Source organism: Antedon mediterranea, chromosome 4 (assembly GCF_964355755.1).
Source record: "Antedon mediterranea chromosome 4, ecAntMedi1.1, whole genome shotgun sequence".
In the NCBI taxonomy this organism is placed as follows: domain Eukaryota; kingdom Metazoa; phylum Echinodermata; class Crinoidea; order Comatulida; family Antedonidae; genus Antedon; species Antedon mediterranea.
Window position 1 is genome coordinate 15,480,248 of NC_092673.1, and position 72,089 is coordinate 15,552,336.

General features: G+C 32.4%; 4 protein-coding genes across 6 annotated transcripts; 3 read left to right on the forward strand and 1 right to left on the reverse strand.

Annotated features, from left to right (window-relative positions):
• Positions 1-6,529: 6,529 nt before the first annotated feature.
• On the forward strand, positions 6,530-21,378 carry LOC140046765 (glycerol-3-phosphate acyltransferase 4-like). Its single transcript, XM_072091486.1, has 15 exons — positions 6,530-6,713; positions 7,339-7,426; positions 7,820-7,965; positions 8,168-8,210; positions 9,433-9,487; positions 9,909-9,974; positions 12,180-12,254; positions 12,812-12,901; positions 13,027-13,120; positions 16,909-17,027; positions 17,375-17,430; positions 18,374-18,459; positions 18,840-18,968; positions 19,279-19,358; positions 19,750-21,378. The coding sequence occupies exons 1-15, from the start codon at positions 6,573-6,575 to the stop codon at positions 19,853-19,855; spliced, it is 1,374 nt and encodes a 457-aa protein (XP_071947587.1). The 5' UTR covers positions 6,530-6,572; the 3' UTR covers positions 19,856-21,378.
• A 446-nt stretch (positions 21,379-21,824) lies between these two features.
• Positions 21,825-48,041, forward strand: LOC140046766 (uncharacterized protein ZK1073.1-like). Of its 2 annotated transcripts, none has more exons than XM_072091487.1 (13): positions 21,825-21,992; positions 22,852-22,902; positions 26,961-27,018; positions 28,213-28,330; positions 30,183-30,245; positions 37,144-37,219; positions 38,805-38,891; positions 39,343-39,417; positions 40,593-40,693; positions 42,011-42,098; positions 43,299-43,385; positions 44,206-44,257; positions 44,985-48,041. In XM_072091487.1, exons 1-13 carry the CDS (start codon positions 21,957-21,959, stop codon positions 45,125-45,127), a joined length of 1,035 nt encoding a protein of 344 aa, XP_071947588.1. In that variant the 5' UTR covers positions 21,825-21,956; the 3' UTR covers positions 45,128-48,041. The 2 variants fall into 2 exon arrangements, with proteins under 2 accessions (XP_071947588.1, XP_071947589.1); XM_072091488.1 differs by having other exon boundaries at positions 46,929-48,041.
• An 853-nt stretch (positions 48,042-48,894) lies between these two features.
• On the forward strand, positions 48,895-50,357 carry LOC140046767 (kappa-type opioid receptor-like). The gene has a single exon (XM_072091489.1). It carries the CDS (start codon positions 49,445-49,447, stop codon positions 50,330-50,332), a length of 888 nt encoding a protein of 295 aa, XP_071947590.1. The 5' UTR covers positions 48,895-49,444; the 3' UTR covers positions 50,333-50,357.
• A 676-nt stretch (positions 50,358-51,033) lies between these two features.
• On the reverse strand, positions 51,034-57,716 carry LOC140048033 (phospholysine phosphohistidine inorganic pyrophosphate phosphatase-like). 2 transcript variants are annotated; one of them, XM_072093041.1, is made up of 9 exons: positions 57,617-57,706; positions 56,103-56,296; positions 55,716-55,879; positions 54,882-55,069; positions 53,863-54,022; positions 53,222-53,285; positions 52,766-52,858; positions 52,449-52,540; positions 51,034-51,676 (listed from the first exon to the last, which is right to left on the reverse strand). In XM_072093041.1, the coding sequence occupies exons 3-9, from the start codon at positions 55,859-55,861 to the stop codon at positions 51,586-51,588; spliced, it is 834 nt and encodes a 277-aa protein (XP_071949142.1). In that variant the 5' UTR covers positions 55,862-55,879; positions 56,103-56,296; positions 57,617-57,706; the 3' UTR covers positions 51,034-51,585. The 2 variants fall into 2 exon arrangements, with proteins under 2 accessions (XP_071949142.1, XP_071949141.1); XM_072093040.1 differs by lacking the exon at positions 56,103-56,296 and having other exon boundaries at positions 57,617-57,716.
• Between the last annotated feature and the right edge of the window lie 14,373 nt (positions 57,717-72,089).

A 72,089-nucleotide genomic window follows, 5' to 3' on the forward strand; every position in this document is an offset into this window, starting at 1 on the left:
TAAAATAATGAGTTTAAAGAAACTGTTGCTTATATAAATTTTTTTTTCTCAACATGCAAAACCAGAGAGTAGAAGAAAATCTCCTCCTCCTTCACCTGCCCAAAAGCTAGCTCTGGTAAGGGTTATTCTTTTACTCTCTCAGATCAGCTACTTATATAAATTGTTGTTTAAAAAATGTTTTCGTGGGTATGCTCTTGACTTAACTTTAAATGGGTAACTTCTAGTTTACGTTGTGGTGTTGTGTTAGCAAACAACAAATTAACTATGAGGTTTGCTTTTGTATTTGTTAGTCTTTAACTGAGCAGGAGATAAACTTGTTGGATCGTAAAAAAAAAAATCTGAGTGTGCGATTTTTCGGTTCAGAGATGTAAAGAAATTCTTCACTAGAAGGAAAACTGCAAATTGAACAAAGACTCCAGGACGTCAAGCTCTTGACCCAGAAAAGGTTTTGGAAATTAAGGGTGAGTTTATTTTTTTATTTTTTAAATAAATATCCTGAAGCATAAAATGTAGTGGCTTCCCTATATTTTTTCCCCCATATAAAATGGTCTTAATCTTGAAAATGAAGCTAATTTTTAAAAGATTGACTTCTTAAGATTTAAAAATAAATCCTTTCTAAGATCGTATGGGCTTCTTAGTCTGTCAACTCTGACAAAAACATCCTATTCCAGATTTTGTGGCAACCAAGAAACACTAAGCTTCATTATTAGAAGCTTATGTGCAATATATCATTTATATTTTTCAGACCATGGTCGAAAGAGATATGGAGATGCAGAGGTGGCAAGAGTGAACCGGTATATTACCGAAAAGATTGCCGTCTTGCGAAATTTACCAGCGAATTGTTCAGCTTAATAATTACTTATCTGATAATCTATTATTTTTTTGAAATAAAAATAATAAATAATAAATAAATGTTTAAACAGACCCAATTAGACTGATGCAATAAGTTTATAGAAGTTATAAAATAGTCAGCCAAATATTTTAAGAAATAGCAGTTATAATTATATACATTTTAGTATGTTCAACGTAGCAAAAAAGTATTTAAAAATACAGTACCATAGTTAACTATACATACTAATGTATTACAGTATTCCAAGCCATTGTGATTATTTTTATGTTACTGAAATTTTAATATTTGCTTGGAAAGATGCTCAATTGGATTTAAATCCATGTTTGATACAAGCTTGTTTTTTTTGGAATGTTGCCCCTCTTATTTTAATAATATTTACTATTCTATGAAAGAGAAGAAGAGAAATAAATGTTACTTTGATTGATTGATTAAATTGTTCAAATTTTAGGGAAAGCCGAGTTAGTTTAGAATGTCCAATTGAATTTTGGCACTTGGAATTTATCCAGTTTTGATATATTCAATTGGATTGTATAAAATTGGATATTGACACTTCACAATTGGATTGAGTTTGGACCTCTTCCAATTGGATATATTGACAATTTCCAATTGGATTTTACAATTTTTTTGTACGAATTTCCAATTAAACCCAATTGGAATTTATCCAATTAGATCCAATTGGAAAGTTAAAAAAATAAAATTGTAAAATTTCAAATTGGATCCAATTGGAAAAAGTCAATTGGATCCAAATGGGCACTTTGGTAAGGGCAGGCTTGTACTGTAGTTGTTAATTAGCCAATTTCAATGCCCATCTTTGAATTCTTGCACTAGTCATGGTTGAAACTAGCGTGTTCTCTTCCAGTAATCCTAACAATGGCTTATGATCTGTTTGAATGATTATATTGTAGGCCTACTTGCTGATAGCCTAAAATCATGCTATTTCAACTTACTTGTAGCCTAAGTAAGGAATAATACGTTCTCTGTATATTTGGTAAAACTTTCGTCATATATGTGAAAAAATACTAACACTGCTCCATAAACAGTAAGCTTTTAAATGAATCACTCGATCGTATAAAAGGTACAACTATTAGTTGTACATTTATACGATCGAGTGAGAAACACTCAAGGTGCTAAACATGACGTAACGGCCAGCCTTTTACTACAAATGAGTCATGTGATACCACTAGAGCAAATTGTGTCAAAATTGTCTCCATTAATGCATGTAAAAGTAAAGGAGCAATTTTCAACAATTGTGAATTATTATTAGAGAGGTTTCGCAATCTTATGAATACGATAACGAATACGTCATGCACACGTATTCGCTTTTGTAAGCCAGTAAAAATCTGTTTCGCATGGCAACGAAATATTGAGGGCGCCGTCCAAAATATGACTGCGGTAAATTTGAGCGAAGCGCATGTACGTGTTGCTTGGTGGTTGGCTGCCTAAAAACTGCTATTTATCAAAATTGGCCTGGCATTTTAGTAAATTGCTTTAGTAAATTACTTTCAATAAATGTATAATTTTATATAATCCTGAATCATTCCTGATTCAAATGCAAAATGTGCAAAATAGATCAAAACCTACACTCGTTTTGTAGTTACGAATATGACTGATGATATTCGTTGAATACGCTTTACAAATATAAAATGGGGACCAGCTCAAAAGTTTCACAAATGTGTGACGTATCCGTTTTCGTTATCGTATTCTAAGTTTGCGAAACCTCCCTATTATTATTATATAACAATAACATTATTATGTGCAAAGCATACAGAAGTACTTGCGGCAAAGAATAATTGCGTGCACGTGTGCTAGTGCATTATAAAGTTTGATTGATTTTGGAAAGAAACATCCCATAACTATGTATTATTAATAACAGTTATGTAATAAGTTTTAATTCATGTATTCTTTACTGACTAAGCAAAATAATAGTGTTTTGCATTTGTTACTATACTGAAAGGGATGACCAATATTAGGATAATAATAAAAGCAAATTATCGCAAATGAAGATGTTAAAATAAAGACATCTCTGATAGCACCTTGGAAATGGACTGATACGTCTTCATTCATACATAATAAATAGTACGTATAATAAATATTATATTGAAACAACAATCGCCAATATTTGTGAAAAAGCATTATAATCTGTGATCTATGATTCATCCATTATCACGCCTAATTGGCTATGTTATGATTTTAATTGCCACCTTCCACTTACGGCATGTTACCATGAGGGTCATTGTCAAGTTGAATGAGAAGAGTTGAAATATTTACTATTTCTTTCAATTAGGCCTATCACTATTTTATTCAATCAATGCATTTTGCAATTATAATGCAAAAGATAGGACATTACATGACTAGCACTTTTAAATTCCACTCATTTGGTTCCCTCGTCTTCATGATTCGAAATGGTCCAACATTTGCCATGGGGTAAAGTTTGGTTACCATGAAAATAAACTTATTCATCATTAATTTAGTTTAAAACACTTGCAAATCCAAGATTCAAGATTCAAGAAATTTTATTTGTCCATAAAAATGGAAATTCACTTTGCTTGGTAGATTAAAACAACAATATTGCAACAATTTAAAACGTGCAGTATTATAACAGATTAAAAATACAAGATAAAAAGTTAAAAATACTGTTAAAAATGTAAAACTATTTAAAAATTGCATTATCGTCTTACATTAGAATTAAAAATATGAATGCTATTTACAACGAAGGATTTTCTAGTTCTACAAAGATTTGCTCTTGGAGGTCGTAGCCTAATACCTGATCTATTTAAGTTATAACAGTAATGTAACGGATGAGTGGGGTCTTTCATAATATTGTTTACTTTTTTTAAAATACTCTTTTCATAGATAAATGAACAAGGCGTTAGATCAGCTTTAATAATACGTTGTGCAATTTTACGTGGTCTCTCAATATTTTTCTTATCATTTTCAGTAAAGTTACCATAAAAACATCCAATGCTAAAAGATAAAATACTTTGAATAATACTTTGATAAAATAGAATTAAAATAGTGTTATCAACTCTAATTTGCTTGAGTTTTCTGAGAAAGTAGAGCCTTTGAGATGCCTTCTTGGAAATCATGAGAGAGTTTGACTCCCATTTTAATTTGTTGTCAATTATAGTACCTAAGTATTTGTATTGGGTTACTCTTTCAACCTCGGTTTCTTTAATAGTTATTACATTATGTTCAACTGCGGTTTTACGAAAATCTATCTCTTTGGTTTTAGTAATATTAAGTATTAAGTTCATATCCTCACACCAATTAACAAATCTTCCAACTTCATTAACAAATTCATTTACATTATGCTTACTATCGCAAAGAAAACCACTAATTACAGTATCGTCAGCGTATTTTACAATATTGCAATCTTTACTTAAAATATTAAAACTACTTGAATAAAAAGAGAACAAAATTGGAGAAATAACACATCCTTGAGGAGCTCCAACATTGATAGATTCTTTGTTGGATAGGATACCATTGCACTTAACCATCTGCGGTCTATTAATCAAAAAACTATATATAACTTTGGCGAGCTGAGGTGAGACATTAAAACTTAATAATCTATCAATTAAAACATGTGGTAAAATAGTATTAAAAGCACTGGAGAAATCAAAAAATATAGACCGTACATAATTTCTTTTTGAATCAAGGTGATGATATATGTATCATGGAGATAAGAATTAACAGCATTGTCAACCCCTCTGTTTTATGCAAATTGATTCTTATCTGCATTACCAATATTTTCCTTAAGTCTAGAAACAATCAACCTTTCTAAGCATTTCATTAAATTTGAAGTAATTGCAATTGGTCTAAAATCTTTTGGGACACTAGGTTTATTTACTTTAGGCAATGGATTTATAATAGAAGTTTTCCATATGCATGGAACAGTACCATTTCTAAAAATAATATTAAAAATATAAGTAAAAATTGGACATAGTTGGATATTGCACACTTTTAAAATTCTGTTTGAAATCCCATCTGGTCCAGTTGCCTTATTGACTTTTACACGTGCAAATTCTCTTAAAACCTCGTCTTCATTAACAACAACATTATTATTATCATCATTACCAATATTGTTATTGTTATTATTATTATTATTATTATTATTATTATTATATTCATTATCTTTAAGATTGTTAAGTTTCTCACTGGTAGCCAACATGTCTGTTAGTGTTTCATATTGACCATCATCAAATCTGCAGAAAAATTTGTTTAAAGAGTCCACAAACTTCTTGTCACAGTCACCTACGTATTTTTTCGGTTTTTCTTTGTAGTCAGTGAGCATATGCATTGCCTTCCAGGCCGAACGCGTGTCTTTGTCCTTGAAATGTTTTTCCATTTTAGCTTTATATTTTGGTTTTGCTTTTAAGATACTAGCATCAATCTCCTTCTGAATTCACTTCGCTTCATCTTTCTTACCGGCTGCATATTCTTTTTTCTTTTTAACATTTCGTTTCATGTAAAAACCATGGCTTGCAATTTGGGTACATTTTTGTCTTCCTTTTAGGTATAATGGTATCAGCACAATAGTTTATGTATGAACAAACAGCATTTACTTCAACATCGATAGAATTTTCGGATTCTGAGAAAACACCCCAGTCCGTAGATTCAAAACAACCCTTTAGCATATCAATTGCCTCTGTGCTCCAGATCTGCCTTTCTTTGACTACAGGCTTCTGTCTTTTTAAGATTGGCTTGTAGAGTGGTCTTAGAATCACGTTGTCGTGGTCAGAATTTCCCAATGGGGCACATGTTTTAGCATTATAAGCCTTGGGGATGTTTGAATAACACAGATCCAGAATTGCATTTCGTGTTGGTTGCTACACAAATTGTTTGCTACACAAATTGTTTAAACGTAGGAAGAACAGTGTTCAGGTTACATTGGTTAAAATCTCCCAGAATGATTTTTACAGCGTCTGGGGAATGCGATTCAATATTATTGACCTGCTCAGCAATGTGTTCACATGCGATAGTATAATTTGCACCTGGGTGAATATATAAAAATAAAAATTTGTGGAAATTCGCGCGGTAAGTAGAAAGGTCTGATACCAACAGTACGTACTTCATAGTCGGGTGTACAGGCTTTCGACCAAACCTTCCAGTTGTTACAAAATTGTTGGTTAATATAAAGACAGACTCCACCACCTGTAGTTTTACCTGAATTTATGGTTACCAAGCGGGTCGCCATAGTGCAGCGCCACCATCCATAATTTAAAGATATATTGTCCTCCTAAAAATTTTTTTGTTGAATATGTTATTTTAATGTCACATAATAGTTATTCACTATCACAAAAAATTGGGTCTGAAAAAAATTTATTTACCTGAGAAAAATGTAATTTAAAGCAAAAAATGGTCAAATTGTCTGGCATGGAAGACAATGAGTTTTTGGGTAATTTAACTGTTTATTTTGTCTTTTTATAGGTGAAATAATTTTTTTCCCCCCTTTTTTTTCTTATGGAAGTGAAGAACTTCATTAAAACTGCAAATTGGCCTATTCAAAGTCCGATTTTAAAAATCTTTATTTTTCATTATTTTGGGGGACAATACATCTTTAACTTTAAAGAAACTTTTAAAATAGTTTTTTTTAATGGATTTTACATATACGGTAATATCAGAAGGGAGCAAGAAGTTTTTGAGGGCGCACTACTATTTTTCCATTTTGGTTGGCAATTTACTGCATTTGTTGATTCGCGAGCATTCAATCAATGGCAAAAAAATGCAGCTCTTTTTAACTCTTCTTGGTGTATACTTATCACCGCTAATTCTTATATTGAGCCTGATTATTATCCCAGCATGTTTTGGGGTTTCCATAGGACTTAGAAAGCTTTATATGCAGTTTTTACTTCGTTTGTTTGAGGTAAGTGCATTCATATATAAAGTTGTAGCCTAGCTAGCCTAGCTAGCCTACTGTACTGACTGTTTAGGCCCTAGGTAGGTAGGCTACCCGCCCGGCCTGGCAGTAGTAGGCCCTAGCTAGGCCTAGTACCTGTACCTAATTTGGTAGCCTTACTAGGCCCCTAGACCTCCTCCTCTATTAATTTGTATTCAGCTAGCTAGTCCTATGCGCAATTTGAAAGATTTCTTTGTGCAAGGGACATTACAAATATTATTGCGCAATTCAACGATGAAGAGGTGCGTCAAAAAACCTAGGCCTAGGGTAGGGGGCACATCACATCAATGAACAACGGTGTGTTAATGACCGTCACTTTACCACCCACCATAACATAAACAACACGGTTACCTAAGGTAAGTCATATTTTTGACGCATGACGGGTGTGGTATTCATATTCATAAGGTAAGACGCACAGTGGAAAAATGATGCACCTTTCCCATACAATTGACAAGTGCATTATGCCAGCCAGCAGCTACAGTAATGCATTTTTGCAGCTACAAATATCTTTTTCAATTTTAATATTAAAATACTGTTAGTGTTACACTAATGAAAAATAATGTTTGGCAAAAAGTTGTTTTAAATTTTTCAGTTTGGGCGTCAACGATTAGCTTTAGAAGACAAAAAAAGAAATCATGATGATGAAGAAGAGGAAGAGGAGGAAAATTCATATGAATTAAGTAATAACTAATGTGACAGCTTTTTTAGATTAAACATGTACTGTCCCCCAAAAACATGAAAATTGAAAATTAATAAAATCAGACTTTGAATAGACCATTTTGTAGTTTTAAGTTACAGTACACTACCATAGGAAAACACTTTTAACTGTTTCACCTATTATAAAAAGACAAAATAAACTGTTAATTTTATCCACAACCTCATTGTCTGACAGGCAAATTGAATACAGGGCAAAATATCCTCTGATAACTTTAATGCTTTCGATATCGTTTGTGCGAATGTTCGCATACAGTAATTATGTTGAAATATTTATAATGATGTGGTGATTATATTGTAAATTTATCCAGTTTGTAGTAGTAAAGTGGGTTTTGTACATTTTTTCTATGTGACTCTAGGGAGAGACAGAGGAGGAAGTGGTAGACACATTGCTCAGGGTGTCAAATACCAAAAATCTGTTGTTAATTCAAGAAATGGTATTGGTAAGACACAAAGAGAATTTGAACTATCAGATGGATTATATTTTTGCAAAAAAGCTATGGAAGTAAGTTGTACTGACGATAATTGAAAACTTGGATAGTGTGAAGGGGGAAAAAGGGGAGTTTTGTTGAAATTACAGTAGATTTGATAAAAAGCTCAGAAATTACATCCTTCGTAGATTATTATTTTCATATTTCAAAACCAAATTAACCTGACATAACGATGGTGACAAAAAGAAAATACTGATGTGTTTTATTTGGTTTTAGGCAATAATTGATGATGACGTTACCAAAAGATTTTCAGCAGAGGGTAAGGATTTATTGGATTTTAAAAATTTAAAATTGTGTTTCTCAATAATATTTCTGTAGTCTTTAGTAAAAGTTGAATTTATGAAGAAAAAAAATCTAAAGTTTGCATTTCTACTGCATACAGTATCTTCAAAATAGTGTAATAGTTTTTAAAAAAATAGTAGAATTATTCCAGAATTTTGTTGCAGCAGACACACTATCTATTAGACTTTCTGGTACATGTCTTGTTTATTAGAGGACCCCCCCCCCCCATATGAAAGAATGGTATGTGTGAATGGTCTACCAACAGAAGAGTTTTACAGGCCACTCTGCTACCAAACCAACATGTACTGTAACTGTTTAGAATTAATCCAGAGGATGTATTATCACAGTATGTTATTGTACAACAATAATGTACAGTAGATGTTATCAGCTGTGCTTTATGAAAAGGACACAAGGTCAATAAATACAATACAAAAATCAATGTGCATTGAATATTCAAGAGATTTAATTTTGATCTGAACCTGGAACATCATAAACTGTTCCTACAAAATAAAATCTCTCGTAACTTTATGAATGATAAAATTTGACAAATTGTTGTTGTATATGTTATCATCTACAATTAATTTATTATAGTACTACAGTATGTGCTATAACAATGCATCCATCTACAATTAATTTATTATTTCATCTAATGATAGTTATATTTTGAATTGACCTTGGAGAGCACTATCTTTGTTATGTACAGTTATTTAAAAGTATTGCCCCCAAAAACAAACAAAAAGACTTTGATTGAATAGGCCATTTTGCAGTTTTAATAAATTTAATCACTTTTTTTGTCGATCCAATTTTTGGTAAAAGCAATTTTAAATTTGTCTGTATTGCTATGTGGTGACTCAAAGAGGTCTGTATTGTAGCAAGTTTGATATTACATATCTTTAGTCTAGACACCACATTAAATAATGTGATCAGGCTTTGATTAATTATGTTGCAATTTTTTCTTCTTTGTTATCTGACTACATTGTGGGTTTGTAACATACTGATAACAATTCCATTGTGTTCAAATCTATGTTTCTTTTTTCTTTTTCATGTTAGTCAAACTACAACATAAAGGTCTGTAGTGATGCTTGAGGACCAGTCATTTTTATTGGTCATACCGCGTCAGTCAGTACTGTGAATCCCAGTATATAATTTGTTATAAAATTAATTCCATAAAATTGTAATTTAGATATTTTTTTTGACAGAATTACCATCATGGAATCTTTTAACAAGAACCAATATGAATTATCAATATTTAAGGTACTGATCCAACACATTTTGTAAAAAATTAATTTCTAAAAAAGTTATCTCATTGAAAATGTTACTTGAAAATACTAGAGACAAAATTCCCCTCATTTAGCATTCTCCGAGAAAATTAAACTTCAGTGGTGGATCCAGGTGCCAGGGCCTAAATTATTGAAATGAAGTGCTGAACTTAATTTGATGTCCTATCTTTTGCATTACTGTTGGTGAAATTTAGAGGCCTGGGCCGACTGGATCCCCCTTGAATCTTCCTCTGCACTCTCTTCTGAAATAAAGACTTAAAACTGACTTACTTTAAAAAAGCCATGTACATCTTTCGGAAATAGTAAGCCTTGGTATATCTATGTTCCTAATAAAAACATGTTTTTTATTTCTGTTTTGACGAGTTGTAGTTAATCTCTCTCTTTCTTTTTTTCAGTATGCGACTGACCATCCTTTGGGTTATGGGATTCATGATTCGTTATTTTATTTTATTACCAATAAGGTAAAGTAGATTCTCAATATCTAATGTAATTATTTTTTGATACACATTTCATTTACAAATAGGCCAAATAAAATGTTTGGTTTTACATTCTTTTAAACAATTAAATTTAACTGTTAACTATTATCCTTTGTCAAGCGTTCCAAGGTGTATAATTTATGCTATTAGCATATACACCTTGGACTATTATTATTATAATAGCATATATGCTATAATAATAATAATAGTTCATTCTTATATAAGCAAGCTCTCAATGCTCTGAACATTATTACCCTGGTCATTTTTTTTTTGGATCAAACACGTATGGAAATATACTCCCATAATGCAACTATAGTAATCAGCGCAAAGTTGTGTCTTGATCTAACCGGGTACCCATTTATACACCTGGGTGGAGAGAGGCAAACGTAAATAAAGTATCTTGCCTAAGGATACAAGCAATTATTATTATTATTGTTATATTTCAACGAGGCGAATATAAAACATTCATTATTTGTTTTATATTACATCTAAATAAATTGCTGTCGTTTAAATCGGATTGAATAAAAGGTACATTTTTTTTAAACACAGTAAGATTTATTGCTTTTGAAACAATGTGCATATTTTACATTGCATAAATACTCATATATTATAACGTACTACTGTAAATAAGATTTATTTGGAAAATTGTATTTTAATTGCATTTTTACAACAAAAAAAAGGTAACTGGCCCATGGAAGTGGAAGTGCTCTGATTTGTAATTAGATTCACTACTAAGAGTTTGAGATTTTGATAGGATTGTTTCGGGTTCTGAAATGGCATTATTTGATTGGTCTTCTGAAACTTCATACATTTTTGTAGTACAAGTACAGCTCATAGACATTTTCTTTTCATTACTTGTTCGGGGAGTAATGCTTTAATGACGATTCCGATCTATGCCCTGTAAACCAACATTATATATCGATTTGGAAATCCTGCCTCATCAAGTATTGTGCATGTTGTAGCCCTTGACTATGATTTGTGTTTTGAGCATACAGCCTTTGCAGAAATCATTTTCATCTTCTTTCCAATTGTATTTATACCTAACGGTGCATTTATGTACCATGGAGATCCATCATTTGGTGCAGTAGATTTAGGACGCTGCCGAATACATTTTTGATTTGGATTTAACACTTCTTTGAAGGCAAGGAAACTTGAGACAGGGCACCTTTTTGAGCCACGAATTTCATACACACATTATGTCCACTACACTGCTCATCTTCATTTTCACGTCTCGATTTGGTCAAGGTATCACGATGTACAATGTAACGAAGATCGTTATCTACTTCAACAAAGATTAGCTAAGTAAATCATAATATCAATAAACATTTTATTTTGAAGTCCATCTGGTATACTAATATCCAAAGAGTCAAGTATTTTCCCAATGTCTTCTTCACTCACTGCTTGTATGTGTTGCACTACACCTTTACTATCTTTTTTAAGCTAACAAGCATGGCTTTGTATGTTGTATTACTTTCAGTTATATCCACATCGTTTTTATCATGGAAGTGTCGGCCTAGGCCATAACGAATCGCATGCATCGATTTCTTTGTATACAATTCTCCGTCTTTTGTTCGTAGACCCCCATATTAGAATCGACTAAAAAAACAATCAAATTCTGTCGTGTTTAAACTTTCTACATCTGCCAATGTTGTGCCTGAAGCTTGTGAAAATGCCTTGATCCTTCGGATGGCATATTAATTTGCCTTTTCGTGTTGACAGAATCTGCTTCAGCATGTAATGTGGCTAGTTCCTGTTCATTCAACAGTGCAAAATTACTGCAACTAGAGTCGGCCATTTTGGTATCTTGTCATCTGCTGTTGCTGCTCCCTGAGGTGTTTACAAACGAAAAACTGAGGCCTGACAACAGGTGGCGCTGTTGTATTTTTTTTCACCTGCCAAACGTTTTTTTTTACACAAAAATGTTTTAAAATGTATATTAAACAATCGTTTAATAGTGCGTACACCATGTGACCAACAATCGTCCAATCAAATGACAGGAGATTATTTAGGATATAAATTAAAATATTCTCATTAAATTGGTATGTTACAATACCTAATAGTAAAGCCCTGCATCAAAAAACTAAATATATGATCAGGCCTTTTTTAATCATATAATTGATTGCTAATAGAAGAAATATTAAATTGGAAGAGCAACATTTTAAATCATTTTTTTGTTATTATGTTTATTAGGTTAGCCGTGACTGTGTTTGCATTATCCTATCTAATAACATCTACCACATTACTGGGATGTATGCCAGATTCAAAGTAGGTTTCAGAATTATTATTTTAAGCATTCATTCACAAATCTCATTATGATAACCACAGATGTTATTTAATTTAATTTTGGTTGTAATGCTACAACTGTCTTTAATAGAACTAAAATTTTGAGACATTCTCAACCATGCTTTATTTCCTTTTGGAAATACATGGTGTACTGCAAACCTAACTTTACCATTTACCATCATCATCTTCTGCACAGCAATTTGACCTCCAGTCATGCTTGTCAGATCCAAAAGGTCATTGTTTGACTACACAACATTGGCCTAGACAACCTAGGCAAGCTTACAGCTTTTTCTCTCTGTGGGTGAAATCATTTATTGCAGGCAATGATTGTACATTGTCCATAGGAGGTCTTTTGTTGTCCAATGAGAAGCATTCTAATATAGACGTTTGGTTTGTGTCTTTAGGAGGGCTGTACATCATCAAAACTATTTTATGCCTTGCAAAGCACTCACACGCCCTTTGCAATTTCTAGTTATAAATTAAAATAAATGTAAAACAAATAAAAATTGAATTTGAAATAATTTTTTTTTTCATTCCAGCCTTAAACAAATACTTAATAAATATGTAAGTTTAACCGTCTATAGGATATTATGCCGCTGTTTTTCAGCTATGATCACCTACCATGGCCGGTAAGTATACAGAAATCTAGTATTTTTTATCTAGAAATTGACTATAGCTGTCTGTAAAGAACATTTATGTACTTGTCTTGGGAGATGTTTATAGAATGTTTAACAATATTTTTCTTGTAATTCAGAGATAATCGGGCTGTAGGTGGTGGTATTTGCGTTGCTAATCACACTTCACCAATAGACGTTTTAGTACTTGCCAGTGATAATTGCTATGCATTTGTAAGTCAATTCGTTATTTATATAAATTATATATTCATTTATTATATTTTGAGAGCTGCAGTAGCCGAGTGGTTAGGACACAAAACAGATAGTATATCCAGGTTCTATTAATATACCTTTCTACAAGTAAAACCATATTATAATTTGTTAAGAGAGTTGCAGTAGCCGAATGGTTACCTTTCTACAAGGCAAACCAAATAATATTTAATGTTTGAGTTGGATGGTGAGAATATTTCATGAGTTTTTAACGAGTCGGAGATGAGTTGAAAATAGAGAAATCAATTTTTTCTTGAAAATTCTCTCTATATTCAAAAAAATTAAAAACTTTCATTAGTTTTTTTATAACATCTACTTTTATTAAATTTATCTATAAAAAATCATCGACAAATGCTAGACTGGGTAATTAGGCCATTAAAAAGGACAACACTTTAACTTCAGTTAAATAGGGCGCTTGAACAAGATCAGTCAAAAATTCTGCATGGCAAAAATTCTAAAAATGTTACAGAAAGCTGAAAATGCAAAAGAGTGCGTTATTTATCACCATGATATCACTTCTCAGTTCAGTAGGGCCAATTCCAAATGACATGTGATGCCTAATTAACCAATCAAATTGCAAGAATACAATTTGATTTGTTAATAATTATTATTATTCTTTATTTGGTCCAATATAAAAATACATTAGAAATTCCTCTTATATACACTGCAGAGATAATAACAATATACATACATGCAGAAAACAGTTAATATAGAAAATCACAATAAAATATCAAAAAGTCTACGATCCAGGTGTTCTCTCCATGAGTTAGCGCTGGACAAGTTTGTTATAGGTGACAATAGACTGTGGGACAAATGATTTATTGAAGCGTTTAGTACGGCTTCGAGGCAGACGGATACGAATATTAGAAGGAAGAAAAGTGTATTCCTTAAGGAGGGGGTGGTCTGTTTGGTAGAGTATACGTTTTACCAAGGAGAGAACACCTGCATCATAGTTGAAATTAAGAACGGATACATCAACTCCAATAACCCGCCCAGCTCTTCTGGTAATTTTATTTAATAGTTCCTTATCTTTTTCATATAAACAAGCCTCCCAGATAATTCTACAAAAAGATATAACACTAAGTATGGTTGTAATGTTATTACACCAGTCCAGCTTTTCGTCTATTATAGTTCCTAGATATTTATACTCTGGAACAACTTTGATTAACTCATTTCCTATATTAAGGGACTCATGAACTGACCTATTTTTTGTCCTAAAATCAACTATCAATTCACATGTTTTGTTTAAATTAATTTTAAGGTAATGGTCTTTACACTAATTAGTGAAATGGTTAACAATAACAGATTGGTTATTATTTATAAGACTAACAAGAACAGTGTCATCAGCGTATTTGATTGCCATGCAGTTATACAGGGCACGACAATCGTCAGTGTAGAGAATGTACAGCAGGGGGGAAAGGACACACTCCTGTGGAGAACCAGTGCTATTAAAGATTATTGGCAGTAGATGTTTTATTTACAATAACCTGTTGGGATCTAAGGTGGAGAAAATTTCGGATCCAAAGAATAAGATATGGGTTAATACCAAAATTAAGAAGTTTAGGAAGAAGCATGTGACTTTGCAAGGTGTTGAAAGCAGAGGAAAAGTCGATAAAAAGAAGACGAGCATAGGAGTTAGAGGTTTCAAGATGCTTTTTGATATAGTGGACAAGGGTTGCTGTAGCATCCTCCACACCACGATGCGCCCTGTATGCGAACTGCATGGCATCAAGTTTTGGTTCTACAACAGGCTTAATTAAATTTACAATGAATCTCTCTAAACACTTAATGATCAGAGAGGTCAAGGCGATTGGTCGGTAATCATTCAAGTTGTTTACAGTAGACGATTTAGGAACGGGGACAATTAATGAATGTTTCCAAATGGAGGGAATAAGACCTGATTTTAGTGTTAGCTGAAAAATATGTTGAAAAATGGGGGATATTTGAGTTGTACATTCTCTAATTAAAATACCTGCTAGTCCATCGGGACCAACTGCTTTCCTAATTTTAATTTTACGAAAGAGCTGTGTAACATCTTCGACTGAGATGTTAACAGGATTACTTCCGGTATCTAAATTATTACAAAAAGTGAGGGTCACTTCCTCAAAATTATCAGTGTCAAATCTACAATAAAATTCATTTAACGATCGTGCCAATTTTTCATCATTGAAACCTGTGAGCATTTTAAAGGAAGTGTTATTTTTACACCCAGTTAGTGATTTAACATCATTCCAAGTCTCCTTGGATTTATTCTCTGAGAAATTTTTCTCAATTTTTTCCTTGAATTTCTGTTTAGCTTTTTTTATACAATATTTCAAGTTTGATTTAGCTAACTTAAGGCCAGCATGGTCATTATTCTTAAATGCAAGTGATTTGGCTTTTAAGGCCACCTTAACATTATGATCTAACCAGGGCTTGTCATTTGGGTACAATTTCACCTGCTTACGAGGGATGGTTAATTCCTCACAAAAAGAGATATATGACGACACAGTTTCAGTTAGTTCATGGATATCACTAGTGTTAAATCAGGACACTCCATTCTGTAGCCTCTAGGCAGCCCTTAAGCTTTTCAAGATGTTCGGGGTACCATAATTTAATCGATTTGGTGTCCACCTTACTTGACTTCAATTTTTGTTTATAACGTGGCAATAGCTGTATAACTTGGTGATCCGACGCACCGATTCCAGATAACTTGAACGATTTATAAGCCCGCGGTATATTACAATAACAAAAATCAAGTGTATTTCCTCCTCTTCTCGCACATGAGACATACTGTTTAAAATTAGGTAAGACACAGTTAAGTTTACACTGATTCAGATCTCCTAGAATTAGGACAGGGCTCTCAGGAGAGCGAGCTTGGAGTCTATGAGTGTGCTCAGCTATAGCATCCGCAGCAATTGAAATGCATCCTGGCACATAAACAACAATAACTTTAATGCAACCAAATTCTCTTGGCAAATAAAAAGGCCTAAGTGTCAGTGACAGCAATTCGTAATCTGCAGTGCAGAGTTTGTCAATAACTGTAATATTTGAGCACCATCTATCATTTATGTAACAACATATTCCACCGCCTTTAGACTTATTCGATTCCAAAGTACGATCACCGCGAACACACAAGAAACCATTTATCTTTACACTGCTATCAGGTACTTGCTCATTGAGCCACGTTTCGGTGATGCAAATAAGGTTAGCGTCACGGTATGTACGATCAAATTTAACAAGAGCACTTAGTTCATCAGTTTTATTTTTTACTGACCTTAGATTCGTGAGAAGAATTGAGGGCAATGGAAGTCTATTTAATCTACGGCGTAAGCGTTGTTTAATACCACCTCTTTTCCCTCTCTTCCGATTCTTTTTCCTATATAAATAAGGCGAGAGGTTTTGTCTGGACAACTCGTACGGAATTTAAAAAATGGCCGCCTCACAACACGTGTTGTTATTACGTAGTTCGTGCAGCTCCTTGCCCGTGTATCTCACAACTAATACAGCATGGCTTGTGCTGGCTGTTGCGGCTAGGCACATCCAGAGCAATTTGGGCAAAAAAAAATAAACACTAAGAACACGAAATTAGTTCCACGATACACCATACCACATAAAAAAAAACAACTGACAGCAATTAGACCAAACAACAGATTTCAAAAACGACAAAATAAGGTGCAAGAAAACTACTGCAGTGTATAAGCGTCGCATTTATGTAAAGCGCCACCAATTATTATTATTAATATGAAATAATTCCCAAAACATTTGTTTAGATTGGTCAAAGTCATGGTGGTTTATTTGGTGTAATTCAGCGAGCTTTAAGTAGGTCAGGAACTGACCATATATGGTTTGAAAGATTTGAAATTCAAGACAGAAGGGGTGTTACACAAAGGTATGTAACTTGAAGGACTTAAGTATAATTTCAACCCCATAATGGCAATGACAACTTCTTTTATTTTCATTTTTTAAGTTCACTGGAGAGCTATTCCATAATCAATTTTTTTTGGTAAATTTTTAATGCAATCAAGTTCCTGTTTTTTGAAAATTTCATACCCAGGCCTCCTTTTAGATTGGGTCATATAAAGTATATTGCTTTGATTACTGGAGCGAAAAAAAAATCTTGTACACCCATCCTTGTCACTGGGCTATGTTGTCCTTGTTTAATGTTCATGCCTCTGTGACAAATATGTAATACAGCCTCCTGATGCCGAATTTAAAATTGTACATTTTTTATTTCAGGTTAAAAGAACATGTTGAAGATGCAAGAAAATTACCAATGTTAATTTTCCCCGAAGGTATTGTTTTTTTTTTTCGTTTTGTTCTTCAGACTAGATTTACATTTATTATTTATTTTGTGTGGGCATAAACAACATTTGACAGTTAATTGACTAAATTGTTTCAACAAAATCTGTGCCTTTTATCTCATTGATTGAAAGTCGAGATTGAATGAAATAGGACACCACAACAAAATTTCATTTCCTTTTAATTTGCCCATTATATTTTTTACTCGGAAAACAATTTTTCCCATAATTTTATTATACATACCCGTCTATAAATAAATTATGTTTACTTAATAAATACTTTAAAATATTAATTTATCAACTGTATTATCTAAATTTATGTAAATATTCTATATATATATATATATTGTAAACATCACAGGCACAATATTCTAAAGTAAATTAATTTGAAAAAATAAAGTTGAAGAAATCTGTATATAAACACCACAGGCACAGAATAAATTCGAAACTGCCTGGTGATATACTGAAATGTAATTAATTAATTTGTAATGATAAAGATGAGGAAATCTGTATAAATATCACAGGCAAAGAATAAATTTCAAACCGCCCAGTGATTTAATTAATTAATTTGAAGCGTTAAAGATGAGGAAATCTGTGAGAATGAGAAAAACTCGCTCCAATTGAAATTCAAACCCGAAACTTTCTTCTTGATATGCATATGTCCTAATCATTAGACCATTTCATGGTATTTTCCAACCCTGATTGGATAGCGACTCTTTAACACTCTTGGTGGGTTACGGCATAATATGAATAAATTCCCGGACGAAAACATGATTGTAAATTTAAGGGCCAAGGAACAATTTTTAAGTAAATGAATATAAAATTATAAAATAAAATCATTGGTCATATTGTAGTCTGTTGTATATATTTTAACTAACCTTTTGATTAATTTTTTATATCTTTTGGATAAAAAAATGAATTGTTATTATTTCCGAAGGTACATGTATCAATAATACATCAGTAATGATGTTCAAGAAAGGAAGTTTTGATGTTGGTGGTGTAATATATCCAGCTGCTGTTAAGGTTTGCCATTGCACACATTATTTGCTTGTACAATGTTTCTTCATAATAATGTTATTCTATTATTATTCTATTTTATAATACTAGGGATCTTTCGATTTATAAGGAAAAAGTTAGGTCATGTCAATTGATGTGTTGTTGGTCGTCATTTGAACTTAAAAGCCATTAAAACTCTCAAAGTTAGGAAACACGTCACAATGAATTTACACCACATAGTTTGGTGATCATCGCAAATCGAAAGGTCCTTAGTATTTTAACATGAAAGTTTATAATATTGTTCTTGCCTGTGGTTGATTTTTTATTTTAAAAAAAATTAAAAAATTTAGGCGCATGTGGCCAAGGATTACCAATAGTAAATTAATCACAATATGTTTTGTTCTTAGTATGATTCAAGATTTGGTGATGCATTTTGGAACAGTAGTCGTTTCTCTGGTATGCATTACCTCTTAATGATGATGACAAGTTGGGCAGTTGTAGCTGATGTCTGGTATCTTCCACCAATGTATAGACAAGTACGTATAAAACAGATATGGTGCTTCAGATATATTCTAATATGTATTGGACAATCAATATATCACCAGCTGGAACAAAATATTTTTTTTTGGTAATGCTTTACTGATTTATGGTTTGTCATAAATTAATAATGCAAATAATGAATGAAGTGCGATGGTACAACTAATTTCATAAGGTGAAAGGTGAAATTCTATTTCACCGAATGAAATTATTTGTACCATCACACGAATATAAAAACATCAATTATTTGTTTAATATATCATCTTTAAATTTATTTAATTTTATATCATATTTTATACTTTTCAACAGGATGGTGAAGAAGCTGCAGCATTTGCAAATAGAGTCAAAGCAGAGATCGCCAAAAAGGGAGGACTTGTTGACCTTGTATGGTATGAAATTTATTTCCTAATTTTAAACTCTAGAGGGCAGTATTAAGAATTTTTACTGAAATCTTATGAAAAAGGTGTTTTTATTTTATCTTTATTGTACTATAATAATGGACAATGTAAGTAGCCCATAATCATGTAGTAACTGGAAAAAATGTTGGTCAGACAGATAAATGAGTCCATAGGCATTTGAAGGAGGTCAACAAATAAAATTTATTATACCTTCTATTACACTTTAAAATCTTTCTGATGAAATCTGGGAATTCAAAATTCAAACCTGACGTCTCACACCCAACCTGGTTGCGGTGAAATCTGATTGATTTAATCTAATTAAGCTAAACTATGTATCACTATATAAAATCTAAGTAATTCATTTTTTTAATTTGTTTTTTAGGGATGGTCAACTGAAAAGAGCCAGAGTAAAAAGTGAGCTGATGCGAGAAGAACAACTAGAATACAGCAAAATAATTGCAAGCGCCAAAGCCAACCACAAAGATTAAGATTCATCTATATTTTTATTCAAAAAGCGTTTATTCTACATTATGCACAATTTTAAAATAAAGTTCATATCGGCTATTTTTATTCTAAATTTTAACTTTTAGAAAGAAATTTTTTTAATGACCGCAATATTGATGCTGAATTAAACCTATTTTGATTTGTATATTTAAATATGAAGCTACTAGTAATGAGGAACCCAATGGTAATTCTATTTTTCGAATTTGTTAGGTCAATGTTAAATACAGTATTAAATTGGCTGGTATCCAGTTTAATAGACATGCATTTTAATAAAACTGTAATTTCTGTATCTATGTTAGTTAAAAAATGTTTGAAGATGTTTTGTCCCCAAAAACATGAAAAAAGAAGATTAATAAAATCTTACTTTAAATAGGCCATTTTGCAGTTTTAATAAAGTTATTCACTTCTGTAAAACAAAAATCCCCACAAAATTATTTCATTTATAAAAAGACAAAAGATGGTTAATTTTAACCAAATACCTATTCATTGTCTGACAGACAATTTAAAGTATGTTTTATTTTAATTAAATGGTTTTCGATCCAGTTTTTGCTCAAAGAGAATAACTATTATTATGTGACATTAAAATGGCATATTAAAACAAAAATGGAATAAAAATGGTAGCGGACAATATATCTTTAATTTAAGTTTTTTTTTAATTATGAATGACGTGGCATGAGCAATAATTATAAAAGTTGTTTAATACGCTAAATTATATATACAGTATACTATACTGTTATACTGTAAACCCAATTACAGTATAGTATAGTTAGGCCTAGCACATATTTTCGGTAAATATTATTTTATTTTAAACCATGTTTATTTAAATTATTCTGTTATATTTTTTAATTAAGTTTAAAATTGTTTAATCATAAATATTGTATTATTGTCCTATGTTTTTTGGGGTTAAAATTAGTATTTGTTCAGTTGTATTTAAAAAAAAGATGCTTTCCATCATTATCTATTGATTGATATTTATTGTTAATTTGATTTCTTTATAAGCCAATAGTTGAAGGCAATACCAATACAATCATTGTCAATTTTGTTTCTTTACTGTAAGCCAATAATTAAATTAAATACAAATAATTTTCTTTTAAAAGATAAACATAATTTACTTGGGGCTAGTGTATAAGCTTTCCCCTGCCATGTCTTCCAATTCATTGATTTCCATCCAAATTATTTAACAGATATTAAATGTATTAAATATGAAAATAGCCATTGAGATATACAGGGCAGATCTGTGTGTTGTACTTGACGTTAATAGTGGTTGCCTACCAGGGGAGCTTAATTATGAATAACAATTTTTTTTCTCGGTGTTTTGCGGGTGCTAATTTGTTATGTACCCGCTCCGCCTCGTTCTTATTTAAGATATTCTTTCATGATCAATCTTTTAACAGTATTGAATTGGTGGGGTGACATTTGCGTGCAATCAGGAATTATGTGTTTTAATTAGTATGTATCGATGGATTAAAAAAAAAAATAAATAAATATTTATGTTTATTTGTTCATACTTTTTGTTGTCCTGTGTTCTTGTCCTAAATAAAAAATAAATAAAATGACGGGCATTACATTCATTATGGATATTGCATCCACTTCATGATTAACAACCATAAACAATTGTTTAAATAATATGAGAGGAATATTTTCATGAGTTTAAGATTTAGAACTGAGGCAAAAAGAACAGTCAACCAATTCAGAAAACTGGTATACAGTAAATTAACATATCAAATTTATCTGGAGCTCATTTAGTTGATTTAACCTTGCATAGTGCTGATAAAAAAAAGTTATTAATCGAGGTACTAATCTTAATATAATAAAGCACTATAAGCCTATCCCTAATGAAGTAAAAATTTGTCACTGAAGCTAATTTTGTGTGACCTCGGTGGAACGCCATACTATAAGCAACAACACGAGTAGCGTGCCACACTTGCTTGTCCCTCTCTCCTCTCTTGTGATTGAGCTGGTCGTGTCGTGTATGAGTTGGTGGTGAAAGTGCAAGTCGAAATATTGTGGCCAGTTTGCCGGTTGTGAGAGAGAGCTAAATTTGTTTGATTTTTTACCATTCATTCATTTTTAATCAACTCAAATATGTCGGCAGAACATAGTGACGTTCCTGAAGCAAAGGTGCGTAAATTTTATTAGGCCTATGGTTAATTTTCGTTAGGCTTGAGTTGTTGAAGTTTGTAGGAAGAGTGTACCTACTACCTTCAACTCAACTTCACTCTCGGCGGTGGGAGTGAATCCGCGGCGATGTAATAGGAGGTGCCTGGATGGAATGGGCTACAACGGCAGTAGTGCTTTCTCTGCAACTGAGTTGCATTGTTGTCTCATTTATTTGTGGTTATTGGGTAGAGGTAGGCCTACTAGGGCCTAGGTCAGAAAGGGACTTTTACTATTAATACATGCCTAGGCTAGCTCACTGAACTGTAAAATAGGGTGGCAGGCAAACATTTTTGGTTTTGACTTGTTTAAAAAAAAAAAAAAAAATGTCTGCTGTCTTGTTGGCTCACATGATTTGCATCTACTGCTACTAGCAGTGCTAGGCCTATGAGTAGCCAAGCCTATTTTTCAGTCTTTAACTATTAACTAAGCCTATGATGACGAGTAGAAGAATTTTATGAAATAAAATGTCATCAAATAACTTGTTTGATTTATGCAATTTCTTTAAAAAGTTAAAAATTGCCAAATAACAATGTGTTAATATTCATATAGAAAAATCTAACATCATTTCAACCATTTAATAAAAAAACAGATACATTTGTCATTAGTCGGGTGCTACACCACCAGCAGTAGATTAGTTTTATGTGTATAGGGTGGCATTCTTGAAGGACAAAATTCAACTGCTACAGTAGGCCTGGATAAAGTTAACTTTATGCCCTACAAAAAACAAAATTGTACTGTATGGACCATTTTGAAAGAAATATCATGTGCCAAAAAACCACAGTAAATTGTATTTTAACAGCCTGTATTTTTTATTTTTCAGCTTGAAGAAGTTTGGACTGAGAAATGGGGAGCGTTCCATTGCTATGTCCAGGTTAGTTTGCAAAATGTATAATTATTTGGAAAGTGTTGTCGAATATCATTTTACCATTATTTATTTACTTTCTTTTATTTTAAGAAAAGTTGTTTGATTTTGGATTATTACTGTAAATGTTATTAAAAAAATATTTTGTTAAGGCCAGTCAAAATCTAGCTTAATAATACAGACTTTATTTTCTAAGCAGTGCATAGTGTGATTTCCAAATGGTTAATCTTTTGGTACATATGATTATTATATATTATATATTACTCTACATTTTTCTAGTTTTTCTGAAGACATTCCAAAGTACAAAATATAATTTAGGTAATTTAGCTGAATTCATAACATTTCGATGGTGAATTTATCTTTTTAAAACTTGATTGAATGTCACCATTACAATAAAGTATGCACAAATTTGATATTTATTAAATATTATTAAAACATTAACATGTAAATCTACAACAAATTTAAATTTCCATCATGCCATCTGTATTGTTTATTTATAATAATTTAATATTGGATCTAGATGACCTCGTAATATTATTTTATACAAAATTCAATTTGGTACTTTTAGGGCGTGTTTCTGCCGCATATGTTATATTTTATACCGTATATTTAAGTCTGTATATTTTAAGTACTATCTATGGTGGTCTTGTTAAAGTTGATCTTTTTTACCCACCCTGCCTTTTGATCCCCCAAAATGGGGACAAGTTGCCCGAATTAGAATTTGTTATCTTTGGCGATGTTGTACCGTATGTTATTGACTTGTTTCAACGACAAATTCGCACACCCCATACTCTCTTTTAATTTTTTCTAAATTATCTTTCTAAATCTGGCTGTCCTGTTTGTTTCTTTTAAATTTTCGTGAAAAGTTTCCCCCAACAGATTATTTGCATGACTATAGATTATCCATCCATGTGTAAAAAGCTTACAGAAAATCAAAATATACTTTATTTTTTATTGGCAGCAGAAAATACGGTATAAACACCGTATTTTATCTACAAATTTTGTGTGGAAAATACGGTATACAAAATATGGTATATTTTTTATGAGCTCCGTTTTCTCTGTGAAAAATATACCGTATACGATATTTAAAAAATACAGTATTAATTTATTAAAAATAATTTACTTGGCAGCGGAAACAGGGCCTTAGTATTTATTGGCCTGAAGTGTTTCATATGAGTGTTTTGTGCAACAACTGTATTTACATGGTGTTTTTCACTGTATATGATTAAACTATGCTTTTAAAAGTAAATGTCAATTACTATTTGATCCAATATTAATCATGCTGTGATGAGTGCTTGGCATCAACATTTGCATAAAATAGTTAACTGGTTTACAAGCCTGTTATGTCTGGTTTGTTGCTTGAAGTTGCAGACAAATCAAAGAACAAATAGATTGTATACAAAATTAATAAACTGTCATTGTCAATGTCAACACATACAGTATTTCCACTTATATTCACTACAAACATTACAAATAAATAATAGACCTACATTTAATATTGTTTTTGTCATACTAGCCACTACTACTATTTTGTTTTATATGTATGCAGTAAAAACAACAAGTACTGTAAATGTTAAAGGCTATTTGCAGTTCACCCAACATTTTTGTACGACCATTCAATATTTTATTTCTTATAAATGCCATTCATTATTGTATAAATATTGTAGGCCACTAGATGCAATGCATTCATTGGATAGTTGTTGAAAGGTTTTTGCTCTTAAAACTATATTAGCTGGGTCAATATGTTATAATATAAAGTTAGAGTACTATAGTCTATGCTAGTGACTATTATTAATATCTTTACAACTATCTGCTTCAAATATTTGCCAATGAAGGAAGCGTCATTGGTCGTTGATCCTGTTTGTCTACAGTACAGTTAAATTGTACCACAATTATGTCAAAGGTTCACTAGTCTGGGTTCCAGACGGAGTTTTGTCTTAATATTAGTTAAAAGATAAATATTTTGGCACATATGGCGTTTCATACGTATACTACTTGATTTTGGATACTCCGTCTGGGGAAACACGCACAAGTCACGTGGTTTGACACCAAGAATTCTTGGTGCATACGATTATCCGGTTGACTAGTTTCAGCTGCATGCGATTGGCTACTCTCTCGTACACCGTTTAAATATTCATATTTAAGAATTTCAAAGACTCAACAACTAAGATGATGCGCATGCGCTATGTTACGTTTAGACAATGTGTACTTGGGTACATTTATGAAAGTTCTGAAGGCTAGAAATTATTTTATATGCCTAGTAGTCTGGTAAACATTTGATGGGATCTTTGAAACATGAAAACTCGTCTTGATTTATGATAGGCTAGCTTCTCCGCAAATCAAACATTGAATGGATCATTTATTACGCGGAGATAATTTTGATTTAATTCCCACCCAGACCCTGTCCTGTTCTGTGTGGTGGTGTAGCCCTGTTGTGTGCCGGTGGTATGTAGGCCTACTTCATTGGCGTTTTATTTGGCAGGTCATACGTGCGAGTTGAGTAGGACCTACGAAAGAGGCCTAGGCCAAGGACTAAACAATTAATAAACAAAACAACTTGGCATTACTATTTTATATTTCAACAGTCTCGATCGTACATTAAGCACTGGTAGGCCTACGTACTCGATCTCTTTCATTTTGAAACAAAATGATCATTGGTTGATTCGAAATCCATATTTACATACCGCCCGCCCCATATAGCCAAATACGGTATGATAACCTACGTCATTCTTATCGTATGTTTGCGGTCTGCAAATCGATTTCTATACGGGTTTCACAAGTCTGTATTTTCAGACAAAAATCGCGGTCGAAATAAAAACAAATAAATAAAAAAAAAAGATAATACAGACTTGGGGCAAGTCTAAAGGTTCACCTGTGGATAAAGCAAAATTATAGCTCAGTTACTAAAAAGTCTTTAGTATTATAATTAAAGTTTTTTCATAATGCTTTTTGCACTCAACAAATATAAAAGCTTATCGTGGAATAAAACAATTAATTAATTTTAATAAAAGTGGATACTTAATTGTTACATGAATTTGATGGTTTTACTTATCCAATGTAAAAAATTACGTTATTTGAATATTAAAAATGAAATTTAAATATTGTTTTCAAATAATGAACTATGATGAGCGTTTTACAATTTGCAGAAAATTTAGGTCTACAATTGGCATATGTGACCTGGTTTTTCTTACTCGTGTAGCATGTTTATTTTGAAACCATTTCTTTAATATATTGGGATGCCAAAATGAAGAATTAAAAACATGTATTATAAATTCATATTTATTCATTGATCATATTGTTATAATGACTTATAAGGTCATTTTAAAGTCGACTGATTTATATAGTGCCAACTGAATGTTTATTTACACTTGATATTATTGGTAGGTTTTTAAAATATTTTATGGTACAAATGAGCAAGTCTTTTACAAATTCAATATGACGTTTAAGTTACCTACTGATCTGCTTGTGTCCCTCTTGGAATCACATTCATTCAACAGAATATACTTGTTGCACACAGAGGGATATTGTACTGTACAAGTCAGCTGTGCCAGAAAAGCAATGAAACCAAAGGTCATCGAATGGGTCATAGAAAAGTTTATACAGGATACAGTTGTTAAGGCAACTGTAAAGATAAAGAAGTTAATCGCTTTTAAGTGTTGGATTTATGTGTCTGTGTATATAGGTATACAGTCAATATTGAATATGTGCCCCAGGTCATACAGTAGGAAAGGGGTACTACAGTATACTCCAAAACTTCAATTTGTAGAAAAAATACAAAATAAAAAGTTTACAATTGATATTAAAAATATGTAATTAATTGATACCATACCAGGGCATGTTACAGTCTACTGTGGCAAATAAGGCCAGTTTTGCCATAGCAATCTCATTCATGTTTTATTGTAATAGAAGGGAGGGCTATCTCAATATCTAGTATTTATTCATTTATTCCTTTCCAAGGATTAAATATAATTGTACAAGTGTTATTGTCAATAATAATTGTGTTAATGATTAATTTAACTTAAGTTGTTTTACAGTATTTAATTCTGTTTTTAATATTTTTTTTCAAGGGGGATAAAGAGAAACATAAGAAGGTGTGCGTCACATTTCATGACATCGGTCTAAATCGTAAGTTTCATTATTTCAACTATGTTAAACAAGAAATGTTTCTTACAAAAAAGTGGCTCGAAATTTTTTGATGTAACAGTTAATCGTTAATTATTGTTTTTTCTTCATTAACTAATGTTTTTTTAAAATTGATATTCTATTTAATAATTTAACAGCCAAAACGAAAACATTGTTTATTGAACAGGTCTTACAGCCTACTGTCTGCATACTGCACATCTCATAGACTCTTCTCCCAGACGTGCTTTGGGGGTTGCGCATACCCAGTCTGAGTTTCCAAATTCCTATTATTAAACTATAAGCTTCCACATGATACAGTTTCTTAATGCTTCCGTCCTCTTGAATTTAACTGCCAAAAGTTGCAGCGCGAAAACCAAAATAGATATTTCCAGAAATGTGATCTGATACTGTACATAGACTGCCTTTTGTGGACTAAAATATAACAAGAATATTTCTTACAAAAAACGCTGCTCGCTTATTGTTATTGCTAAGGTCAAGTCTGGGGGTCACAATACCCCTGATTCTGTAACTGCAACTTTTTACAAAATGTCCTTTCCTATAATACTTACTTGTACTCTATTCTACTATTTTAACTCATATCACCAGAAGAAACCTTAGAAATATTTACATAGAGTTCTCTTACTCATGCCCCTGAATAATTATCAGAAATTAGTTTGAGTCCTGCTGCAGAAGGCATGTTGACAGATATGATGCTGTGAATCCAGGCTAGCAATATTGAATGTAGGACTGTGTAATGGCCTTTGGTAAAAGTTAAAGACACACAGATACACCAACAAGTTTACATAATTAAACCAGAAGGGCACTCACTCAGAGAGCGCAACCTCTGCCTAGGCAAATGCAAATTTAATGACCTGTTTCCATACAGTTAAGATGAAACCATCCTTTAAAGTAAAAAAATAACCTTTTGAGTTATCCCGCTAATTACCAAATAAAAGAAATAAACAATTGTAATTAATGGTATGTTTTAGGGAGATTTTCCATCAAATTATTGCACAGTACAATCAAAATCTCTGTCTACACTATCAAACTTTATGCCATAATAAAAACGTGATGTGCCCATACAGTATATCTACACGATGATGTCATATTAATTACTACAAAATTTGACACTTCAAATTAGTTTGATAGTGTAGACAGAGCTTGATGATGTTGTCATATTAACTTTTTATGTTTCAGATTCTGCCTATCTGAAATTGATATCCCAACCTGTAGCCCATGGACTAGCAACCAAAATGTGCTTTGTCCATATCAATGCTCCTGGACAGCAAGACAACGCAGAAAACTTAAAAGACGGGTAAGTTTCCAATTGTAAAGAGATGTTATAAGATACAGTAATAGATTCAACAACCAGTTCCTATTTAAAAATGTTTTGATTTGTATAGCAAAATAAAATTAATCACTTGATGATAATAATATTATAACATAATAAAACTATTTAGGGTTGGTGTAATGTGCATTAATATGGGGTATCATACTAATCTACGCCTGGTAGGTTTTAATAATAAAAAACGCACATCCTAACATTATATTTAATGTTGTTTTGATATTTAATTTATATGTTTTATACATTTTAAATCAACATTAGTTATTTTAAGTGAAGATACTAATTTAGTTTATGGCGTTTATTCTGAAACCCCCCTCTGTGATAGTTGATGTTTTGTGGTGTTGAAGCTAATGATTGACGAATTTAGAATGAAAATGAGTGTTATGTGAAAGACGGAGATTTCCGTCTTTGGTGGTGAAAGTGTTAAATAAGGAACATGGTAGTATCACATGCATCTTTTACAAATTCAATTTATATATTTTTATAGGAAATATCTAAATTGAAGTAGAGTACTCACAATAATTCTGTAGATTGTTGGTACACAGGGAAAAATTTTATTTTAAATTATATTGCTAATCAAACTGATTTTTAAGTCGAAACAGTTTTGTATTGTATTTTTTGCTACACAATTTTAGAAATGTGTAGCAATACAGTTGTTTAGTAGCTTGCTATGCTACACTGGCGAAATTATTCTCTGGTACATATGTTTGTTGAATGTTAATACACAATAAGCTTTTTTAATGAGTCCCTTTTCAACTGAATAACCAGCAGACATGACTTAATGTCATTTGAAATTAGTTTTGAACGATGAATAACCTTCGTGGTGAAACTTTTAGGATATAGCCGGTTACTTGTATTTTACATTAAAGTGTGGTCCCCAAGTAGGATCTAACGCAAGGACATAAGAGCAACGCAAGTATTTTGACCAATCATGAGGTGATAGACCATTCAAAATCGTCCGATTGGTCAACTCACTTGCGTTGCGCTTACATTGTTGCATCCATTTGGGAACCGAGTTAACAAGGCAGCTTTAATCTACAGTATGAATGGCCCATTAGTTCCTGAGCCTATTGTTGTATTTTTAGAGTCTATAAAAATGTGCACTACTTGTCTACAGTACTACAATATGAAATTGACATTTCTCAGGACATTTGTCAAATTTTAAGATCAGTAACATCAATTTGAATATGAAGTACTGTAACTTTGTTGAAAATAACGCCTTTGAAATGATTTACATTGTATACTCGGCAATTATTGATAAAATTAAATAAAACTTCATTACAGCCTTTCTTTATCATAAATGGTTTTAATTTTCCGTATTACAAAAAATATCCAATCTATCAGTTACTGTAGATTACAACATCACGTATGTTGCATTTATTTGTATTTTTCCAGTCCACTTCATTATGCATAGTGGTATAAATCTTCATTTGCCACATATATTCAAGGTCTAGATTGAGTTAGCAGCTATTTTGTGTAATATAAATACAAATAGGTGAAAAACACCTGCATGCTGTGTATTGATTGTACAATTCAAGTTTAAATACGTGTAAAATTTAAGTGTGAGGAAAAAATCACATTTCATCTAACTCCATAAACTCTGAAAGTTAATTTACATCGACATTTGCAATGCAATTAAAATAAAAAATTAGTTTAAAAAGCAAACAATGTTAAGAGGCTATATAATGTTGATTTTTTGCAGTAGAAATCATGTTTGGATATTAAATTCCAGAATTTGTTTTAAATCTTCAAAGTCAATTAATATTATGTCTGTGTTTTATGTATCAAAACTATTTATCTTTTTATTTATTACCATATTCAGGTATGTGTATCCCACAATGCAGCAACTTGCAGATGAGATCCCATATATACTTGAGCAACTAGGGTAAGTAATAAACCCTACAATATATATTGTAATATTGTTAGATGATTTAATTATCAGTGCCATGTTTTTTTTCATCTAAAAAAGCGATCTTCTTCCTAAAGACTAGAGCTGGTAAAACTACTTGTATTGTGGGAAAAATATTCTATGATAAAATAATGTTAACTCATTTGGTAATAATAAGGAGTTGGCAAATGTGGATGGCTTCTGTCACATTGGTTTTAAATTTGCAAATTCTATTCTTCTGTTAAAAGAAGGTTTTCAATTAAAATTTAAAACTATTTTATAATTCATTCCCCTAATGCCTATCCTTTTAATACGTTCTTGTGTCAGTGTTTTAAAGTAGATGTTAACTCATCAACATTTGTATACAGTACTATAAATAGGCTTTAAGATCCTGTTTACCTATCATTTTTGCTGGCATTATAAATTAAACTTTGTTGTTGAACTCTGCCATTAAATATTTATTATCATATGCTGAAATGAATGATGTCTAAAAAGATGTTGCATTGTCAATTTCACGTGATAGAATTTGGAAGTGGTATTAAACAGTTAACAGTTTCTGCGTGAATGTGACAGATATGATGTGAATCCCAGGCTAGCATATTAGGACTGTTTAATGGGCTTTAGTAGTAATGTTAGAGACACTTATATAATGATCTACCACTTAACACCAAAAGTTTTTAAATATTCTTTTAGTTAAATATTGAGAGTTTTTGCATACAGTATGTGCTATTCTTATTGTTAAATTTGGAAGTACTGTACAGTACGAGTACAGTAGGTAGTACCAGAAGGCTGGTACATGTACAGTATCACATTTTATTTAAATCAATACCCTTGTATCATAAATACTGAAAAAAGCAATACCTCCTAAAGTCTCCTAATAGTTTCATAATAATAACAGTTTCCTGATATTTCAAGTCATCATCCCTTCTCCTGCTAAGGTGCAATTTGTCAATAATTGTTTAGTATGAAACAAGTTAAAGGTATCCATGTATAAATTATGTTTATTTTTTTAGTTTATTATTATATTAGTTAGAAATATCCTGTCCAGGATGTGAATATTAACTGGACAATAATTCAAGTACATTCAACATGAACCAGCATGTATTGTACCAGGAACCATCATGCACCAGGAACCAGCAAGCACCATGAACCAGCATGCACTCCATGTCCCATGAACCAGCATCATGCACCATGAACCAGCATGCACCATGAACCAGTAGCTATGGTTGAAGCCACTAGACCTACATTTCTTTTACATAACTTATGGTCACATAATACATTTTATATAAAAATAAATACTGTATGGACGTTTTATAATAATTTTTTTCCGTCTTTAAACTGTTAAGAATGTGAAAAATAAGTTGATTCTAATAATTTAAGCGGCCTGCTATAAATACTACGCTCACGCTAGCCATTCGCGTTTTCGCAAATTGCGATTGGAGTTGTCAATTTGCGAAAAAAAAATTTATATCATTCGCAAAACTTGCGAAAATAATTTTTCCTTAAAAACTCAAAACTTCGTCCGTCTAGGCCCTAGCTAGGCTTCAAATATTAAAGTTTTATGTAAACCACAACGACTTCGCCGCCCCGTCGCCAGCCTATAATAAGTGACAGCGATGTAGCGTTACATACCATCAACGACATTTTTTTTCGCGTCACTCGAATAAATTAAAACGAGTTTTCCGCTAGTAGGCCTATTTATTGTACAGGCGAGTAGTTGTAAATCGCGTTTTTCTGTAAATGTACACGCGCCCGACTAAGGAGAATTTATTTATGATTAGACATGCGCAATAATTGTAATTACGAACAAACAAACAAACTGCACATATGTACAGATGCAAATATCGCGCAATAACAAACATGCTGCATGAACATTCCGACGTCGTTGTCGTAATTTGTTTGTGGTGTGTGTTACGATGTTTTCGTGAGTGAATAAGAAGCATACAACTCAAACTATTATATTGTTTGTGATGAAAAACTTCATCCAGGCAGGCTGCATATGCTGATAATTGAAGCCCATCATACATGACTATTGAGTAGACCTCCTTGGCCGTGGCGACTGGTATCGCGTTAGGCTGCAGTAGATAGGCCTAACATTTTTTAATGCGGTCATGTTTTATTTGTATTTTAATCACAAATTTTGAATGAATAAAAATAAAAACAATACAAGACAACAACCTACATATTTATTTGATTTATCTACCGTAAAATTTTGCCATTTTCATGGTTTTAAAAATTCGCGAAAGAATTTGCGAAAAAAAATCGCCGACCTTTCGCAAATTTTTGAAATACCTGAATGCATCGCGCGAGGATTGATATTTTCATATTGTGATGCACTCACAATTGTTAAAAGGTAAACAAGTAAAAGAACTGTAACTTTTCAATGAAAATACCAGGTCTAACCCAATGTGTAACAGATTCTGCTAAAAAAAAAGGAAATATAATTATTTCAGCAATGAGACAACGTCGGGCTAGGCCCATAGCTAGCGTATGATACCACTATTTACCAGCTAGGCCCACAAAATTGAGCTATGCTAGGCCTGAGACCATCCACGAGAGTACATTCGATGCCAGCTACTTACTTAAAACATACATTTAAGACAAGAAATGAACTGGTTAAATTAAATGATAATAATAATATTGATATCATTATTTTTGCAAAATGTCTAAAATTGTGTGTAAAGTGTCTTTAACGCTACAGTACACTACATGAAGCTTGCAGTGATTTATTTGCCATATTAATATATGCACTAATTGTTGCCTTAGTGGTTAACTGTAGCAGGGAGATGTAACCCTGACTATAGTATTCATATTTAATGGGTCATGTTTATTTTAAAGGTTCACTACACTTATTGTCTCTATTTAATCAGGCTGTGATGATAGCAAGATTATTGAATTTTGTAAATTCTAGCAGTGACTACTGAACAAATTGAATATTCAATTTTATATTAACAGTTCAATTAAGTATCTTGTATTGTAAAAATAGGGTACATAATATGATAGATTTAAGAAAATTAAATTCAACTGTATAAAAACACAATTCAGCTTTAAAATTGCAAGCAGTACTCTACAAAAGTGCACACACATTTTTAATTATTTGATACTGCAAATCAAATTTGATATACGACAAATAAAGAATCGAGAAATCAATAAGAACTTTAAAAAAAAATTCACTTTTCAGACATAACAAACATCCATCACAGTTATTAATGTTAGTTTAACACAATGGGTATATAACAGCGAAGTTCACTACTATCTCGTAATGCAATAAATTATGTATCGTGCAGGCGTTTATTTGTTTAAATAGATTGAAAGAAAGAATGTAAGATCAGGAGGAGGAAGCAGCTTTATTAGAACATCTGTCTGAGATGATATCAACATTAAATCATTGTCAATGAGATACCAATAGTGTTATTTCCTTGGATCACAACCCACTCCCCTTCTCCCTCCTCTCCCCCCCCCCTTTTTTTTTTAGTTATCCGCAGCTTGGCGGATAACTCTTTGTAATTTCATTTTTTTCCTGCATTCTTCTTTCTAGCCCTTGTGTCTCCCCTCTCGTTTTGCATCTCTCTAAAACATATAATCATTTCGTAACTTTTTAAACTTATGTACATTCACGTGAAGTTGTGCACATCCTATTTTTTAATGATGTCTAGAGGAATTTAAAAAATAAGGTTATTTTCTCTTCTGTGCTAGTTAATTAAATTTGATAGAAGGCATCTCGCTTATTAAACCCCAATCTTTCCCATATTTTAATATTTTCTTGCTAAATCAATTATCTCTTGTAGGAGTATTTATGTGCTCATTATTTAATGTATTGCACTTGTTGTTTGTTGTGCAGATAACTAACTCAAAGTTCAAATCTAGTAAAAAATTCAATTTTGAATTTAATGCATAGTTTTCATTTGCTCATACTATTCCACTACGACCTGCATTTCTTTACTAAAAAGTACATTTGAAAATAAATGGGTATGCTGACAACCAGCCACTTTTTATCAGTGCATTTTTTAAAGAGACAGCAAGGGCAGTAGTTTAGTGCATTATTCTGACACTGAAACTGACAGGATATTAAGCAGATACGTCACAGGATATCAACACTGTCTGTCCATCAATATAACACTATAGATCTACAAATCTATTTTTAACATGTTGACCATTACCCCAGACCTTGGCGATTCATTATATTATCTGATCATATCTTCTTCTTCCTTCTCCCCATCCTTGGTGTCAATTACATTGCTGAATGACCAGTGTCCCTCCCCCATTTTACTGACCTTGGAATTTACTAGTGTTATCTGTAGGAAAAAATCTCTTGTTTTTATATCGAGTTCTCTGTCTGTGACATCCATCTGTCTCAATTTACCAATTTATAATTTATGTATTAGTAGAACTGGGGTTTTCAGTGTATTTTATAACACACCTGATTGTATTCTTGCAATATGATTGGTCAATTACGTATCACGTGTCATTTGGAATTAGCCCTATTAAACGAAAAAGGGATATCTAATGGTGATAATGAACATGCTTTAATGCACGTTCAGCTTTCTGTAAAGATTTTTTAGATTTTTGCCACGCGTTGTTCGCGTTCGGAAATCAACTTGTTGTGCGTGCCACCTATAACTGTTTTACTCCACGTCTAAAATTGGACCACTGCCTATTTGAATGGCCTAGCTTTCAGCCTAGCAATAGCATTCGTCCAAAAAATTGACCATGGATAAATTGAATAAAAGTAGGTGTGTTATAAAACAAGAATTGACTCCTCTATTTTCAACTCAGCTCCGCCTCATTACAAAAAGAGCAGTCAATTTTTCAACTCATAAATTATTCTCACTATCCAACTATTTAAACATTCATTATTTGTATACTATATGCTGATCATGTGCCGCACAAATAAGACATTCTATGATCATACAAAAATTACAAACAACCTTTGTATTGTTTCTGTGTGTTTACTTTAAATCTTACATTGCCTGTATATGAATGAATCAGTTCCTTAGCATTTATCCAGGGACTTTAAAATGCAAAACTATAAATATATACTCTATGATATTACTCAAATCATATACACTTTTTATTAGTATATGGAAGTTTTACAGTACATGTAAAAGTACAATAATATTTCAAACAAATGTGTTACTGTACTAAAAAAACTGTTTTAACTGACAAATAACCGAGTTACAAACGAATATGATACTATTAATAAAACTGTTTTGTAACTTATTCAACTTACAGTATAAATTAAAACACCTTTGGTTTGAAATGTTTAATTTATATGATAATAATATTTAGCAATTAGACATCAGCATATGATAATTGATATGATAGTTGCCCTATAAATAACTGATTATCAACAATTATAATAATTTATAATTACAGTTCATAACAAAAAGCTGTCTTTTGTTTAGTGGGTTTCATGTGATGTACCTTTCTATTGTAAAGTTGCCAAGATTAATATTAACTGAATACATAACTGTGTTTAAACTTTATATTTTTTATATCTACTGGTATTTATTTAGTCTGGTGATTTACCTGATAAATGATAATAGTTATTACAACAATTTGAATAGTTAAATTAGAATAATTGTTCTTGTTCACTTTGAGATTGTTGATAGCAGCTTTCCTGGTTAATATCTTTGCATAACTGTTTAATAATAGTAAATGTGGGTTTACACCACAAAAGAGAAAAAAAAACTCTTTAATAATAGTTCATTCTTAGGGCCTGTTTCTATTGAAAAACAAAAATAGAACGGTTTTTTGAAAACCCGTTTCGGCAGTTGTTTATAAATAGAGATCGTGTTGCAGTTCAATTTTTACTCCAATAAAACCGGTTCTGTCCATGTGCGTTCGTTATGAATGACGTCATTATATACACCACAATGCAGTTCGTTAGGTGGAAACACAATTGGATCGAGGTCATGTTTACTTTTTTTCACATAGCGCGATCCCTAAGAATTGCATCCATTTCATAGAAGGAGGCAGGTATTCCTGTCATTATTACCTGAAACGTTATTGTGGTACGTATAGGTACGTCGAACACTCCGATATTGTCAAGTTGAACTCATCTAGCTTTCACATGCTTTACAATATTCTTCCGACTCCCGACAAGTCCCCTCATCTTCTTCTCCCCACATATTTATTACGAACCTCGTAATAGCATCGGTCCACATTTTTTAGTTAAATAAAATACTCACTATCTAGAGAAATAAAAATGACTAGGTCTGGTCCTATCGCGCTGGTTTGACTGCGAGTTGACCGCAATGGTCCCAGTGCAGCAGAGTGAAGTTTTTGGGGTCAAATTGAGGCCGCGATTGTGTGTGTTGCAGCTAAAAATTGCTCCATGGAAACCGGTTTCAGAATGGTTCTTTGCGATTGAGACCGCAATTAATTGTGGTTTTTGAAACCGTTTTTAAGATCGGTTCTTTTTTGTGGGGACCCATTTCTGCTGACAAGAAAAAAACCGTTCTTGAAAAGAACGGTATTCAAAACCGTATTTTCTGCTCAATAGAAACAGGCCCTTATATGAGTCATAAGCTAGCTCTCAATAAATAAAATAGACGAGAAGTGGCAATAATTTACAGCAATGAAAAACTTTTTTGAAAAGGAAAGACTTCAAGCAAGTTTAGAGTACAGTAGTACACTGTCTGATAGAGATTGGTAGGGATTCCACAGAGTTAGATCTGCCACAGCAAAAGCTCTTCTACCAGTGTACTGTAGATGTCCTAGTCTTAAGAATCTTCATTCAATGAAAAGTGTGTTACAGTAGTAAAGTCTGGATCCAACAAATGCATGCATGTTTTGTGCAATTGAGGGAGGTTGTTCTTGTTTAGTAAGTAGTTTGACATATTAAATACCTCAATATATAACATTAATAATGATAATGTTACTTCTCTTGTAGATTCCAACAAGATAAAAAACATGACATCATTGGTCTTGGTGAAGGGGCTGGTTCTAATGTTCTCTTAAGGTTTGCTGTAAGTTTGCTTTTCCACATTATTTTCTAATTAATAAGAGACCCATACTAGGTCGCATGAGGCTGGGGTAGTGTTGCTGTATTGGATTTGAACCAAGGCCCTGGGATTAGTAAGCATGCATGTCAACTACACAATCCACAATGCCATTTCTTATTCAGTGACTAACACTCAAATATGAAATTCATTATGAAATTATTATCATTATTTTATTGATCTGTTTAAAGTAGACGTGAATAAGTAGTAACTGCTAATAATTCATAAACAAAACATAATTGTTAAGGTCAATTTACACACAATTAATGGAAACGTAGAATCTCTATCCTCAGTGGAAACCTCCTGTCCGTTCTACGCTTTGTTTAAATTGTCATAAGGAATAACATAGATTCTATATTTTTATTAACGTTACAGCTCGTCTGTAAATTTACTTGTATGATGTGAAAAGGGGAAAATAAAAAGAATCTGATATTTTTACCACTATATTAAGTTGATAATTGTAAAACCTTTATGATGAAATTGTGCAAGTTACAAACTCATACTATCCCAAATTAAGTGTGCTATCTGTTTTATGATGTAAATGATCCTGTGCTTTACCACCTTTGATTAGCATCTAATTGAACACAGGCTGTGAAAGACACAATGTGTTATTAAATTATAGATGAGTTACTACTATTAAACGAATACGAGATGTTAATGCTTTGAAAGTCATCTGCTTGGTGTTAAAATGCACAGTATCAACTTAATAATATTAATAATAATAATAAATGGGACTTATATAGCACATATACAAATATATAAACTACAGGCTTAATATAATTAAGTTATTCTTTTAAGATATTAACTTTATAATCATCTATATATTATTTGTAATAATTAGTCACTGGTTGGAGGTACACACCTAATGGTGACAGTGGCTTAGGCTGCCTTTGTGGTTTATATTTTCTTCTTGCGTTGTGTTTGTGTAATTTGTTGATTTGTATTATATTTTGTAAAATGTATCTTTTGCCTGAATAAATAATAATAATAATAATAAGGCTTAATGTGCTTAACAAAAGAAATAAAATACGGAAAAATAAGGGGAAAAAAGTTTAAAGGGCAAGTGTTCAGAGCAGCCTTAAAATAAGTGATTGAATTGTAGCCTGACAGATAGAGATTGGTAAACCGTTCCAAAAGGCGACAGAGGCCCAAGAAAAGGAACGAAAACCATAATGCTTTGTTGAGTGACGGAAAGATGGAATGAGCGAGTAGAGACTCTGAACTAGATCGCAAAAAGGAATAATATGGATGAATAAAATTCGCAATAAAAACAGGCGAGGAATTATGAAGGGATTGGAAGATAGATAGCAAAATTTTGAAATTGATTCTCTGTGTAACAGGAAGCCAATGAAGGTTTCTAAGCACAGGTGTGATGTGTGGCAGAGAGTGACTAAATGGGCAGTTTTTAAACAAGGTACCTCCGGATACTCCAAATTTTACCAGTATTTACTGGTCATGTACTGTACTTTATTTAATATTTGCTATGTGTGTTGTGGGGGTGGGGCTGTTATTAATCATAGCATTTAAATATTGTTTAATTTTTGTTTTACAGATTACCCATCCTGAACGTATGCAAGCCTTGGTTCTCCTGGAATGCACAGCAACATCCGCTAGTTTTGCTGAATGGGGACAAGAAAAGGTAATTTTGTGTTGAATTATTAATAATTTTGAAAATATACACATTAATAAACACTGCAAAAACTAATTGTCAGTACTTGAATATTAGGAATTACATTGTGTAACAAATAACATGGATGATGATGATACTTGGTAGGAGCCAAAATAAATACTAATTTTTTATTCAACCTTATTTATAGAGGGTGACCCTAAACAGCGTATGCTGGCAATAAACGGGTGTACATTCGACCTATGGTTTAAAGTTCTTATCCGAAAAGACCCGTTCTACCACCAGAACCATGGAGCGAGTTAGGCAGGCTCGACCCCTTTTCGATATTATGGCTAGGTATTACGGTTCCAATGTCTTAATCGCTTGGCCACTCACTTGCTCTTTTATAATATAAGGAGAGAACTAAGGAAAACAAGGGTACATTAATCATAATAACTTAATAATGAATGAATTCTTAATACAGGTTGCAGCATGGAACATGGACAAGGGAATGAACAAGAAAGTTGAGAATTACATCCTATGGCACCATCTTGGCAATGTAAGTAAACTTGTATTGATATTTGTAGAGGACCATGACAAAATTATTTTACTGCTGTTGCTGCAGTAACTTCAACTCTTGTTGTCTTGAGTTAGTAATCATATGCACTATATGCAAAAACTGTTTTATATACACCTCTACAATGAAACGGGTTAACATCATACATTATTGCATTCAAACATGTAGCATATCAAAATGATTCAACTGTAGGTACTGCAGTAGAATCATTTTGATATGCTTCTATTATCTCCATAATGATAAATCCTAAAGTATGCTGCTGCTGCTTTGGAGATGTTCTTTCCACTGTGATTTATTTTTATTTATCGATACAAACTAAACAAATCTTTCACAGTGATAATAAAATCAGCAGTAAATTTAAGAGAGAGCAGGGAGAAAATAGTAGTGAATATGACAGTATAATCCCGTAGGATAAATCTGGACATGGTACATGACTGGTTAATGTTATTGAATGTTATTATGTTAAAGGCCAGGTGCGGGCAAAAAATTTCTATTGATCATATATTCCAATAATTATCGATCTATAGTTTCCCCTATGTTTCATAATTTTTGGGATCTTATTTGTGTTACACGAGCTTTTTGAAAATAAGCACTTTCTTATCAGTGGGGGGATAGTTCAAATTACACAGTAAAATCTCTATTCTTTTGTACACAAATTTTGTAAATAGAGAGGAATTTAAAAAAGCTATGAAAAATAAACGGTGTGGTAAAAAATGTTATCAGATGACTAAATATAGGTAATATAACTTGAATATCACATTTCTGATATTTTTATTCAACTTCAGATTTTTATTTTCATGCAATAGCAAAAATTATCCACCGTATATCCACCATCTTTTTTCACCGTCTAGGGAGTCACCAGACATGTTATTACATTAGGTTAACTACCTAACTACTGAAAAAAAGTCTTCTTGGTTTTTATTGAAGAATTTTGCCAAATTTTGTATTTGACCATATTAAGGGAAATTCATGTTTTTTCGTTTCGATTTCTGTTACAAATATTTGATTTATGTACATTTAACCAAATATTATATTTAAAATTCATGCCTGTACCTGAGCTTTAATACAATCCGAGTATAATCCCAGATCCCCCTGGGACTATACCCGGTCTTTCCAGTAATCATTTTTGATGATCTAATTATTTTATATTACTCCAGCACACTAAAGAGAAGTTGGATGTTGTACATGAATATCAGGAATCTCTTTACAAGAGAATGAATGCCAAAAACCTTCATCTATTCATCGACAGCTTCATCAAGTAAGTATGCACTTTTTTTGTTATTGTGCAAGTGTAAATTCATAAAATTGTTATATTTTACATTCGAACACTTGTATTTATAGAAGCATAATAATAATCAGCGCAGATCACTAATACATTCAAATCGCTCATAGTACAATCAATGTTTCTTTCTTTTTTTTATTGAACTTATTCTAACTAATTCAGAAACACATTTTCCAGTTTTTAGAACATATTTAAACGTTTTTAGTAATACTAGCTCAAATACTGAATCTTAAATGGGTGAATGCTCTATATTCTCTTCTCTATTTATGTTTCCCGAAAGCCCTGCAATTTTTTCTGGCTGTTTTCTTACTTAATCATTTGGATTTAGCTTTTTGCTAATTTTTATCAATTGAGATCTAGCCAATGATACCCAAAGCATTGTCATTAATTTGCCTTTGGATTTATAGATAGAACCCCTCCTTTGGGACACCCTTATTCAGTGGATACCCCTTAATTAAGAGGACACTTTTAAACTGTTAAATGGAAAATGTTTTAACACTATGGCCAACCCTGTTCAAGGGACACCTCTATTATAGGGACATTTTGTTAGGTCATGAAGGTGTCCCTTAAATGTTTTTTTTACTTTATAAAATAAGGTTTTAGTAGTAGTAGTAATAGTGGAATGGCTCAGTTAATCAATCACCTTTACCATGTTTTCAACTGAAATTTTTAAATGTCAAATGTCTTAAAAACAGGAAATTAAGATTGGCAGCACATGTCCATCATTATGCAAAATGGCAATGAGAAGATAATAGCTTCTTTTCTATTATTTTATATATAACATCGTTTTTACTGAAGTACTCTAGTAGCAATGCCCTATTTAGTATTAAGAATATTACCATATTTGGTTGCAATATTGCCATGTTTAGTTATATTGCCATATTTAATGTATTGGCGTATTTTATTTCAATTCACAATCAACAGCAGGGAGCCTGCCATTTACAGACCGGAATACATAAAACACAACACAAAAGAACATCAACAAGGTCCACAAAAACCAATTACAAACAATTCTTAATTTTGGATTCAAATAAAGATAAACAATTAAAGAAAATATATCGTAACTTAGTTACGATTGCCATATTTAGTTACGATATTGCCATATTTAATTACGATATTGCCATATTTAGTTACGATATATTGCCATATTTAGTTACGATATTTCCATATTTAGTTGCGATATATTGCCATATTTATTCAATAATACATGGTTGTATGTATAGCATTACTACAATTAATGGAGTGCATTTATTTGAACAGTAAATCATAATGTGTATATTTTGTTTTATGTAGTCGCAATAACATCCTTGACAAGCTTGATGCCGTCAAGATACCCATGCTGCTAATCACAGGATCACAATCACCTCATCTTAAGGATGTTGTAAGTTTATTCAATACATTATTATTTTTTTTTTAAGTCAAATGCTAATTATAATCATTATCTGTTTGAATTCAATATGTTGATTTAAAGTTTGCGATACACCACATATTATATATATTGATCATACAAACAAGTTTGACCAATCACTTTATTCACATGAATCGTACATAAAAACAATGATTTGAAATTGGTTTGAAAAAGAAAAGTAAAATGTATAATAAGAATAAAAAATATAAAAATATGAAATAAAACATGTGAAGCTGTAAGCGCATATATTTAAAGGCCAGGTGCGGGCAAAAAATTTCTATTGATCATACATTCCAATAATTATCGCTATAGTTTCCCCTATGTTTCATAATTTTTGGGATTTTATTTGTGTTACACGAGCTTGTTGAAAATAAGCACTTTCTTATCAGTGGGGGGGGGGGGGGGATAGTTCAAATTACACAGTAAAATCTCTATTCTTTTGTACACAAATTTTGTAAATAGAGAGGAATTTAAAAAAGCTATGAAAAATAAACGGTGTGGTAAAATATGTTATCAGATGACTAAATATAGGTAATATAACTTGAATATTACATTTCTGATATTTTTATTCAACTTCAGATTTTTATTTTCATGCTATAGCAAAAGTTATCCACTGTATATCCACCATCTTTTTTCACCGTCTAGGGAGTCACCAGACATGTTATTACATTAGGTTAACTACCTAACTACTGAAAAAAAGTCTTCCTGGTTTTTGTTGAAGAATTTTGCCAAATTTTGTATTTGACCATATTAAGGGAAATTCATGTTTTTTCGTCTCGATTTCTGTTACAAATATTTGATTTATGTACATTTAACCAAATATTATATTTAAAATTCATGCCTGTACCTGAGCTTTAAGTGTACAGCCCATGTTATTGGTAATAAAATAAATATATTATCAATGATTCTCAATAGATATAGAAACAATAAAGTTATGAAATCATAGCATACAAAAGATACTGCAAAAATATTAAAAGTATTGATACCAAAGACAATGAAACACATTATAGATTATATAATAAAGAGTTTGTTATTCTCGCTGATAGGAGTGTGATAAAGATCAAAGTATATTAATCAGAACGTTGAGTAACTTCTTATATCAACATAATAATTATTTGAAATAGTAATAACAAATAGGGATTTAAAATGTTATTTTATTTTATTTTTTTTTAGGACAAGATGTGGTCACATGTACATAACAAAAGGTTGAGTAACCTGTTGAAGGCTGAAGATGTTGCTGGAGATATCAAAGAAGAAGATGTGAGAACACTTTAAAAATAATCAATCATCTTATTACTCAAAACAATCATGTTATAATTATTATTGTTATTATTTCATTTTTATATAGTGCTTTTCCAAAAGAAAAATGATCAAATCGCTTTACATACAAAAGATTCAACAATGAGTTATTTTCAATTTCCCAGATATCAAATTCAATCCACATCACCGGTCCAAACAAAAAAGAATTATTACTAGAGGTCCGCTTTTCAAGATAGTTATCTAATCTGGTGTGATCTATCCCAGACCTAATACCTTTCTTACCACATAAATAAACCCTTCAGAAATTCCTCAAGTAACAGGGTGCAGTATTATTTATAAAATATAATAATTGAAATTATTATTATACTGGCGAGCTCTCTCAAAAACTTTTCTCCTAGAGGTCCCAGTTATTAAATATGACACCATGTACCATCAACATTATTATACTGGGTGAGCTCTCTCAAAGACTGTTCTCCTAGAGGTCCCAGTTATTAAATGTGACACCATGTACCATCAACATTATTATACTGGGTGAGCTCTCTCAAAGACTGTTCTCCCAGAGGTCCCAGTTATTAAATGTGACACCATGTACCATACATAGTTGATTGATATTCTATCACACCCTTTTATGTTTGTTTTTAAAACTCTGTGACACTATTAAACTAGTTTGACAACAAAAGTGTGATGTACCCAAATATGGTAGTGATATGATGCATATATGGGCACATCACATTTTTTTGTTGCATAAAGTTTGATAGTGCAGACAAAGCTCAAGAGTATTCTATTTGTTTGTACTAATTTGTTGTTAAACTTTTTGCAGCCAAAGAAATTGGTAGAAAGCATGACTTACTTCTTACAAGGACTTGGATTGAGTGAGTATTTTTCCTTTTTTCATATTAATTTACAATTTACTCCAACAATCATCTTTATATAATGTCATCCTTTCATTCTCATACATTTGACTTACATTCATTTAATTTAGTATCTCTTAATTTTTCTCAATCATGCCTATAATTTCTCAAAAACTAACATTCAACATTTTTCTTTAAAGCTTTGTCTACACTATCAAACTAGTTTAACAAACAAAAAAGTGTGCCCAAATATGGTAGTCATATGCCCAAATATGGTAGTGATATGCCCAAATATGGTAATGATATGACATGTTCATATATGGGCAGTCACATTTTTTTGTCACATAAAGTTTGATAGTGTAAACAGAGCTTAAGAAACAATATAAATAATGTAATCCAATGCACTTTACACATCTGCTGCCTTATATAGTGTACAGTTCATAAAGATATATAATTAATATTATCTATTTCTTTTCTTATCTTCTACATCTGGTTGGTATGTACTGAATGGTCATCATAACTAAACACTTACTTTTGTTAACATTGTTTTTTATGTATTCTTTAACTATATACTTCAATTTATTTAACCTAATATAATTTTATTGATGTGATATTTTATTTTGTTGTCAAATTTGCAATATTAATTTATCTTGTATTCTGTTATTTTATGTGTTGATATTATTGATATTCATATTTCACTACTAAAATGCACTTTATATTGTTATTTTATTAAATGTGGTATGTATAGTCTCTGGTATCTCTATGACCCGACTCGGCCGCTCCGCCTCCCTGGGGGAGACCTCAAGAATGGCTAGCATAGAGACAATGGAGGATCAAGATAAACCTCGTCCTCATCTTGTGAGAGTTGGCTCACAAGGAGGACATGAGTAACCCAATAACCTTGTCATAAAAAATAAATCCCACTTACTGATGTACTTAATTATTTGGGGACAGTTTTTGTGGTTTAATTAGAAGTTTCTGTTCACGTAACATGAAATTGTACCTTTTAAGATTAGTACTAAAAGCCAAATAATATGATCTATAAGAGTGTGATAGAGCAGACCTTGATTGATAGATAAAAACGCATATTTTCATCTGAATTCTATAGCTTAACATTCATTTTATTTTGATCAGTGAGTAAAAACCAAAGAAAATATAGATTATTTGTTTAAATAGTAATGGAAAAGATAGAGCTATACAGTGATACATGTGTTCACAACACATACTTATTCCCAAATCCATGTTACCACATCCCTGTTAGGACATTAATATTCCCACATCTCTGTTTTCACATCCCCTATTCTTACATACCTGTTCACATTTATCTGTTCCCATTTCTTTATTCCCACATCTCTATTTCCACATCTCTATTCCCATTTCTTTATTCCCACATCTCTATTTCCACATCTCTATTCCCATATCTCTATTCCCATTTCTCTCTTCCCACATCTCTCTTTCCACATTCCCCTATTCTTACATACCTGTTCAAATGTATCTGTTCCCATTTCTTTCTTCCCACATCTCTCTTACCACATCTCTGTTTCCACATTCCCCTATTCTTGCATACCTATAATTCCCACATCTCGGTTTCCACATTCCCCTATTCTTGCATACCTGTAATTCCCATTTCTCTGTTTCCATTTCTTTGTTACCACTTCTCTAGTCTCACATATCTCTTCCCGCCTCTCTCTGCCTACATTTCTCTTCCCGCATCACTTTTCCCACATCTTTGTACCCATTTCTCTCTTCCAACATCTCTCTTCCCACTTGTCTCTTCCCACTTGTCTCTTCCAACATCTCTCTCTCTTCCCACTTGTCTCTTCCAACATTTCTCTTCCCACTTGTCTCTTCCCACTTGTCTCTTCCCACATCTCTCTTCCCACATTCCTTTATTCTCACATTCCTGTTCCTACAGTACATACCTCACATCTCTGTTCCCTTATCCACCCACCCCATTCAACTCCCCCATCTAATTTGTGTGCATTGTTTGTGTGATTAACATTTATTATTGTTTATGTGTTACAGTTTAGTTTAATTTTGTATTTGATAATTTAGATTATGAAAAAGAAATAGAAATACTTAAAGATAACCATTAAAATATTCAATTTAAAAAAAATCAACACATCACATAAACAAAAGAAATATATTCAAAATAGTTAATGGATTCACAAAAAAAAGGCAATTACTGTTTAAGTAAGAAGATTTGTTGTTATTTTGATTTAAGAATATAATGTAGACAAACTATTGATTTTCTGTTTATTTATATACTACTGTACTACCTTTGTCATTGATATTTAATGGTAAAAATTAGGTGTATTTGTTTGTTTATTTGAATTTGTTGTCAAAAGTTCTCACCAATTTGTTAATTATACTGCAATATTCCTTCATTTGCATATTTTAATTTGTATTTAATTGCATGAGTTGTGAAAATGTTTAACAACATTATTTTTAACTTGTTAATTGAGTGTTAATTCAGTTTAAACAGAAACACTCATTGCTTATTTCATCAAATTGAAAATTGCAAGCAATTATACGACTCAAAGTTGAAATAATGATAATAATAATTAGAAGTAAAGGTTTTGAATCTTTACAAATCCATGCAGTTATTTGTACTTCCATACAATTCAATTCAATTTTCAGTTTCAAATTATGTAATTGATAAATTTATTGTTTTTTCTTCATACACCTTTAGTCTCCTCCCTACCTCTAACACGCCTCGGCCATTCTGCATCCCTCGGTGAAACATCTAAAGAAAAACGTGGACTGAGCATGTCCGACATGGACAAGCCAACCGAGCACTAGAGCATGCAAATTGAAGAAAATACAAGATGTTTTGAATAAATCAGGAATGAAAGTATTTTGATCTACTTGAATGTTATGAATACACATGTTCCTTGGCTTAGATCATGTTATACATAATGAGTGTTGAACATACATAATTTTCTAGTTAAACATTAATGCTACATTTGGTCAAATTAACAATGTATTAGCATTCATAATTTTTATGTTTGAATTAATGACATAAAACACATGAATGCAATTATGAATTTCATTTTATCATAATATGTACAGCACACACTATGAATGATGTTATCTGAGCCTATAAATGTGTTTAAAGTTAATTGTATCCCATATTGATGATGATTATATTGTTTGTTTGAACTGAAATTATTGAATATATAAAATATGTACAATTTTAGTGCTGTAATGGGTTAGGTATTGTTAACAGTAATGCACCAAATCATTATTTTCATTACAGTATTCAGTTTAGAAATATACCTTTGCAACAGTATTTTATATCAATACCAATAGTAATATTTTTGTTTTATCCATTGTCTTTCTAATGTCAATGAATCTTTTCAAATCAAATTTGTATACAAGATAGATTTCAATTTGTATTCAGGCTATAATTTGTATTCAGGCTATAATTTGTATTCAGACTAAATTTCTGCAGGTAGGCAAGACAGGGTCTAGTAGTGGTAAAGGCAGCATCTATCTCATTTAAGAACCAAAGAGAATATATTCAAATTCATAAGACATTTTTGTTGTTGCCTGGCAACATCTACAGTAGTTTCTAATACAGTATTTAGTCGCTTTAAGTTGCTATAAAACTAAAACGAATTTACATTCACAAGAAACAAACAGATTATAAATCTTTTTTTTTTTTTTTTAAAGAATATTGATATTGGAGCTTTTTAAAAACCAATAGTTTTTATGTTTTTGGTTGCTGCTGGTGACAATGCCTACAATGTACTATGGGATACTGCCCATTGAGATTAAGAATAAAATCACTTTACAAGGCTAATGATTATGGTCATGTATTCATTTGTGTAGGTTCGAATCCAATGCTCGTCTGCATTGCTTGTATCCTTGGCCTCCTTTGCCTCTCTCCATCCAGGTATACAAATGGGCACCTGTTAAGGTCCAGACACAACTTTGCGCTGATTACTAGCTGCATTATGGGAGTATGTTTCCATTCGTATTTATCCAAAAATAACCAGAATAATATGTACAGCGCATTATTAGGCGGTTATAAATCCTGGATTTTATTATTATGTCAATGGTATAATGGTGAGATGAGTAAGCCAATTACAGGAAGAAATTAAGTTTTTTGCTTTTGACACTTCAGACTAAAGTTGGGTCTCCTAATAATAATCAATAGAGTATAATTAATGACCGTCAACAATACTGGAGAGAGAGTGGAGAGCTCTGTATTAAATGCTGTAGGTCAAGGACAAAGTAATAATATGTGGATTCAATTTAAAAAAAACATTTATTTACATCAAAAAGACAAAAAAGTAACAAAAACATTAATGAAAAGAGATAATTTAGAAAATGAACGAAGGCAGGATCCCAAAAAGATGAGAATCTTGTGGTGGGATTGCCTTTACAAATGAATTAAAAATAAATATGAAAAAAAGGTAAAAAATTAATTAAAAATAAAGAAATAAAATGAAAATAAATAATACCAGTACAGTAGATAAAGGTTGAAAAAATAAAGTAAAAATGATGAGCAGAAAAAAGTAAAGATGACAAAATGAATAAATTTTATCTTGCAAGTGGTGTTTTCCAAGGGTATAAAATGCCATAGAGTACACTACCTATTCCTTACTTATTGAATCAGAAGATTGATTTGATTTCAATTAAGTTATCTTTTAATACCAACAAATTGCCATCAAGTATTAGTTACATATATATTTTATCATAATTTTATTAATCTCTGTTCAAATTAATTATGTAGCAACAGAACAACGTCTGCTTAATGTGATTATCTGACTAAGTGTGCACCACCTATGGCTCTCCTCGCTCTTATTCCTTGATTAAAGTTTCCCTACTGAATATAATTGGTTCACACGTAACTGAAAACAAATTGAGATGTCATCAAATACGTTAATCTAGAAATAAAACTACAGAGTTTAGCAATGTCTAGAATTCTGGCAATAATCAACAGATCGGTGACGACTAAAACAACCGATCTCTTTTAGTCAAGGTTTGAAGTTCTCAACTTGTTTTTTACTTGTACAGTACTTTGAATACAGTGTATATACAGTGTTATATGAAACACCATGTGTGCAATGATCTTTTTACCAATACTAAGTTGAAAGCCATCCAGTTATAGTACAGTGGATTTTTAATAATATATTCCCGATTTAATATTATTAAGAAGATGTGAATACTATTGGTCTCACTGATTCAGAAGACAGAGCCATGGATGTAGTTGAAGCAATGATTATGACAGTTGGTTGTATCGGGTGCTTAACAAATGGTTTTGCAATATATATTCTACTTAATCTCCAAAAAAAATTTACTGCAACAAACCTTCTAATTCTCAATCAGAGTGCAATTGATTTCTTAACATCTTTATCAGCAATTGCTTTTAATTTGGAGAAAGGAGAGAATTTACCTAAACAATCAAATGTTCTAGCCGAGTTAGTCTGCAAGATCTGGTCAAGCGGCTATCTTTTCTGGGCATTTTTGCACTCATCGACATATAATCTTCTTGTACTGACCTTTGACCGTTACTTCGCTGTTATGTATCCATTAAAATACAATATATTCAAGGAAAAGATCAAATCAAAGGTGTTTCTTGTGTCAATACCGTGGATAACAGCTTTTGTAGTGCTTCTCTTGTGGTTATTGATACACAGAATTGACGAGCAAGCGTGCTATACAAATTGGCCTAGCTTGACATATCAGAAATTTTATGGTATTTTAATTTTCACTTCGATGTTAATTATACCTATCTCTGTTATTTTCTTTGTTTACTTCAAGATTTTTCGCACTTTAAAAAATCGAGTGGGAGAGGACTCGTCCTTAGTTAGCGCAGCTGTTGTGTCCAGACGACTGAATATCATTAAAACAATGGCAATAGTTTGTTTCACATACGTCGTCTGCTGGACACCTAACAGAGTGCTGGTCCTAATTTTTGTAATATCTGAAGGAAACGTAGAAGCCTTTGACTTTGAACTGATTTTTATTATTACAACAGGCCTGACGATGGTTAATAGTTGTATCAATCCAATAATATACACTTTCAAATATAACGACTTTAAGGAGTGCGTGCACAAGAAATTCAAGAAATGTTTGTGCAAGTAGTATCCTCATAATTGATAGGCTTATGTATTTTGAGAAATATTTAAAAGGATGTGGTGATAGCATTGACTGAGAAGGCATCTATGTATATATAATTATGTGGAATTTAGTAACGTCACTGTTCACATCTTAGAAGTAGACGCTTTCTGCACTCGTTTTTCTAAATCTCTCAGAGTCAGAATGTCGGAGATATTCTTCCTCGAACAAGTAGTTCCAAGACTCAAGGATGTGCGCTTGAAATAGCAAAAAACTATTCCAAAATATGTATTAATATCGCTATATATATATATGGTTAACCTACTGAAACACAAGCCATGATAAATAACACTATATAGAACTTTTGATTTGGGGCAATCTACAAAGGAGATGGTAATGTACTTGTCAGTTGTATGACACACTATGTGGGAGAGGTGCACCAATGGTGCGTTATTTACAAATACTTTGACACAGGAGTGCGCCAAGAAACCTGAATGGTACGTCACCTCAATGAACAATGGTGCGTCATTGTCAAACAATCACTTTACTAAAAAAGGAGTGTGTGCGTCATTAATTAAAAAATGGGTACGTCATTGTCACGTAAAGGTAAATTCACTTTTTTTTTATACAGGTGTGCGTCATGTATACCTAAGGTATTGAGGGTCGTATAGTGCGTCATACAATTGACAAGTGCATAATTTAAACAAATACAGTATAGCTTGGTTAATTATTTATGTTTTTATTATTATAATCTAAAGTTCCATACTACAAAATCATCTTTTTATTAAGTTTTATTTACATAAACTAAACTGGTACATACCAATCATTGCAATGTTTTTATATGTAGCAGGTCACTCACTTTCCTGGAACTCATGTGGTTGACCATACTTACTGTAACTAATGTAGACTATAGACCTTCAACTTCTAATTAATTGCCTCATTTTATAGAATTGGTATCACCCCCTCGACTGTTCCTTAAATAGTCATGTATATTCTGTATTACTGATTTTACATTCACAATCACGATAAAAATTTGGAAATAACTTGAACTGATAGATACAACTTAATCATTCTCTGTGTATATAGTGTAAATAAAGTACCGTTGAGAAATTAGTCTGTGTCTGTGTCGGTTATATAAATTGATCTCCCATAGTCAGTGACTATTTGTGTCTGACACAAACATAAGCAGAAGACTTTCAAGTTATTGTTAGTCTGAAGCAAATTCAATTTAAAAGACTTTGTCAGAGCAACACCAATTCTTCCAGTCACCAAACTTGATTTCATCTATTACTTAATAATAGATCAACAGCATCTGCTAGGTTATCTACATATCCAGCTGGTCTAACTTCAGGATGCTGCTCATCTGATGGCCTTAAAAAAAAAAAAATTTCACAAAATAAAAAACTTCACGCAATTTCTTTTTAACATATTGGTCTTCACTTCATAAATACCACATCCACTTTCTCCCATCAAAACATTATTCATATTTACAATACCATACAGATTGTTATTTTGATAGTTGATGTTATCTATACAATTTATTGTACAGTACTTTCTGTACAAACACCAGAGTTGCTCGTTGTACAGTAGGTGATCTTAAAAGATCACATTGTACGAAATTTGATTAGGTGATCTTAAACGTCAAAATGATGTCGAATGAATACGATAACGAAAACGTCACACATTTGTGAAACTTTTGAGCTGATCCCCATTTCATATTCGTAAAGCGTATTGACGAATATCACCAGTCATATTCGTAACTACAAAACGAGTATAGTTTTTAATCTATTTTGCACATTTTGCATTTGAATCAGGAATGATTCATGATTATAATATAATTATAGATTTATTGAAAGTAATTTACTAAAGTAATTTACTAAAATGCCAGGTCAATTTTGATAAATAGCAGTTTTTAAAGTCCTCACTCGCTTTGATGTTATGCTAGCACTAAGCAACACGTACCTGCACTTCGCTCAAATTTACCGCAGTCATATTTTGGACGGCGACCTCAATATTTCGTTGCCATGCGATACAGATTTTTACTGGCTTACGAAAACGAATACGTGTGCGTGACGTATCCGTTTTCGTATTCGTAAGATTGCGAAACCTCTCTATTAATGCGCCATTTGGTGAAATTATATACCTGTATTTTCCTGTTCTTACTTGAAGGCCACGTATCCCACAAGCCTGTGCACCTCCAATGTCATTGACAATATCATCACCGATCATTACTGCCTAAACAATAAATATAAAGCTCTGTATACACATCAAACTTTATGTGACAACAAATGTGATGTGCCCATATATGGACATAAATGTCACAGCATTACACGTTTTGTCACATGTCAAGTTAAAACCTACCTTATCTGGTGGAACTCCCATGTCAAATGTGATGTGCCCATATATGGACATAAATGTCACAGCATTACACGTTTTGTCACATGTCAAGTTAAAACCTACCTTATCTGGTGGAACTCCCATGTCATTTAGAGCTGCCATAAAAAATGATTCTGCTGGTTTTCCAACTACTGTAGCCTGGCAACCACAAGCATACTGCAAGAGAAGAAGTATGGGTAGTTTTAAATATCATAAATTAAAACAAGGTATATTTTAAAATAATTCAATCAATCAAATCGTATCACAAACAACAGACTGGATATACATAGGCTAGCCTACTTTTTATAATGAAGTTGAAGATGCTTGACTTGCGATTTTCTTGATATCATTGTTTTGGTGATGAAATGTGCAGATTCGTCAACTACCGATATTTTACTCTCAGAATACATTAGGTGCGATTTGTAAACCAAAATATACACGCAACAAATGAATAAATGAACATTTAATAAATGGTTTTCTTATTTTTTTTTTAACAAACCAATTTAAAATTAACTACAAAAAGAGATGTGGTAGGCCTACCTCAAGAACTTTCATAAAAGATCCAACATCTAGATTTAATTGTCCACCATCTTTGTAATATTTTCTTTAATTTGAAAAAAAAAGGAAACAAAACACACAAATTTTCATTGAAATGTAGTTTGATTTTCTGATTGATTGAAATAAATATCTATACAATTGTTAGGCTGAAAAATGGGAAGGTTAGAAACTAGAGGGATTCAACAATTAGAAAGAATTATAAATATTGGATGTCGTTCGACATCAAATAAAATGTTCTAAGCACCGTTGTTGTTGTGCAAGATGATTTTTTATCATTCTTATATATAACGCTACAAATTGCAATACAGTACATCGGTAACAGTGAAATGAAAGCACTCGGAAAAAACTGAGTGAAGTACTTGGCAAAATATATCCGGGAAAACATTATTTGGAGAGGGCTCACTACTTTATTTTTTGATTCATGTTAAAAGAATACAGAGGGCGTGTTATTTAATATCTCGTATGAAAGATATAGGTAAGTCAGATTTTAATATAATAAGCATGATTTGTTTTCTGAAAATCAATGCATGTTCTGTAAGTATAACACCCACAAAATTCAGGATGATAACTTAAAAATTACGTACTAACGTAATAATCAGTGATGATCAAGGAAACTAACTTACCCCCTACCCAATGCAATGAGAGCTGGTTTTTCCATGTTGATCAACACTCGAAATGCATTGTTTAAATTGTCATATGTAAATTGTGACGCACAATCACCTATAACTACACATGTAGGGCTGGCCTTTGATGATGCTAAATCTCCAAAATCAGGCAAAGCATCTAATGTAAAAAGAATATAGTTTTATTTATTTTATTTCAATTATTAATAAATCCAACTGCCATTGGCTTTTTTGAACAGTGATGATTACCAGAGACTTTCAGACACAATTTGGGCTACCATAATGACATTAGGGACTTTACGAAACATGACAGAAAGCCACAGGACGATGCTCATGAATATATGCATGAGCTTTAACAAAGTGGGTGGAGCTTAACCTGAAATTCCATCGTCTTAACTTTTTGAGGACGATAACATTGTCATTTTCCCATTTACAGAGAACAACTAGAAATAATGTATATATAACCTTAAATATAGTGTTAAATTACACTTAAATGTGAAATTTGCAAAACTCTAAATAATATTCAGAATGGCCCCGCGCCGCGAGACAGGGGAGGGAGAGAGATGCTGCCAGTCGTCGTCTTCGTGCAAGGGTATGTGCCTAACTAATTGAATGATAATAATAATAGAATGAGAGAATGTATCTGGTGGGTAAAAATCTGTGAAAATACCATATATGGCTCTGTGGTCTAGTGGTATGATACTCTGGTAAGCGAGAGGTTGCAGGTTCGAATCCCGTTAGAGACATTCTTTCATACAACTCAAAAATACGAAACTTTCGCCAAGGAGCTATGCTCGACGCGATTATGAGCACTGTTTCTATAATTTACAGTATGATTTATATTATAATAGAATGACTACGTTGACTGTATATGATTTTACACTCTAGCGAACACAGGATATTCGTCGTCTTCCCCTAACTGCCATGTTTCGTAAAGTCCATATTGGCAAGCTACTCAACAACCAACTATTTAAATGGTTTATTTAAAAGAAATAACAGCTCTTCACAAAATATTGCACCTGTATGTACAAGTAAATGAGGTATAAGATTTTGTTGGCGTAGAACATGACAAACTGCTGGGATTGGTGAGAACACTTCTTCCATTTTGATGTCAAAACCAAGTTTAGTCAGCTTCGTAACAAGAACTTGACGAGTGCAAAGTGTCTCGTTTGTGCAGAATCGTACTTTAAGACCTGCCGACTTCAACCTTCAACAGAAATAAATAACAAATGCATGTTTCTTTATAATTCTTGATGTTCTATTAAATTTCCAAACAATGTGCAGTAAACTATGTGTTTGAAAATTAAAATGAGAAGAATGCACTAACGCGCTGGATTGATTCTAGCACATGAAAATATTTGCTGGAGTCTTGGTAAAACTATGGGCTGAGGTGCCTGAAATAGTAAATTCTATTGATGCTATCATGGTCTAACTTTAGATTTTAATTAATTAATTGAATTAATTCAATATTATACATCTTTTTTTATGAGTCTTTGTTTATTTATTATTTTAATGGATACTTAGTGGGCCTGCTATCACAATCCTTTCATCTACCTTAAATTTATTCTTATATTTATACTTGTGATGATTACCATACACTTTTTATTGATGTGTATGGTATTGGTTTTTATGAATAAAGAGATTGATTGATTTTAATTTGTTGATGGGCTTTAGCCCCAAAGGAAATAGTGTGCAGTAACTTTGTATTGTAAGGCCAGAGAGAAAATACAATGGTTTTTGTCTCAAAATGTCGGTGATTTTGGTAAACATTTCTTTATTTGATTTAGATGCTGGGGCAAATTCGCACACATGTGATGACAATTTTAAAGTTTCCTATGGCCTTTAGTGCTCACCTGTTGACAGCTTGCACGGAGCCTGGTATTGCTACACCACCATCATCAGAGCTATTGTACAGAACACCTGAGATGTCCAGCAAAATTCCTTGTATATCTTTAGATGATTTATACCAGTCACCTTCATGGTATCCACTACTGGCCATGTCTTATCTCATCAGTATCTGTGTTAAACAATAAGATCTTTATCACTTTATTGACTAGACCTAGTCCTACGGGTGTTTCGAAAACAGAGACCCCAACAAAAACCTCCCAACATCCGGTAACTGTATTTGTTTATCACACTCACTGTATTAAAACAAACTTTCTACTTTGATGTTATTCTTTCTTCTTTTCTATATCTAGAACATTTTACAGTACAATTTAATTTAATTATTTTTTACAAACCATGAAAATTAAGGGTTCCAACCAAAAACATAACAATATACATATAGACAGTACTGTATATCAGAATCCTCATGGTGGAATCTTGAAGTAAACGAACAGGTTCCTGGCCTAATTTCATGAAAGTTCATCACGTTAAAATCCTGTTATTTTGGTAAAATCCGATTGGGATCCTGGCATCATTTTGTTGAGAAAAACTAAAGATTGAGAAGCTTTCATTGTATAATTTTTTTTAATGTCGCCCTCTACTAATTAGTGTTTCTAAAGCTAAGACCATGACAGAGAGAAGACGCAAAAGCCAAGGAAGACCCTATGAAATGGTAGTGTTTACAACATACAACTAAAAAGCATACAAACTCAATGATAACACCATACATTTACTTACAGAATCTGTAAACATATTGTTGTCTTTGGTATTTTGATTTTTTTTAAATTTTTTTGTTTTCGGTAATTAGACTAGGCCTAACCCTAAGATGTTGAGAAGTTTTTTTTTCTATTTTCGAGACATCCCCCCCCCCCCCCCCGCCCGCGATTTTTTTTTTCGTACATAAGTTGGGGACCCCCTCATGAAACGTCACAAAATAAACATGAATAATTCATCAGTTAAATTTTCTTGTTCCGTGTGCACCCAAGCGTATCGCAACAAGAAGTGATTACACAAGTGCGGTACGATTCTAGGCCTAATCTCCGCTGTGGTTGCCGCCGCTCCCGCGTGCGATTTCATAAAAGAATAGCGGCGTTTTGTGTGGATTGTCGAAATAATCAGCCTTTAGTTTATGGTGTTTTTAATATAATTTATTACTAAAGAATTACGTGTTAAAATTATAGTTTCTATTAATACTATTAGGCCTAATTATTAGTCTCTAAACCCATGTCTATTCTAGTAGTAGTAGCTGTGTGTGTGACGTGTGTGTGTTAGGTATGACACAGTCCGACTGTCCGAGTAATAAGTCAGCAAAATTAAACAATAAACATTACACAAAAATACATTTTTTATTCTCATGGGTCTAATCTTCCCATCTCATGTGTTCATATACGCGCATTTTTAAAGTTCCTTTGAGTAGCCTACATGCGCGCATATTGTTTGATAATAAAATAGCAGAATTAAAAAATACATACATATAGGCCTATTATTAATAGGCTACTACTAGGCTAGTCTACAGTATAATTATTGTAGTGTAAATAATAAATTAATATAGCCTACCTAGCTAGGCCCCCTGCTGGGCCTAGCCTACTAGAGGACCAGGAGGGTAGGCCGTTTTTAGGCATAACCAGGCTAGTATAGTTATATATTATTATTATTATTATTATATTTTGTCCTTTTTGGCGTTGCATGAACTTTGCAATTCCATAACCGGCGGCCGAGAAATGACTGGCGGCCGAAATGATCAGACACCGGCCTAGCTAGGCCCTAGCTAGGCCTAGGCTAGCTCCAGTACTGCTAGAACTAGGCTATAGCATATATGAAGGCCCTAATAATGTAACCTGTCCTAATATACACTCATTTGAATAAATACCTAGGCCTACGCTAGACTTATTTAGAGTACACACACACAGTCGATCCCCAATCATCAATTCAATTCATAACAACATGCTTTGCCTATTTTTTGCTAACTAACTTGATGATAGGTGGCGTAATTGTTGTTTTTTTTAGAGCTAGCGCGCAGAGAGCAGCCATACTGTTGACAGTGTGTGTGACGTAAGTATAACTAGTAACCAATCACCAGGCCGCACCACTCTACAATAACATTTTCTAATAAATAGTTTTAGAGAATCATGAAAAAATCCTCAGTCTAGTCACAAAAAAATTGCAAACACCGGAACAATATGAAATTCAAATGTATTTACAGTATATCATTATCGAACAACAATAAAATATAGGTTATTTTGACTTCTGAAATTGTATAATAGTAACTATACCATGGAAATGGTCTCAAACTTTTCATACAGATAATACATGCATATTTTTATTTGTGATAATGGATTATTTTAATTTTTGAATAATAATAATAAACTGGATTAGTATATTTTAAAGAGTCTAATCATCTGATTCATCATTAATAATAACCAATTTCTCCAAATTTTGTGACTGTAATCTCCACATGCTGTTTAGCAATTTTTCAGTCGCGTTAAAATGCGCACTACATGTCGGTCGGTCGATCAGTCGGTCGGGCAGTAAATACTAATTTAAATTTGCGCTCGCGACTGCAGCCATGTATATTATGTCCTTGTTTTGGCACTTTATATGTTGTCCTTTTTGTCCATCTTATTCTGTGTATGTGCTATTTTCATACATTTTGTGCAAAAAAAAAACAAATGGGCAACAATATTTAAGATAGTAGGCATATATCCATACAGTCAATCAACCATTCAATAAAAGAGTTATTTCCAAAGAATCGTGGATATACCTAGAAAGCACATACTTGTGCCAGGACGCCATTAAAAAAACAGACAAAATGAGAGAAAAACATATATCACAAAAATATAAAAAGCATGTTGTACATTCATGGAAAATCGGGAAAATCGTGTATTTGTTATGGATACGGTTTTTTCCCCGCTGAAACAAATGTAGAGCTTTGTTTAATATACTTCAAGAAACAACATAAAAGCTAATTTTCGGTAGGCCTACTGTATGTTATTTTTCATAGTAATGATTTTTTCATTCAGTTTCATCTGACATAATGCCGTGTTTCCGCAGCCAAAACAAAAAAGTATAATTTTTTAACCAATAAAGTGCGCATGATCAGTCATTATCAAACAATCAGTGACCCAACCAATCACATCGCAACCATTTGTCTTTCAGGTCAAAGGTTAAAAATTATCGCATGTATCCGATAATTATCTGATTTGAATGAGATAATCATCGGTAATTTGTATCGATTAATTTTTGGCTGCGGAAAGACGGCCGTAGTAGCAGAGTAACTCTGGTTGATTTACCTCACCACCTATCCCTTCGCATCCGGTACCTGGCCACGTACAGGCTTGGCTAGGTTCCATGATTTTCATCCCAACTTTGTTCTCTCTTTTTCTACTGTCCGTCTCCATGTTGTTTTTGGACGTCCAACTTTTCTCCTCCCTTCAGGACACCATGTTAAAGCTGTCATACAATGGTAGTTATCCATTTCCATCGCCTTCCCTTCATTTCTTCGCTTATTTTTCTCATGTTGGTTTTGATAATATTTCATTATTTGAAATGACATATGGCCATCTTATCTTCAATATTCTTCGCAAACATTTGAATTGAAATGTGTCAAGTATCTTGTTGTCCCCTTCTGTTATTTTCCATGTCTCAGCCGTAAAGTAACACTGATATAACAAGGAATAGATGTTGGAACTCCATATCTTTTTCAGTTTCATAAATGCCCCCATTGCTTTGCGAAGCCTGTTCTTCATATCTTCTCCCCTTCTTGCAGTAGCACCTAACTAAGTATATTTGTTCACCTCATTTAGTTGTTTCCCATCTATTGTTATCATGGTGTTCGATCGACTGTTTATCCTCAACACTGTTTTCTTTGTGTTTATCCTTAAACCAGTCATTGCTGCATATTTGTGTAATTTGGTCATTTTGGTTTGCATTTGATGTACAGTTGATGACAAACAAACAATGGTTGATCTGGTTGATTTGACACCGGTTTATTGGTCACTTTAATTGTTTTGAATATTATTTGTGTATCTGATATTATATTCATGTTGAAAACTTCTGGTTTTATTCTCTAGTTGTGCCGTGATTCTTATATCTGATCAGATTTGTTTGGGTATAAACTTATTCGGTAGTTATCAGACATATATGCTATGGATGTGCTGTCTAGTAAAGAAATGCTGAATACAGATTTAGAAAAAAGGGCCCAAAAATCAACTTGAAAAGTTTTTATCTAAAAAATAATTAGGATAGACCGCCCATTGCATGGTCGTAACTTTTTTTTTGTCTTTTGTCTGTGGTCTAAATGTTTGTTATGATAGTTATACATTAAAAGAATCAACTGAAGTGATTTGACACAATGACTCGGTAATTATGTGGTCGCAAGTAAATGCAGACTAATAGGCCATTCACAGTGGGGTTGGAAATTAGAAAGAATCCATCTAGCTCTGTTTAAGCACCCAACAACCTGTTATTTTATGTTGTAAACAATTTAAAACAAAATACAAGCCTCCACAGTTAGCGGTTGCCAAGATATGCAATCATATTAATTTACAGTACCTTAGGCCATTTTAATAAAAAGAAATTTAATAAAAGAAATTTTAATAAAAGAAAAACGCGTTTCAAAATTGTCCCCAGGATGGATTTATATCGATTTTGGATATGTTATTCTCCATAAAATTCCACTTCCAATGAGGTAAAAATTTCTTTTATACCATTTTTTCCCGGTTAAACCCTTCAACTACCAGACTATGATGATAACACAATGCACTACAATAATATTAAATAGGAGGAAAAAACATTGTAATGATTACAATCATTTTGGTTCATTCATTTTTAGACGCCAAATAAATATAATGATAGTGTTGCTTTTAATTTTAAATTTACATTCTTATTTAGTTTAGGTGTGCAATTAAAAGCAAATGTAGACAAAAACTATAATGTTTCGAATCGGTGCGTGAGAAATGTACTCAGAAACTTAGACTAGGCAAAAGGGGCTTCAGTTTATACGTCCTTCTACTAAGTTTATACTCCTCAGTGTATATGTTTGCCACTCAAGCTCCCTATCCACCTGTCCTGACTATTGTGCAATAACATTTTAGATCAAAATTCCGGCTTTGAATTATATAGTATTAAATGGTAAAACTCTGTCATAGCCGCACAGCGCAAAGTTACGTGCGAGTTTACGAAATTCTCTGATAAATTCAAAACAAAAATACATTTAACTTGACTTCGTAATATGGTGCAAGTTTCACGTGTTTGCGTGTTACGCGCAATAACAAATTATATTAATTTTGCGCACGTTTCAGGTCATATTGAGCATTTCAAAATGTTAATTTTGTTTGCGTTGCATGTGCGTACTTGTGCACACAGCCAGTATATAGCGTAGAAATGCCGTCTTAGTCGTTGATTTTTGTTCTTCAAACCTTTTGTGATAAATTCCATTCATTTTTATGTACTTTAATTGCAAAATAACAACGCACATTTGTGGATGATTTCTGCTATGTTTGGCTTAATTATATTCAGAAAATTTATTTCTCTTCTCTTTTCTATTAACAGTGTTTGTAAAAAAAACAATTTTAAATAAGAGAGGCGAACCCCAGAAAGTGTAAACTTGTGGTGGGCTGCCAAAAAATAAAAAATATCAAAAAATCATTAAAAAAACCAAAGTAAACAAAAATAACCGATTGAAAATATCAATGAAATTTGAATTAATATTATTTAGGATTCAGTGATTATGTGGATAATAGATGCCTTTTTAGCTTAAAAGTGAAATGTTTTTTTGTTGGCGATTCGGTTATGTATTTGGGTAAGTTGTTCCAATATTTTGGCCCTGAAAACTGAATGTTATGTTGGAAAGATAGTGTTTTGTGTAATGGAATATGTATTTTATTTGAGGTTCTTGTGTTATGACTATGATAGTTGAAATTGAATTTGAACAGGGGTTGAAATTGAGCGGGGATTAGGGAATTTAACCAAGAGTATACAAAAATACATTGTTGAAGGCAATTTATATCGTCAATTTTTAAAAGGGAAAGAGATGCAAACAACGGATCTGAGTGGGCTCTTGGAGGCGAGTTTGAAATGTTTCTAATACATTTTTTTTGTAGTAAAAGAAGTTTGTTTAGGTACGACGGATAAGTGTTCCCCAGACAATATTGCAATAGTGGAGATAAGGAAGAATAAGGGAGCAATAGATAGTTCGAAGGATGTTTTGAGGAATATATGCTGAAAGTCTGAAAATAATACCAGAACTTTTAGATATTTTGTTTTCGATTTCGTTAATATGGGCTTTCCAGGTCAATCTACTATCTAAATAGACCCCAAGAAATTTTGTTTTATTCACTAATGGTATTTGGTAAGTGCCAAACTGGAGTTGGTTTGGGCATCCTACTAGTGGTTTGGGCGAATTCCGAAAAATCATAAAATTGCACTTCTTAAAATTTACGGAGAGGTCCATCTTCTTTCGATAGAGTGTGGCAGGGTTAAGGGGGCTTTTTGGCCCATTATAAACCCATGTGTTTATTTATCTCTTTCTTAAAGCAGAGTAGGTTTGGAGCAGATATTGCACTTTGTGGTAAGTTGTTCCAGTCATTCACTACACGCTGGCTGTAGAAGAATTTCCTACTGTCCAGATTTGGTTTTTCTAATAATAATAATAATAATGGAGACATAAGTAACCCCGACGATATAATAAATGAAGAAAAACGATTCTATGAATCATTATATAGTTTTAAAGTCACAAATAACAATGTCAACACTGCTGATATTTTTGACACGATACACATAGATAAAATCAACAAAGATGATGAATTTATATGTGACCAGCCCCTTAGAGATACTGAATGTTTAGAAGCATTAAAAACGATGGATAACAATAAAACCCCTGGGACAGATGGTTTTCCTGCCGAGTTTTATAAACTATTTTGGAATGATATAAAGGATACGCTAATTAACGCTTACCATTATTCTTTCCAATCCGGGTTTTTAAGTATCTCCCAGAAACGAGGGGTGATATCACTTGTACCGAAGAAAGGTAAATCTCCGCTATTATTGAAAAACTGGCGTCCTATCTCGTTTTTAAATGTAGATTATAAAATCTTAGCAAAAGCCATTGCGACTCGTTTAAAAAGTCTGCTGCCATCAGTAATTAATCCTGATCAAACGGGCTTTCTCAAAGGCAGATATATTGGGTAAAACATAAGATTAGTCTATTATGTAATAGAATATGCAGAAATGCACAACAAGCCAAACTTACTGTTTTTTGTAGATTTCGAAAAGGCTTTCGATAAGGTGAAATGGGATTTCCTTCCAATCACCAGATTGTAAATTCAATTCCAAAGCTCTGGAAACAGAAATTAATTGTGAACAAGGTGTAGACACAACTAATAAAGTTGAATCTAAATTACAACCTCTTAAGAGATTTGGTTTTGGTAAAAATATGATAAATTGGATAAAAATATTATATAAAGACATTGTTAGTTGTGTTGTAAATAACGGGATAACCTCAAAATTTTTTAATTTAAAACTACGTCAAGGATGTTCCTTATCCCCATATCTTTTTATAATTCGTGCAGAAACACCAGGTAACATGGTACGTCAATCAGACACATTTAAAGGTATAGAGTACAATAATGTAGACATAAGAATTAGCCAATTTGCAGATGACACTGTGTTTTTTCTCAAAGACCAAAACTCAATTAAACCGATTATAGATATACTTGATGAATTTTCTATATATTCTGGACTCAGAATTAATTATGAAAAAAGTAGCATTATGAGAATAGGATCGTTAAGAAACTGCGACTATAAAACGCCATCTGAGAAAAGTATTTCATGGACCAAAGGCCCAGTAAAATACTTGGGTGTTAATATTTCTTGTATTTATACTGATATTTTCAGACTCAATTTTCCAGATAAAGCTAAGGATGCTGAACCATTAAATATGTGGAAACAACGCTCGCTTACTTTATTTGGAAAAGCAACTATTATTAAGTCACTGTTTCTCCCGATATTCACGTATGTTTTCTCAAATTTACCAGACCCACCCGATTGTTTCCTTCAAGATATTCAAAGTAAAATATTTAAATTTATATGGAACGGAAAACCCGATAAAGTCAAAAGAAAAGTCATGCTTAACAATTTTGATGAAGGAGGGTTAAAAATTCCCCATATTAAGAGTTACTGTAAACTGTCTCTCAAATCATGTTGGGTGAAAAGATATCTTGATTGAAATCAATCCAAGTGGAAAGTGTTTTTAAAAAGTAAGATTAAAGAGGTTGGAGAAATATTGTTTTCGAAACCAACTGTTCTAAATCTTCAAAAATATTAAAACAATTTGAAAGGTTCCATAAAGATATACTCTCTGCGTGGAGTGAATACAATTTTGTAGAACCGTATACGATAGAGGACATCTTAAATCAATCTTTATGGAACAACTCATGTTTTGATAAAAGAGAATTTAAAGTTGAAAAAAATTGGTTGGTTCAAAATGTAAACTATGTAAAAGATATCGTGAACAAAGAAGGGAAAATATTAGAACTAGACGAATTTAACCATAAATATAATTTTAAACCAAACTTCTTATTATATCACCAGATTGTAAATTCAATTCCAAAGCTCTGGAAACAGAAATTAATTGAACAAGGTGCAGACACAACTAACGAAGTTGAATCTAAATTACAGACATGTATGCATTTATTTGTCTCAAAATAGAAAAAATGTAGCCCTTTCGTCGGGGAACCTAGCCCCCCGTCGGGGAACGCGAGTACATTTTGTCAGGGAATATAATATACAGTAAAATCATTCGCGTTCACTTCGTAGCTTTAGCGTCTAGAAAACCGTGACGTTCCATTTTTTGTTTAGTACGTCGGAGGGCTATTACACTTTATATGCATGGATTATTGCCAGCGATCTAATAACAATAGGTCCACACTTGTCTGGCGGTGTTGCTTTGTACGAATCGTTTAACATGTTTACACGTGATATCATGTTCCCTCCAGAGGGACCAGAATGTGTACTGTAGTTAGTTTCCAGACGTTATGTCGTGTACTGTGTATCGGCGTACGCTATACAGCAAAAGGGTACGAATTATTGTTCGCGATCTATTGTTCGTATATTCAATTTTCGCGCCGCGGATTTAACCAGCTATATCTCCAGATGACTACTCATTTCAAATTTTTGTTATTTCTCAGTCCCAACCAGCATGGTAAGGCTGGTTCTGGAGACGGGTCTAGGACAACTACCCGCTGGACAACTACCACCCGGACAACTACCACCCGGACAATAACCCCCTGGACAATCAGTCTCCTAGGACAACTACGGTACCCCCTACGACAATTACCCCCTAGGACAATTACTCCCTAGGACAACTACCCTCTACGACAACTACCCCCTAGGACAACTACCCTCTAGGACAACTACCCTCTAGGACAATTACCCCCTAGGAAAACTATCCTCTAGCTACCCACTAGGAACAACTATAAGCCAAAATATGTTTAAAATGGTGGCCATCTTGGATTTTAACATGGCGGCTGAAAAAGAATATTTACAACTTTAATAACAATATAATAATTTTGAATCCTCAGAATAAAAAACATAGGTATATACACCATTTTTAACTTGCTACGTCACTTAAAAGTCAAGTTATAAGCCAAAATAAGTCTGAAATGGCGGCAATTTTATTTTTCACATTTTAAGGGTTAAGATCTAAAAATAGAGCCGGGTAAACAACAGATTTGAATTCAGCACCCCAAATTTACCCTAAAACACATGTTTTTTCGCTTTTACCACGAAATGCCTACAGCATTTCATTTTCTCAAATCTGGACTAGTCTACTACAGCTTTGGACAACTACGATTGGTAACCAGATTAACAAGCTGCTTCTTTTGGTGCCAATTGTATTGTAAAATCAAATTGTGTGTGAAGAGGGGACTACGATGGCGTTATACCACACTGTATTTAACAATATTTGACGTGAAGTTATTAAAATATCAACGTATGTACCTAAGATTTGTAGTCTATTTTGTAATAACTGTAGCGTTATTTATTTTTTTAAAACTTCTAGGACAAACTATGAAAAACGATTTCCTAAATTGGCGCAGTTAGCTATGTTTTCATAATAGGAAGACTAAGAAATATATGAACCTGTCAAACGGGGGAGAGAGAGAGAGAGAGATTTCAAATCGTCTAATCTAAAGTCAAATTAGGCTGTTCTGTTCTGTAGAAAACGAATTTGAATAAAATGAAATAAGTAGAAAGTCATAAACAGATCATGGATATAATTATTCGTTAGGTTCTAAAAACGTTTATTGTCCCATTTTCTCAGGAGTGGGGAGAAAATGTAAAAAACAAATCAATTAAAGTTCTTCTATGAAATAGTAACAGCCAAACCAATATTACATTATTACTGGTCTTGTAGTAGTAAACGTATAATGATCAAGCCCGTAGCCAGGATTTTTACAGGGGGGTTCTTTTTTCCCAAAAAGGCACCTCTAGTTTGACGGAAATGTCACTCACTCTGTTGTGCGCTAGCAAGCAGAGGATCGTAGCATAATGTTATTCGACCGGTAATAAAACATACGCGACTAACAATAGGCCTATAGGATAAAATTTTTGTTTTCGTTCAATGCGAACGTCACGGGAAAGTTCCCGATGAAGGTACTTCTGGTACGGTATTACATTCTAATTAGTAACTGTACTCAATTATTGTAAATGTATTAGCAATTAATAATTTTAAAAAGTTATACAAAAAATATGAAGCTGCTGCTATAAATATATTGCGCAAATCGTGTTATTGTGTTATTTTCAATTAAATGCTAAATAAAGTCAGATGTTAAAACCACAATATCAAAAATTCATTTTTTATTTATCCACTATAAACTTTAAAAAAGTGTTGTTTAAACCACACTCCAAAAATAAAACAAAGAAAATTATGATATGACATTTGCAGAAGGAAGCAAACTTTGCTCTGCTATCGGTATAACACGGTTCAAATTTCGGAACTTCCATAAATTACTACGGAAATTCGGCCTAATATTTACGGAAGTGAAGTTAAATAGGATACTACACGCATCGGAAAAAAAACTATACGCACAATTATGATTTGGCCTAAAAATTGGCCTTAGATTATGGAAAACCCCCGGCAAAACGCAATAATTATGGAAAAATCGATTATCAGCCTTGGTAATAATATGCCTAATATTTAAAAGGAATGAATATAAGCTATATTTTTGTTTTGTCGCAAAGTTCATATATGTACGTGAATGCTTGATCCATTAGAGGTAATCTGTGATAGTTTTTATTGCTTGTATTATAACACAAGTTCATTTTTGGATTTTCAGTAAATTACCAATGGTTTATTTAAGGTCAACACACTGTAACTAATCCCTCACTATTCAATCAAAAATTATTATACTACCATTGTTGAAAAATGGACTGCGTGATATCAAAATGGATTGATTTAAAACATAACAAAGATACGACCTTGTCTGGTATTTATGCAGTGATGAAGCGGAGGATTGTTTTTGTAGCGTTCCATTTAAAATAATTTTTTTTTGTGAAATATTTTTGTTGTGAAGGTCGCTAAATTTGTTGGCGCCAGACTTTACTTCTTTTACCAATTTTAACAATAAGCTGACAACCAAACATTGAACAATGATAAAATGCCGTAAAACTCTGTAACTACTTTATGACTAAGTCTATCAAGTTCCGAGTTTGCTCAGCTACCGACGCGGTAGAATAATTCTCTGTTAATTCTGAAATTCGCCCTAATATTACGGACGTACGTATACGGAAATGAAGATAAACTGGGTACTACACGGAAAAATAAAACTATACGCAAAACTATGATTTGGCCTTAAATTATGAAAAAACGCAATAATTATGAACACATTGACGACCCATATAACGGGTTTTTCCCGAACACAGTGTGTGTTGGCCTCCTTTCGTACCTCTCATCAAGAGAGAGAGAGATACATCTCCCTGCTCTCTGACGCGCGCACCTCAAGAAACTAGTCAATCAGAAATTTGTTCTGCGTATGCTCAGCAACTTATCTACTTTTATCTGTGCGCGGTATAGTAGGCCTATTGGTGACTGCTGTGCCAACTTACAAATATTCTCTTTCAGACTGGACTTCTATAACGTATAAATATGGATATTGTATACGAAGAAATGGGACTCAATTTAGTGGCAGAAACAACATTTAGTATGGAATTAAGGGTGTTGCCCGGGCCACTAAGGCAACACCCCTGGGTCCGCCCCTGCGCTAGATGCTTGAAAATTAGTGTTATTGAAAATATCAGGATGTTTGGTATAAAATATGCCTGATACTGTACACCGCACCGCGGCACCATACCAAACTGTTGCTGTTCGACATGTCTGTGCCCTACACACACCTGGCATGTTTCAGTCCATCACGTCTCCTTGTGTTTTCGAGAAAATAATGACCCCCAACCCCCACCCGGGGGTGGGGGCTGCAGGATACAGTCCAACAGTATAAAACAAGAAATAAGGCCATGGCCTAACTTAGCTGGGAGTCATTGAACAACTAGGTCTACTTGACCTGGCTGGGCTAGCTAAAGTAGGTAGGGGATAGCCTAGCTAGGCCTAAAAAATCGGACAGAAAATGTGGAGTTATTTACATGTATTTGACTAATACAGTACAAATATAAAAAAATATAGCAAAATATTGATAATAAAATACAATCATTTTAAAGTTAATATTGTGCCTTAAAAAAGGTTATTTGATTGTCAATTGGCTGTGTTTACAAAGTGCTGCCACACACGCTATGGCTATACCTACGGTGGGCCACAACTGTCACGCACACTATAAAACACAGAAATCACACAAATAAAGAAGAAATCACACAAATAAAGAAGAAATCACACAAATAAAGAAGAAATCGCACAATTAAAGAAGGAATCGCACAATTAAAGAAGGAATCGCACAATTAAAAAAGGAATCACACAATTAAAGAAGGAATCACACAATTAAAGAAGGAATTACACAATTAAAGAAGGAATCGCACAATTTAAGAAGGAATCACACAATTAAAGAAGGAATTACAAAATTAAAGAAGGAATCGCACAATTAAAGAAGGAATCACACAATTAACGAAGGAATTACACAATTAAAGAAGAAATCACAAAATTAAAGAAGGAATCACACAATTAAAGAAGGAATTACACATTTAAAGAAGGAATCGCACAATTAAAGAAGGAATCACACAATTAAAGAAGGAATCACACAATTAAAGAAGGAATCACACAATTAAAGAAGGAATCACACAATTAAAGAAGAAATCGCACAATTAAAGAAGAAATCACACAATTAAAGAAGGAATCGCACAATTAAAGAAGAAATCGCACAATTAAGGAAGGAATCGCAGAATTAAAGAAGGAATCACACAATTAAAGAAGAAATCGCACAATTAAAGAAGAAATCGCACAATTAAAGAAGGAATCACACAATTAAAGAAGAAATTACACAATTAAAGAAGGAATCACACAATTAAAGAAGAAATCACACAATTAAAGAAGGAATCGCACAATTAAAGAAGGAATCACACAATTAAAGAAGGAATCACACAATTAAAGAAGGAATCGCACAATTAAAGAAGGAATCGCACAATTAAAGAAGGAATCACACAATTAAAGAATGAATTACACAATTAAAGAAGGAATCGCACAATTAAAAAAGGAATTACACAATTAAAGAAGAAATCGCACGATTAAAGAAGGAATCACACAATTAAAGAATGAATCGCACAATTAAAGAAGGAATTACACAATTAAAGAAGAAATCGCACAATTAAAGAAGGAATCACACAATTAAAGAATGAATCGCACAATTAAAGAAGGAATCACACAATTAAAGAAGGAATCGCACAATTAAAGAAGGAATTACACAATTAAAGAAGGAATCACACAATTAAAGAAGGAATCACACAACTAAAGAAGAAATCACACAATTAAAGAAGGAATCGCACAATTAAAGAAGGAATCGCACAATTAAAGAAGGAATTGCACAATTAAAGAAGGAATCACACAATTAAAGAAGGAATCACACAATTAAAGAAGGAATGACACAATTAAAGAAGAAATCGCACAATTAAAGAAGGAATTACACAATTAAAGAAGGAATCACACAATTAAAGAAGGAATTACACAATTAAAGAAGGAATCACACAATTAAAGAAGGAATAACACAATTAAAGAAGAAATCCCACAATTAAAGAAGAAATCACACAATTAAAGAAGGAATCACACAATTAAAGAAGGAATCACACAATTAAAGAAGGAATTACACAATTAAAGAAGGAATCACACAATTAAAGAAGGAATTACACAATTAAAGAAGGAATCGCACAATTAAAGAAGAAATCGCACAATTAAAGAAGGAATCGCACAATTAAAGAAGGAATCACACAATTAAAGAAGGAATCACACAATTAAAGAAGGAATCGCACAATTAAGAAGGAATTACACAATTAAAGAAGGAATTACACAATTAAAGAAGGAATCGCACAATTAAAGAAGGAATTACACAATTAAAGAAGAAATCGCACAATTAAAGAAGGAATCACACAATTAAAGAAGGAATCACACAATTAAAGAATGAATCGCACAATTAAAGAAGGAATCACACAATTAAAGAAGGAATTACACAATTAAAAAAGGAATCGCACAATTAAAGAAGGAATTACACAATTAAAGAAGAAATCGCACAATTAAAGAAGGAATCACACAATTAAAAAATGAATCGCACAATTAAAGAAGGAGTCACACAATTAAAGAAGGAATCGCACAATAAAAGAAGGAATTACACAATTAAAGAAGGAATCACACAATTAAAGAAGAAATCGCACAATTAAAGAAGAAATCACACAATTAAAAAAGGAATCGCACAATTAAAGAAGGAATTACACAATTAAAGAAGGAATCACACAATTAAAGAAGGAATCACACAATTAAAGAAGGAATCACACAATTAAAGAAGGAATTACACAATTAAAGAAGGAATTACACAATTAAAGAAGGAATTACACAATTAAAGAAGGAATCGCACAATTAAAGAAGGAATTACACAATTAAAGAAGAAATCGCACAATTAAAGAAGGAATCACACAATTAAAGAAGGAATCGCACAATTAAAGAAGGAATTACACAATTAAAGAAAGAATCACACAATTAAAGAAGGAATCACACAATTAAAGAAGGAATCACACAATTAAAGAAGGAATCGCACAATTAAAGAAGGAATCGCACAATTAAAGAAGGAATCACACAATTAAAGAAGGAATCACACAATTAAAGAAGGAATCACACAATTAAAGAAGGAATCACACAATTAAAGAAGGAATCATACAATTAAAGAAGGAATCGCACAATTAAAGAAGGAATCATACAATTAAAGAAGGAATCGCACAATTAAAGAAGGAATTACACAAATAAAGAAGGAATTACACAATTAAAGAAGGAATCACACAATTAAAGAAGAAATCGCACAATTAAAGAAGAAATCGCACAATTAAAGAAGGAATCACACAATTAAAGAAGAAATTACACAATTAAAGAAGGAATCACACAATTAAAGAAGAAATCACACAATTAAAGAAGGAATCGCACAATTAAAGAAGGAATCACACAATTAAAGAAGGAATCACACAATTAAAGAAGGAATCGCACAATTAAAGAAGGAATCGCACAATTAAAGAAGGAATCACACAATTAAAGAATGAATTACACAATTAAAGAAGGAATCGCACAATTAAAAAAGGAATTACACAATTAAAGAAGAAATCGCACGATTAAAGAAGGAATCACACAATTAAAGAATGAATCGCACAATTAAAGAAGGAATTACACAATTAAAGAAGAAATCGCACAATTAAAGAAGGAATCACACAATTAAAGAATGAATCGCACAATTAAAGAAGGAATCACACAATTAAAGAAGGAATCGCACAATTAAAGAAGGAATTACACAATTAAAGAAGGAATCACACAATTAAAGAAGGAATCACACAACTAAAGAAGAAATCACACAATTAAAGAAGGAATCGCACAATTAAAGAAGGAATCGCACAATTAAAGAAGGAATTGCACAATTAAAGAAGGAATCACACAATTAAAGAAGGAATCACACAATTAAAGAAGGAATGACACAATTAAAGAAGAAATCGCACAATTAAAGAAGGAATTACACAATTAAAGAAGGAATCACACAATTAAAGAAGGAATTACACAATTAAAGAAGGAATCACACAATTAAAGAAGGAATAACACAATTAAAGAAGAAATCCCACAATTAAAGAAGAAATCACACAATTAAAGAAGGAATCACACAATT

What these genes read in the sequence shown, in the direction of transcription:
- LOC140046767 (XM_072091489.1), top strand. Translation starts at nt 49,445, where the DNA reads ATGGATGTAGTTGAAGCAATGATTATGACAGTTGGTTGTATCGGGTGC.
- LOC140046765 (XM_072091486.1), top strand. Translation starts at nt 6,573, where the DNA reads ATGCAGCTCTTTTTAACTCTTCTTGGTGTATACTTATCACCGCTAATT. An exon ending in TTTATTTTATTACCAATAAG is followed by an intron (nt 9,975 to 12,179) that starts GTAAAGTAGATT and finishes TATGTTTATTAG; the next exon opens with GTTAGCCGTGACTGTGTTTG. An exon ending in TTCCACCAATGTATAGACAA is followed by an intron (nt 18,969 to 19,278) that starts GTACGTATAAAA and finishes ACTTTTCAACAG; the next exon opens with GATGGTGAAGAAGCTGCAGC.
- LOC140046766 (XM_072091487.1), top strand. Translation starts at nt 21,957, where the DNA reads ATGTCGGCAGAACATAGTGACGTTCCTGAAGCAAAG. An exon ending in CTGAATGGGGACAAGAAAAG is followed by an intron (nt 38,892 to 39,342) that starts GTAATTTTGTGT and finishes TTCTTAATACAG; the next exon opens with GTTGCAGCATGGAACATGGA. An exon ending in TATGGCACCATCTTGGCAAT is followed by an intron (nt 39,418 to 40,592) that starts GTAAGTAAACTT and finishes ATATTACTCCAG; the next exon opens with CACACTAAAGAGAAGTTGGA.
- LOC140048033 (XM_072093040.1), bottom strand. Translation starts at nt 55,861, where the DNA reads ATGGCCAGTAGTGGATACCATGAAGGTGACTGGTATAAATCATCTAAA. An exon ending in CTCATTGCATTGGGTAGGGG is followed by an intron (nt 53,286 to 53,862) that starts GTAAGTTAGTTT and finishes TTCAAATTAAAG; the next exon opens with AAAATATTACAAAGATGGTG. An exon ending in TGGGAGTTCCACCAGATAAG is followed by an intron (nt 52,541 to 52,765) that starts GTAGGTTTTAAC and finishes TTTATTGTTTAG; the next exon opens with GCAGTAATGATCGGTGATGA.